The 72,089-nt window shown below is 34.3% G+C and overlaps 1 protein-coding gene and 1 long non-coding RNA gene across 7 annotated transcripts; one reads left to right on the top strand and one right to left on the bottom strand.

The window, feature by feature from the left end:
- Positions 1 to 12,255: 12,255 nt before the first annotated feature.
- nord (neuron derived neurotrophic factor nord) lies at positions 12,256 to 71,754 on the bottom strand. Of its 6 annotated transcripts, XM_076462130.1 has the most exons (6): positions 71,463 to 71,754; positions 51,172 to 51,262; positions 32,732 to 32,918; positions 27,480 to 27,671; positions 24,594 to 24,718; positions 12,256 to 14,217 (listed from the first exon to the last, which is right to left on the bottom strand). In XM_076462130.1, exons 3-6 carry the CDS (start codon positions 32,737 to 32,739, stop codon positions 12,851 to 12,853), a joined length of 1,692 nt encoding a protein of 563 aa, XP_076318245.1. In that variant the 5' UTR covers positions 32,740 to 32,918; positions 51,172 to 51,262; positions 71,463 to 71,754; the 3' UTR covers positions 12,256 to 12,850. The 6 variants fall into 6 exon arrangements, with proteins under 6 accessions (XP_076318245.1, XP_076318241.1, XP_076318243.1 ...); XM_076462126.1 differs by lacking the exon at positions 32,732 to 32,918; XM_076462128.1 differs by lacking the exon at positions 51,172 to 51,262.
- On the top strand, positions 21,807 to 28,264 carry LOC143229579 (uncharacterized). Its single transcript, XR_013015946.1, has 2 exons — positions 21,807 to 22,232; positions 26,056 to 28,264. It is a non-coding gene; the product is annotated as an uncharacterized LOC143229579 (long non-coding RNA).
- Positions 71,755 to 72,089: the final 335 nt, after the last annotated feature.

Here is a 72,089-nt window from a genome sequence, read left to right as displayed (position 1 = left end):
ACATCACAATTTTAACATGAAGTGAGGGTAAATGCTCAACACATTCATTTATTTGTGGAGACATAAAAAAAGAAGAAGGAAAGGAATATCACGCCATTTCCATGTGCAAGAAAAGTATACATGAAGTGTAGTTTCACTAAGCATAAATACATTGTTTGCTGTTTTAATTTCTTTTTATTTATATTGATTGGTTTGTTTAGAATTTTATGCAGAGCTAAACGTTAGCTTCCTGCATCAGCTGTTTCCATTTTAGTAGTGATAGGCTAGAGAGAAAGCAAATAGTCAAAACTACCAATCGCCAGTTCTTGGTCTACTCTTTTATCATCAAATAGTGGGATTTACTGTAACATTAAAACGCTTCCATGCCTGAAAGAGCGAATGTGTTCGGTGACGGCGATTCAAACCTACAATCTGGAAATTGCGAATCGAGCGCCTTAACCGTCAGACAATCTTAGGTTCATGTTGCAAGTTAAGATGTTGTACATTGCATATGTCAGTTGAAAGTAACTCCGGAAACAATTACAAGATGTATACTATAAAAAGATAAAAAACAAATCAATTCACATAAATTATTTTGTACCACACTGAGTTTAAATTCGTATAATTAAAATGTGTCAAGAGAACAAAAATAGGTATTATAAAGGATACAAAGATTAGTGAAGACAGTAATGTGAAATGTATGGGTCGTGGCCTGTAATGTTAGGCAATTTAAACAGAGTATGATTTTTTTTCAATGAAGTATTTTCTTTGGAAAAAATTCATGAAACTTTCTCCTTTTCACATAGACGTCACAGTATATGATTGTGCTTGAGGCGCTTGAATCCACGTCCCACCAAACATTCTCACCCTTTCAGCCGTGGGAACATTATAATGTGTCAGTCAATCCCATTGCTCGTTAGTAAAAGAGCAGCTCAATAATTGGCAACGGGTGGTGTTGACTAGCTGCCTTCCCTCTAGACTTACAGTGCCATATTAGGAAGGGCTAGCGTAGATAGCCCTCATGTAGCTTTGACCGAAGATTCAACCATGTCAAGTAAAAGTTTTCGTAACTACAATCGCAACAAGGAAAAGTGAGTAGTAATTTACAACCGTTGTCGCACAATAATTAAAAAAAATATTTTATCTCTTTAAAACGTTCCTAAAATGTTAAACTTACACAAGATGTTAGTTATCACCCTAGTGTGTGTGTGTTTTTCTGTATCCTGTAACTGTAAAAGTTGGTTTATTCGATATTATTCACTGCTGAAAAGAAATGACAGCTATTTTAATCTGACAAAGCTTTGACACTTGATAAATCTTTAACTACTTGGATAGTCTTTTTCTTATGATTAATTCTCTCAGACATAAATTCCATTGATACTTTTGTGTGTTTTACTAATGTGATTATATAAATGTTTACAATATGAGAGTATTCACATGTGTTCATGCTTACCACATACATATCCGGGTTTTGTTAATAGAAGCTTTAATCACAGTGGGAAGATAGCAGTGGTCGATTGTATTTTGATCACTTGAATCAAATTTCATATAACTGCTTACAAAATCTCACTACCATCTATGGGAATGCACATCCAAGGTTGTTATATAACATTAAGTAAATACACTAGAAATTCTCGAGAGAATAAAAACTGTGACGAAATACTCTGTATTTTATTGTTTCAGAAATAACAATGCAATCGTGGAAGACGTAAATTTGGCAATGTTCTCTTTCTGTCTTCTTCACTATGTATGTATGACCAGATTCTGCTATTCAGGTTTATTCTTTATCAGTTCAACCCTCACTGCATATCCACTCCATATTCTTTTTTTTTATTACGCTGTCTGCTCCTTTAATGGCAAACGGTACGTGCTTCTTGTGCAAAATCAGAGCTAAAGGTTCTGCAAGGTATAAACCTACATACACGTTTGGGTTCAGTGGATGTTATAAATACAATATCTCCAACAGTTCCAGAGGTGTTCTAGGTATTCTAACTATAGCAAACAACTTGCCAGCTGCTAACATTCTATCACTATTTCTATAAATATCATTAAGTGGATAACATGACATAGCTGAAAGATTGTTTTACTAAGAGACTTCACCCAATACTCAGAAAATAACAGCCCCAGCCGCATTTTAGATATGTAATCACCCTTATTATAGAGATGTATCCCAAACTTCAGTCCAAAGCAAATTGTGGATTTGTGATTCTGTTACTGTGGTAAAGCATTAATCTCTCAGTTGGTGGTTCTTACACCTTATACACACTTCAGGGAAAGTTCAACATCACCTTCCACTTCTTCCTTCTCTACTTCAACAGTGCCATCTACAACTTTGGATTATTAATGTCTTGTTTCCTGATGTTGAAGAAACGTGTCAGTGACAGATATTTTTAGATTAATCACGTATTCTAAATAATTTTGTTGAATTTCCTAGTTTCATGAACTGAGTCATTGTAACTCATGGTAAGGCTCAGCACATTGGATCTAAGTGGTTTATGTGCTAATGAAGTTTACTAGAGACGCATGCAGTATCCTTATTTGAAGAGTTCTTTCACCATCCCTCTTCTGTCCCTTGACCTCTGTTTTGTGCGATCTCGTGCTTATTAACTACTGTGTATTGTGGCAACTACGTATTCTTAAGGTTATTCGGATAACCATTGCAGATGAGGCTGTACATAAAATATACTGGTTGAAAGGCTGATTAAATGCTGCTCTTTTCCATTATACGAAGGGTGATCATTCTAGAGATTTGATATAAACTCCTAAAAGTAGAAAACATATTTTTCACAGTTGGTTTCAGGAAAATAATTAAACTAAGGCTGATAAGATGCCTCATTGGCTTCACTACACCTAGTAACTTACGGAGATTGAACTAATTTATCAACTACTGTAAATGCTTCAGCCCATTTGGTGAAGTAATTTATTATCGCCAGGATATAATGATTACCACGGTTGGTTTGGTGAAACACTGGAACCCACAACTAATTAGTAAACGTTTCCTTATAAGGACGATTCCTTTCTCTGCAGGGTAACATTTACTCCATAGCTCCACACTTCTATGCAAATGAAACCCGTAAAACCATCTCTGGAGGTTAACTGTGATGTAAGAGTCTCCCTGATGTCATCAATATGATATATGTTACATTTTGGACAATCTTGGATCTCAGAGATTGCAGAACCACTCATTGCATCATAGATCAGTTATTATACTTGCATCGAATGACGAAAAAACATATCACTCTCTCCAATTGTGCAATAGACGATGCACTCATACAACATTCAGTAATCTATGATGGTCACGCTTCAACCTACTGCAGTAAACAGCATTGAAGTTATATCTGGATATTTTAAATACTACTGTTATTATTTCATTAAACAATATTGAAGCTATATCTGTTTAATGCAGTAAACAACATTGAAGCTGTATCTGGATATTTTACTTGCTACTGTTATTACTTCATTAAAGAACATTAAAGCTATATCTGGATATTTTAAATACTACTGTTATTACTTCATTAAACAACATTGAAGCTATATCTGGATATTTTAAATACTACTGTTATTACTTCATTAAACAACAATGAAGCTATATCTGGATATTTTAATTGCTACTGTTATTACTTCATTAAACAACAATAAAGCTATATCTGGATATTTTAATTACTACTGTTATTACTTCATTAAACAACATTGAAGCTATATCTGGATATTTTAATTGCTACTGTTATTACTTCATTAAACAACATTGAAGCTATATCTGGATATTTTAAATACTACTGTTATTACTTCATTATACAACATTGAAGCTATATCTGTTTATTTTAAATAATACTGTTATTACTTCATTCTCTTGTTATATTCAGCATCAGTTCAGCAACGGAATTGTTTTTATTTACATTTATTGTTATAAAGGCTGAAACTTTAGGTTTTACAGTAGTATTATATATATAAAGCTCACATATAGAGTGTAAATATACGAATACAGAAGGGTAGTTTGAACGGGGTTTATGAAAAAAGAAATTACAAATGTTGTTCTGGAGGGGTTGGAGAAGCGCCTGAATTCTTAGAGCAACACCAGGATGGAATCATTGTATTAATAATAATATACTTCCATGTGACACTTAAACTGAATGTAGTTTTGTTATTAATTATGTCTGGTTGTAGTAAGCTATGAGAGTTAAAAAAAAAACATTAATTAATTCTGACTTAGCTCCAATTATGGCTTAGTGTTTCTGCAAAAGGAAACACTAAATACATTCAAACAAACAATACAGATCATGATGGAATGACTGTAGAGAATTCGAAGTTTTTACGTATTGTTTTTATTATCTCTAAAATTTCTATCAAATGAAATGATTTCCTTTGTCTAGTATTACCAATGTTGGCAACTTGTGAAATTTATGACAGGTGAGGCAACATTATAAGTGATATTGTATTCCATATAAAGATAATATCAGAGATTCTATACTGTAATAATTTAATCATCAGGTTTTGATTACAGGTTACAGTTACTTTTTGAATTTCGCACAAAGCTACACGAGAGCTATCTGCGCTAGTCTTCCATAATTTAGCAGTGTAAGACTAGAGGGAAGACAGCTAGTCATCACCACCCACCGCTAACTCTTGGGCTACTCTTTTACCGATGAATAGTGGGATTGACCTAACATTATAACGCCCCCACGGCTGAAAGGGCCAGCATGTTTGGTTCGACAGGGATTCGAACCCGCGACCCTCAGATTACGAGTCGAACGCTTTAACCCACCTGGCCATGCCGGGTCGTTCGTGATATCTAAGAACCATATGTGAACAGTAGTTAACTAATGTAAGTTGGTAAAAATGTAAGTCATATAGAGTTTCAGTTGTACAGGGTACAGAAATCCACTGAAATCCGCAATTGAATACTTTTTCATTTGTTGTTGTATGTGTGAAACTTTTATATTACACTACACATTAACAAGAAAAACAACAGCATCGTGTTGCTGGATTGTGGATTTCACAAATTAGTGACTCTGTGCTGAATTCTTGACGTCATATAGGATAAGTAGACTAATACTGACCTCATTGCTCTTGTCTTTTCAAAATATAACCAAAAAATGGTGAAAATTGACATTTTACACCTGACTAAGAACCTGTGCAGCCATTTGACCCTGTCTTAAACTGATAGGAGACAGTTTCAGCTTGCATGTTAACCTAACTTTGGAACTGGAGGACTCAGTATAACTCTATTAACAATTAGGTTTGTAGATGCAGATACAATTACAATTTACACACTAATAAATGTGCACCACCTCTGTCTGGTACGCATTTTTTTATATCATAAATAATTTTTTTCTTCAGAAGGCGAGAGGAAAATGAAATGGTGAAGGGGATGAGTGGTTGTAGTAGCTCATTTCCTTCATCCAGGCTGTTCAAAGGTTTACCAAGACATACTACGCCTATTGTCCTTTTGCACTGTGGCTGATGGAATGGCTCTGAGTTGTTGTTGTTTTCAAGTAGAAACTTTTAGTTCATAGCTCCATCTCTTGGCTAACTTGAGCTCTAATTAAAGCCGCGGCTACTGAAGTTTCCTTTTGTTAATTTAGATACGATTTGAGCCTGTGGTAGTTATAAAGATGTTGAAAGTCCTTTTCATGTTCTTCAAATCATTTATGAAGAATATCAGCATGGTAGATTGTGCATCGTTTTCTTGAAAACATCCGTCACTTTGAAGACGAAAATGGAGCATAGGAGTGGACACTTGGACAAAGATGCTCAGAGCTTTATAGTATGTAATGTAGTAACATGAGGAAACCGAAAACTCCAATCAATGTTTCGAGAATGTATACCACACTATCATTTTACCTTAAATAGCTTGCACAGTGGAAACAATATATAAAGGTTGTAAAATGTTTTGGAATATCACTAGATTTTGACTTTCCAATTTGTAAAAAAGAAGCAGTATCAGGAACTGGTTGATCACATAAAACACGTGCATTGATCAACAGTCCAATCCTGATTGCCTTTGCATCACTATAAGTGTCCATCTTTATTAGTAGCTGAGACTAGTGGCTAAAAACAGGACAATAGTGACCAAACTTAATCTTTGACAACTTCTTGCACATTGTTTTCGTTGCAACAGATGACTTTAGCCCATGGTTTTTATCCGACTGAATGTTATCGATTTTCAAGACTCGTGAAGGGCCGTCCATTCTTGACTTGAAAATGTTTGTTTTCTGTCCACAATTTTCCATGCTTGTAGATTTTTGTACTTATTTCTGTCATACCATTTATATTTATAAGGTGATCGACTTTGATTTCCTAGTCACTTTTATAGTTTTTTGCTGTTGAGGCTTTACTTAACTTGGGCCGAAGATAATTCCTCTACCAAAAGCATACACGTCATTAACATTTCATATCTTAATAAAGAGTGAGACTCGTGAAAATATGCTTGTAATATTTATACTCGACTAATGGTCAAATGTGGCACATTTCATTCCCTATTAAGTCCACAAATAGTGGGAAGGTCTAAATAAATAATGAGGGTTCTGATTTTTTTGTTAACCAGATGGTGTATACAGATATCATGCAATCTACAGTGGATTAAGCAGAGTCCTTCCGCAAGCTTGCTTATAAAAGATTACTTTAAAGTTAAAAACCATCAGAATTAATATTTTGTTTACCTGAATCTAATAACATTTTCTTGAAGCATACACTTCAAGTATTGGTACTTTGTTGGACACAGATAAACCAATCCAAAAGTATGCGTATAAGTTGTAATTCTTTTTTCTTCTCTCCTTTGTGTATCACGAAGTTTGTCTTTAGCCTAGTTTTATGAAAGTCTACAGGGTTGTATATTACTGCTTAAAACCACATTTTACTTCTTTTACACTGAAATTCATTACGCTAGCTTTATTTGTCTGTCCCTCATATACGGTGTTCTGGTTCTTAATTGCCCGAAAAACGCTTTTAATATATTAAATATTATTATGATATAATATTAATATATTTCGTTTATATATTATTAAAGAGAGCAATGGATGACGAAAATGCTATGTCAGCTTTTTCTTGTTGAAGTTTGTATAAAACACAGAAAAGTTGTACAATCTGATAAGAGCTGTAAGAACTTTTGTTTTGCTTATCTGCAACTGGTGATATGTACTCTACACGAGTGAACCCATCCCCAGCGAATACAAATATACCATCTCCATGACGTCATATACAAATAAAACTGATGTATAAGTTAGCGTATCGCTCGGCAAAGACCACAAAGTACAAAACCCATTCAAATGCAAATATAAACCGGATTTATTAATAATATTTTCACAACGTTCGATAGTTCGACGACTAGGGGACGATCAAAGTCAGCGACAAATAATGAAGTCACTTGCAATCATCACCGTCTTCAGTAAATATGGTCACAGGGCAGTTCCAGTCCCATTAAGAAAACAATAGCTTCTGCACGTTCATGATGTTCAATACCAACAGATGGACTCTTCCTGCTGTGAATAGATGTGTAGAGAACGACCCAAGTCGACGGCTACTGTTTCATATGTGCTTTAATACTAGCAGAAATAATCTTCATAGAATGTGCTAAGCGAGAGAGTAATTGTTCGGACAATATCGTACGTTGATCATACACTCCTATCTTTTGGGACAACCAATTTCTCGAATATTTCAGATTTGCAAAATGATTGTGCCGTGGACGCATCTGGGTTTGGTGACTACCAAACAAAAATTTTCGATGGGCTATCTGCGAGCCACAACAAAAGTATAACGTCATTTCTGGTATGATGCGTTGTTTGGGCAGCTGTTAGTATGTGATGGACGGCCACTGTTTCTTTGATACATCACAATTATCGAGAAAGACCTATCTGTCTAAACCAATGACTAGCGTACCAGACAAGACAATGCTTTCATGTAAGATGAGAGCTCTCTTCAATCAGCCCGAGTTGTAAAATGTTTACAGTGGCCGTAAAAAAACAACAAAAAACACAAGCTGAAACAAACACACACACATCACTGGCTTTTCTTCCTTCGTTACTTATGTTTTGTTAGCTATGATATTCGTAGAGGATCAAATTTCACGTGATCATAATTAGATGTGATGGCTTGCTTGAACGACCCTCCCGTGGCCAAGTGAAAAGCGAATATGAACTTTATCGAGCACGTTTTACATTCTTGATCTTTCTCCCTGAAAGCGTCTGAAACAACCAACATCTAAGGGTCACATTCATCAGACCCTCATAGCCCCAAATTGTACGTTTGAGCAGGAAAATCTGAGGGATTATTTTACGCTAAATATTAGGCAGCTACACAATGGACACAGCACAGGTAATCCATTGCGTAGCTTTGTGCTTAACTAAGAAAACGATCTTTTACATAAAGTTTGTAAACATGTTTCTGCCTTAAATACTGTAAAGGTTAGACCCACTAAAAATCAATTATAGCATTGGACCTTTTGTGTAGTATTTGTTTAACTAATAAATGGAGTTATTTCTAGTGTGTATGCTTATTTACTTATTGGTTGGCTATGTGTACCTACGCGTACATATGTATGAATACCTATTTTAAAAATTAGTGCTTCAGTAATAACTCGCTAATAATGTTTGTTTTTTTTTAATTTCGCGCAAAGCTACTCGAGGGCTATCTGCGCTAGCATTTCCTAATTTAGCAGTGTAAGACTAGAGGGAAGGCAGCTAGACATCGCCACCCACCGCCAACTCTTGGGCTACTCTTTTACCAACGAATAGTGGGATTGACCGTCACATTATAACGTCCCTTCACGGCTGAAAGGGCGAGCATGTCTGGTGCGAACGGGATTCGAACCCGCAACCCTTGGATTACGAGTCTAACGCCTTAACACACTTGACCTCACTAATAATGCTGAGCAAAAAGAAAACAAAAACTTTACACTTAAAATTATAAGTAAAATAACCTTATAAACTCTAAAATCAGAAGGACTGAAAAACTTTTACAGGTAATTTTATGGTTTATTCAAAACGTTCCAAGGTTCAAACAACCACTAAAAACTACAAACCTTATCTTTCTATATATGAGTATAAAATTCAACTTTATAATATCGATAAAAACGAAACATATTTAGAAAATCACAAATAAGTGCCTCTCATTATTAATCAAACACGATACATTTTCTTTATTACGGTCTAGAATGTATTCAAACTAAAAACAGAATAGAGTTACGATATGTATTTCAGAACAGCTGGTATGGGTATTAACACTTTTATTCATAGGTAGAGAACAACGTTTTGACCTTCCTTGGTTATCTTCAGGTTAAGAAAGAATTACGATATATTAATTAATGTTTTGTTATTTTATACCAAAAACCTAGGCTTAGTTAGGTGGTGAAAGCAACTTGCAGTTTAATAAAACTTACATAAATTTGTTTTAATGAAATAATGGTAAATTAGAAATTAGAAAAAATACTTTTTTCATTGGATGAAAAAATTTTTTATCTGAATAGTTTAAGTAATTAATATTTTGTTTGAAAGATATAAATACCTGTTAAAAACTTAAATATTTTTTCTCTGTTGCACATTTATAAAAATTATCAAAACACTACAGTTATAAATAAACCGAAACTACAACGATAAACAAACCACTGTTTGTTGAACCTTCTCCACTACTGGCCTTTCTTCCTTCGTTACTTACGTTTTGTCAGGAATGACATACGTATAGACTCGAATTTTATGTGGTTATGCTTAGTGGCAAGTATGATAATGGTAAAAAAAAAGTGACCTAATACAAAGTTTTAATCCTCTAGATTAACAACGTGGACACTGTTTATCCAGTAATACGAATGTAGGACACACCCAGAATCAACTGTTACTCAGTGTTTGCATGTTTATATCTACAAACGTTAGCAACATGATAACTAGAAATTGACAATAAAGTGTTTACAGATTTTGAAATTGTAAGCTGCTTTGAACTTACACCATTTATATTGATTTTAAGGAAACGTATTTCTCATAGTAGTCCGTCAGTAAGAAAATTAGATAACCCATTTCTGGTTCACAAAATTTTCAGAATTCAAAATTATTTAGTACATAAAATAATAGAAGAAAAAATTATACTAAAACTAATACGTGAAATCGCTTTTTCTTGTACACACTTAAGCAACATAAACTATGTAAACTATTACAACGATTAAAACAATAACTAGAATTATATATTTTTTACTTTGACTACCAGAAAGTAGAGGTAGCTACGTATATAAAAAACAAAATAAATCAATCAAGACTGTACAATAAATAGGTCAAACGCACCATTGCTTCATAAAGAGGATTGAGTAATTTGTATTAAAAATTTGAATGTGTAGATTACGTCGCAATTCACGCGACAAACGCAGTTGATGTAAATTGATTGTGGAACGGCATTTACGAGATCCACATTTTGATGTTATTTCGTTGTAGTGTGATGCCACCAAAAAATGATCGCTTTTGGGAAGGGTAATGTGATACACATTTTAGACGCAAAATATTCATTAATTCAGGTCATAAAAATGTGTTCGAATTGGAGATTTAGAATTTCTAAGAGGAAGAGACGCTGTTTCACTTAATTACATTAAAATTTAAGCACATGGATCAACCTAGGGTCCTAAGACCACCTAGAAAGAAGTCTGCAACAAGTCGTACTATAACCATGCTAAGTAAAGTGCCGCGTCTTTTAACAAATCAGAATTCACGATCACAAAGATTTAAAATCGTCCGTGTGCCTCAGGCAACAGTATTCGATATAATTAAGAAAGATTTCCTTCCGGAATGCGACTCAAATCAGTTGCACACAAGTTACTTAAACAACATATCCATTCGTCCGCCTCATTCTTCGAGTAGCTGTATAATTAAATGTGTATTCAGGCTTGTCTACAATAAAGCACACAGAGTATTTCTGTGCGATTGGAGCCCCTCAGTAGTACTTCTGTGGACCAGGTTTCGATATCCGTGGTGAGCAGAGCAAAATTAACCCATTGTGTAGCTTTGTGCATAACTTTAAACAAACAAACTGTTCGATCGGACTATTTAATTCGACGTTGAGAAAACGTTGCCTTCGTACACTACATAGATTATGGAAGCTTACAGGGAATGATGGCATGTTTTCTACATATTATCCTTAAGACGGAGCGTTTGAAACAAAAACGACGCTGCAGAGTTATTGTCAAGATACATGATTCTCGGATTGAGTGTTATTATACGTGGCGACATAATGTGTAATGACCTGGTTAGGTTACTAGATCGTTTTAATATAGCTTAATATGCCTTTGTGTTTTCAGAATGGAACTACAGTTAGCAAAATTGTACTTAACAGCAACTACAAAAAAGAAATGTATAAGTGAGTTCATGTATTAACTAGGAAAATCAATGTATTTCGCATTCAATTCACAAAGATCTAGCTTTCTTGAAATATTTTGAACTAATTAAAATTGCGTAAAACACTTGTTGAGATATCTAAGCTTAGTTATCTAAAATAATTGTTAGATTAATAAACAGAAAGTAGCAACACAACATACATCTGTGTAAACCATGCAGTTGAGATCTAAATGTGATATTTTTTTCCATTGTTAAAGAAATTAGAGTTTGTAAGTAGCTAGATGTTTTGAAATACTGACAGTTTTGTTTGTAGAAATGCTATAACTGAAACTCACATTACATATAGATTCACTTTAAATCCTAATGTTACTATTACTCCAAACGTATATTCGTTTGGCCTGGTTCAAATCTCCGTCACCGAACTTACTTGCACTTTAACACTGCTTTCAAGATCAGCCAACTGAATGTAAAAAGTTCTTGCTCAATACGATATACTCGAGCGGCTGATCCAAAACTAGATGGATTTAAAGCTCAGTGAAGAAAATATTAAAGTAATACAACTGTGAGTCCGAGGAGAACTAACTTATGTCGTTTTTTATTGGTGGTAACAAAGGAATAAGAGCTCACTAGTGGTTTACTTTAACTGGTCAGTGTTCATTATCTTGTTCGTCTCCAAGGGCAGAGAACTTTCATCAACCGTATAATAGTAATTCAGCAACAGTGAAAATGTTAGCCTATCAGAGTGAACGTAAATTGCATTTATAGAAATTGGCCAATAAGAACTCGTCAAAGGACGTTTTCACTAGTCAGAATGAACATAGATTATGTTTATAGAAACTGGCCAGTATGACTACAGTAAATAATATTTTTAAAGGTCAGAGTTAATTACGATTATTTTTATATAAAATAAATTACATACTTATTTGCTTTTGATATTTTAGTCTATATATATATATATTTCTTGCAACTGTAGTTTGGGAAGAACAAAACACCTGTGGTTTATTTTAAGTATACAAAGGGAACAAATTAAGTAGGTTCAATGCCAAGCAAAAGTTGAGTTTTATCGTAATTAAACATTTTAACTGAGATCGAAAAGAACAGCAGTTCAAAGACAAAGGCTTAGTTTTACAATGATTCAGTTTGCTCTTCCTATTTTGTTACATTTGGCACTCTGTTTTCTTTGGTTTGAAATTCTTTCTAATAAATGACTCTGCTTGATCAGTTTCAGCTACGGCGCATGCCTTACCATTTTGTACGTTTAGTTTTCTTCTGTTTAAAGAAGAATCAACATGCTTATTGAAAGGTTGATTTTGGTTTATAAGCAAGTTCCGTTTTCAAAATGAGAAGAAAAATGCATTTCCCGATGAACACGAAAGTGTTTAGTTTTACCCCTCACGCAGATAAGAGTCCTTCCATTTTTCTCCACGAAAACAAACTCACCAAACATTCAAGTGACCTAATAGAATGCATGCTTCACTGGTTTAGTGCAACACTACATGTTACCAGGTTACTGTGGAACCTAGCCGTAACAGAGTTTTTCAATAATCAGTTCTTTCCCTACATTCCTGTCACCGGTTTCGCCTGTAGGAAGTACAGTGCTTCCTTGTTGTGGCCAACACTTGTTCGTACGGTAAAGTGTTCCCTCTCGCCTTTGTTACGTGAACTTCAAAAACGTAACTGTTCCCGGGATTTAATCCTTTCACCTTTTGCATGATCAGGTCTTGGATCCTGTGTCTGCTGTACCGGTTGTATCTACGACACATGACTTCTTCGCGATTGTATCCATGTTCGTATTTTGGTTCGCAAGTGAAAAGAGGCATAAGGTTTCTTGTGTCGTTACTTTGGTAAATACAGTACCTCACCTTATCATCGGAAGAAGCTCGCCAAGCCAGCATCACGGAATCACACGTGGTGAGGGAATCGAACACTAAAATCCTTTTATCTTTAGGAAGGTCTGGAAATGGAAACTTCCAGTATCTTCGGCTTACAAAGAGCTGCACTTCTCGAGTTTGACGGACCAAGGAAGACACAGTAAAAGTATAAGTACCATTGAGTGCATCATTGATGGACAGAGTCTCTGTGCTCATGACACGGGTGTTCAGGAGGACATTCCTGTTCAAGGATACTTCAAAATCAACCGGTCCTGGTCCCGTGCAGGAACGAACAAAGAAGTATAATACAGGCGTCTTTTGTCTCAGCGTATAAGATGAGACGGAAGAGAAGTCGTCCGATTCTTCTAGTTTCAAAGTTGTCAATGAATGGTCTCTAATTCTTCCACTTTTCGAAACCTTTGTTGTCGTGCTGGCTCCCAAGTAGGCAATACTAGCATTAGTTACTGGATTGACAGAAAAAACGTCAAAGAAGTATGTGGTACCCTCTTGAAGATCTCTGAACATGTGCCAAGTTTTCCTACCAACACATTCATAAATTATGTCATCCAGAACTGTCACAGACTTTTTGATACCTCGGACTTTCATTAACAGTTTCTTTCGTGCAAGCTTTTCCCACCAAAAACCAAAGCCCGCCCATGGAGGTGGTGTTGGAGGTATGTCTCCATTGATGTCAGCATCTACCTCACACTGCGTCTTATAGCTCTTTCTAAGGTTCGCCGATACACAGTATTCCACCACCTGATTATGCTCAGATTCCGTAGGACTTATCATCCACGTGATTAAAACTCGGTTTCTTCGAACTTTAAGAATTCCAACGCGTGGATTGGAAGGAAGAAGTGGATGAGGGAAGTGAACCTCCGGTTTAGTCGAAACAAAGATCTTCACGCTGGTATCATTGCCATGCGAGTCCATTTCTAACATGTAGAGCCCAGCATAACTGTTAAGGTTTGTGTAGGTCCTCTGTTCTTGACCAAAGTAAGTTGCTTGAAGAACGGAATAGGAAGGAGCTACATCACCACTCGTTATCTCATTCTGCTGGATATCTGTGGAAAAGACGGAGATTACATTAAATACCTCAATATATGTAACACGTGAGTCTGAGTTCGTGTCTCGTTAAAGCTGAAATATTATCACAAATAGTTAACTCTTTCGTCGCCACGTTTGTAGATAAACAACTTTCCCAGTACCAGGTTCAGTGTTAGATACACAGTAAAGAAACAAAACAAATATAAAGACATGTTTTAATATATCGTTACTATCTGCAACTTAAAACTGGCCAACTCTAACAAGTTTGATTCTTTCTTCATGGTGGTACAAAATTTCAAACTCACATGGCCCTATCCTAAAGAGAGATGATATATGTGTACCCAAGGAAGTGAAAAAAGTTAAAACACCATCTAAGATGCAACCAGTGAAAGCATTAAGGTGAGAATTCTACGTACAAATCAATACAAAACTTAAAATTCGTATAATAAATACAGATTCTGTGCAACTGACAATACTTAGAGAAGTGGCGCACACTGTCCTTTTACATTATATAATTACATAATAATGAATTTGTATATACATCTATAACAAAAACATCAATAAGTTTCACTTGTGGATATGAATAAGAAAACATTGGAACGTCAGACTATTCTATTTCTCTATTTCGTTTATTAATTTCTTAGCTGGTTTTTGACTTCACAAGTCACTCTTCAGGGTATAAATTTACTAGAATCTATAACAAAAACATTGAAACACCGTTTCTCAACTAAACATAAATAATCAAAATTAAATACATATATATTCCAAATGTACAAACATATACTACATTGCATGTACAAACTAAACGCGTTTCAAATGCTTAAAAATAAATAAAATTAGTCAATATACTTTCCATTTTATATTTTGAACAAATTTAAAATTATAAAAGAACCATATTTTTGTTGTTTTTTTTTGCCCTTTTTTGGGCATGTAATGTAAGACATGAAAGATTATTTTTGTAAAAATATTTGATAATGTTTTGGCGCCACTTTAAATAGATTGTTCTAAGCGAGCAGAAATAACTGGTTGTGTAAAAGTCAGTAGGACTTAGGAAATGGTGAAAACAGTTAGTAGGACTTACAGAAAAGAAAAAGTAGGCAAGCGTATGAAAGCATAGAAGTTGTATTTTTATAATAATAAGGTAAAGTATAATTAGAATAATATTTTAATTTAAAAAGGAAAGTATATGGACTAATTTTATTCATTTTTGAGCATTTTTAATTTACTTAGTTTATACATAGAGTGTATTATATGCTTTTACATTTGGAAAATATATGTATTTAATTTTTATTATTTATGTATAGTTGACAAACAGTGTTTCAATGTTTGTGTTATAGATTCTCAGTAAAATTACATCCTGAAGAGTGACTTTTAAACTAACGAAACTGATAGAAGAAAAAAATAGATTAGTACGATATTCCAGAGATTTCTTATGTACATATATATTTGTGTGTGTGTGTAAAAAGATTCGGTGTTATACTGTCTCTTTGAATTACAGTATTTAAACAAGCATGATATATACAAAGAAATTATGTCTATTACTTCTTTACATTAAACATTACAGTCAAACAGTGTAACAAGAAAAGGTTTTCCACTATTATTTTACATAATAATATATATAGATATGAACATAATGAAATACATTTAAGGAACAGTTTCCACTCTCTAATTAGTTTTATAATACGTACGAATACGACGATTTGCACAAGATCGAAATGTTTAAGGGGCAAATATTTAAAAAAAAAGATTGAAGAACACTGAAACTTCAGAACTATTACTTTAAAACTTGTGGTGTCGAATGATGATGTCACATATTTAAAATTAAAACTTTATTAATGGGTAAATATTTACAATAGATTGATGTAATTCTATGATCAGATGTATTATTAATTATGCACACGTTTCATATGTACTGTTTGGAGAATAAAGAGCTCTTTGGGTGCATGTTGCTCTTATTTCCTGCTGTTGGAAAACACCATTTCTACTTAATTTTCAGATTTACTGTTTGGTTATCGTTTCCGATCGGTGAAGACATCGAAATGTTTTTTCTTGGAAGTGCAGACTAACATGTTGTTCCTATGTAAGAAACTCGACAAACATATGGCCAAGAAAGAAAACTCCATTTTGGTATATCCAAGCCTCTTGTGGTAACGTTGTGGATGCGGTATGAGGCTTTTGGTCTTTTCACACAATCTGAAACAACATCTTGACTAGGAAAGACCAGTCCTCTTCTCATAGACTTCTTATGACACCTTGATTAATTATGGATGGCCTCAGCTCAAGATGAAATCCGCCTCCTTCACTTGCACTGCACATTGTCATTTGTCAAGATCACTAGAATGAGAAGCAATATCATTGGACTCGTGTATTATTCACAAATGAATTATTAAGGCTCATATTTCTACCAGTGGTCAACGATTTTGAATCTTGAGAGACAGAGATGGTTCAGTTGTGGCTTAGTAAAACTTACGTATAGATCTTATTGGACAATCCAACCATTTTTTGTATGACTTATACTTGCTTGACCCTGTTTGTGTATTATGTCCTCCAGGAGTGAGGGAAGACTCATTTCGATGGCGGTTATGAAACTTGTAAAAGCTAGTATTAGTTGGGAGTTTATCTCCCTTGAATATTTTAACAGGAATGATCGTTGACATGATAGTTGAGGATTATGGGATGGAGCACTAAATCTCTTGTCTGAGTTGAAAAGGTTATCATAAGTGATTCCTGATTCTGCTTTATGCAAACGTTTCGTTTTTCTGCTACGACAGCCATGTAATTCTATATAAGAAACACTGGAGTAAAGAACCCAGCATTTTTTTTATATGTGTGTAATTCGTTTCTGTTACTTGGAGTAGAAGATTTAAGTACTGATGTATGAGTTATTTTTTTTTTGTGAAACACGAGAACAGCAGCCTAGTAATATGTGCTGTTATTGTTTGTTTACATTGAAAATGTTAGATGATATTAAATTACTGTATTATTCGAAAAGTTATGTCTCACGAGGGACCAATGATGTCGCGAAACCGGTAAAAGGAAATAAAGAGAATAAAAGACAGAAGAGGAAGGCGTAGTTGTGTTTACATATCTTAAACAATTATTTTAGAAAATTTCTCTGCTCGCTAATAATTAGCTAACAGCTAGTACGTAGCGTTAGAGAGTCGACGTTTAGATCTGGTCTCCTATGTCACCTTCTGTGGGCCTTATGCTTTCTCCATGCGATGAATAGGTACATAATGTATATGTGTATAAAAGAAGGTGCAGTATTGTCTCAAACATTATCATCTTTATACACACACACACACACATATACAGAATTCATAATATATCCCGATCTTGGTTCTTCAACTCAAGTGAAGCTTACGTGTAGCAGTCACACTTTTGTGACGTCATTAGTCCACTCCTCAACCAATTGAAATGATTAAAAACTAAATTGAACTTAGATTATTATAATCAAATAGATACAATAAACGCATCTGGTTAACTAACTGGCTTCTGTTTTTATTAGACGCTCTTTCTTATAGTACTTAGTGATTTGGTGTTGGTTATATTAAGTGTATTTTGAGATCTAAGTCATAACGGCTGAAAATATCGTTAAACAGCGACCTTGCTTACCTACTGAAACGATACTTTTTCCAAGGAGAAACGTAAGAAAAGTATACTTAGTTGTACTAATTGCAAGGCTAATTATTAGTTTCGCACTAAGCACATAGATTGCTATAGTCGGAAGTATTAATTTATATATGTTCTAATAAGTCACTGCGAGATAGAAAGTTTAAAATACTTCTCATTATAACAATTTTTAGAAGATGTTGTCTCCAGTAAGGTTTCTATAAACGTGTAAAAACTGAAAAGTTAATGTAACTTGAAATATTATATCAATTTATAGATTAACATAGTTAGATAAGAACATCTTCGAATGAAACATACGCTATTTTTCTATATTACAACATATTATTTTTATTAAATAACATTTTAAGGAAATGAGTTTGTGAGTTTTGACTTGTAAATATATTTTTTACGTTTTACTTAAAAAATAAACTTTATGAAGTTCTTCTTGTAGAATCATGTTTTTCCTCTCCATTTGGATAGATATTTTTTATGTTCTATCTGGAAAAGCATATTTATTAATTTCCCACTTGAAAAATTATCTTAGTTAAATTTTATTAGAAACTATGTGTCAAGCGGCATTAAAAAACCAAAGAAACTGATCTTGTGTCAGTTACCAATATCTTATGTATTTTAATGTCTACTAAAAAACAAAGAAACTGATCTTGTGTCAGTTACCAATATCTTATGTATTTTAATGTCTACTAAAAAACAAAGAAACTGATCTTGTGTCAGTTACCAATATCTTATGTATTTTAATGTCTACTAAAAAACAAAGAAACTGATCTTGTGTCAGTTACCAATATCTTATGTATTTTAATGTCTACTAAAAAACAAAGAAACTGATCTTGTGTCAGTTACCAATATCTTATGTATTTTAATGTCTACTAAAAACAAAGAAACTGATCTTGTGTCAGCTACCAATATCTTATGTATTTTAATGTCTACTAAAAAACAAAGAAACTGATCTTGTGTCAGTTACCAATATCTTATGTATTTTAATGTCTACTAAAAAACAAAGAAACTGATTTTGTGTCAGTTACCAATATCTTATGTTTTTGATGTCTACTAAAAACCAAAGTTGGTTTTCAGTGCCTTTATATTAATGTACTTGAAAACATCTCCAATAGTATTTTAATACCAAATTCATTCAATTTGTGGGAACACTCTTGCTACAAAGTTTAATTTAATATCACAACTTTTCGAAACTTACACGTATACAGTTAAAAACTGTTTAATATTTTAACCATCATAATGTATTGACGAAAACGAATTTTACTTTCCATTAGTTCAAGCCTTTAATGTATATATATTTACCGGCTGTACTTTCGCAGGGCTCCGAATGCGTTCTGTTTCGACGGTAAATAAAAAGAATATTAAGCATAACAAATATTTTCTTTTCTTGCTGTTGAAGTTCATAGGCCATGCTCTGTTGTAGCCTGCAGAGTGCGTAATCCTCCGCGTGATTTATGGCACGCGTACGCTTTACTCACGCCGTGAAAGTACAAATTGCAAAGTTAATCGTCCTTTATATGACGTCATTTTAGTGTCTGCTGACTAATCGATAAACAACACGCTACTGTATAGTGGTGAGAGTGGTTAAAAAAGGTAACCCTCACCAGGCGACCTTTGGCCTCCTTTCAGAAGAACAAACTATGTAACAGTTGCATATGTGCTATAGCATTACTATTTAACTGTAACTTCCTTTTATAAGTATCTTTATTATTATTATTTCTGAATTTTCTAAACTTTTGTTGTCCGTTGTAAGTTCACAGAGTTACAATGCTAAAATTCGGTGCTCGATTTACAGAGTAGAAGCATTCGATAACCCAGTGCTTCACAAACAAAATAAAATCCAGAATATTATGATGTTTACTTTTTTAAATGATATAACTTTATTTTCTCTTGCTCATCCCATGAGTTCTATAAAGTCCTAGGGTCTGTGTACTTCAAAGTACTTCAAAGGTGGAGTAGTTCTGTAGGAGAACCTCATAGTACGTTGTTCTATAAATTCCTAGGGGTTAATCAAAAGTGGAGTAGTTCTGTTAGAGAACCTCATAGTACATTGTTCTATAAATTCCTAGGGGTTAGTCAAAGGTGGAGTAGTTCTGTAGGAGAACCTCATAGTACGTTGTTCTATAAATTCCTAGGGGTTAGTCAAAAGTGGAGTAGTTCTGTTAGAGAACCTCATAGTACATTGTTCTATAAATTCCTAGGGGTTAGTCAAAGGTGGAGTAGTTCTGTAGGAGAACCTCATAGTACGTTGTTCTATAAGTTCCTAGGGGTTAGTCAAAGGTGGAGTAGTTCTGTTAGAGAACCTCATAGTACGTTGTTCTATAAATTCCTAGGGGTTAGTCAAAGGTGGAGTAGTTCTGTAGGAGAACCTCATAGTACGTTGTTCTATAAATTCCTAGGGGTTAGTCAAAAGTGGAGTAGTTCTGTTAGAGAACCTCATAGTACATTGTTCTATAAATTCCTAGGGGTTAGTCAAAGGTGGAGTAGTTCTGTTAGAGAACCTCATAGTACATTGTTCTATAAATTCCTAGGGGTTAGTCAAAGGTGGAGTAGTTCTGTAGGAGAACCTCATAGTACGTTGTTCTATAAGTTCCTAGGGGTTAGTCAAAGGTGGAGTAGTTCTGTTAGAGAACCTCATAGTACGTTGTTCTATAAATTCCTAGGGGTTAGTCAAAGGTGGAGTAGTTCTGTAGGAGAACCTCATAGTACGTTGTTCTATAAATTCCTAGGGGTTAGTCAAAGGTGGAGTAGTTCTGTTAGAAAACCTCATAGTACGTTCAACTTATTGTTTCCATAACACTTATCATGCTTATATTTTGATTAAAGCAGCAGTATTTCATTTCTTGTACGATTTGGGTATTCATTTAAGTTATCATCAGCTGAAACAGTAACATGGGTCATGCTAATTCATTCAAATGTACCCAACTGATGAGACAATGTATTATAATCTTTATTAGTTTTGGATGTGTTTTTTTAGAGCAAAGCAAAATTGGGCTATTTGCTGTGTCCGGCGCTAGAAATACAACCCCGGACTTTTGCAATGTAATCCTATAAAGTTACTGCTGTTCAACCGATGGACATTTATAAATTACATAGTAGGAAGCGTATATTTAATTAACGGTACTTACTATGGAATTAACTTGCATTTTTATTTTTGTACTTATCTTGTTCTAATTGAAAGTAGATATTAATTTATTTATTTCTTCTTAAAAACATCTTTACAAATTCTACTTCATAAACACCTTATTTGATTTCATTTTATAAAAAATATATTTGAAAAGTTTCGCTTAAAAATATCATTGATTTACAGCTTGAAAACAAAATTTGGTAATCTTCTCCACTTGAAAATAGCCAGGATTTAATGGAACAGTTCTGGTGTAATCTGATTGTTTGCATAAATTTACAGTCCAGTTTGCACATCAAAGAAAGAACTTACTAAAACATTTCGGGTGTGACTGAACTACACAAGTAGATTTTGAGTTTGTTTGCAAGTTAATGGGAAGATTTGCTAGAACACTTCTTGTGAAACGGATCTTTAATTTAAAGGCATGTTTTCCCTTAGCTGACAAAATATATCTGAAGTAGTGGTAATTTTGAAACGCGTGAAAGTTTCAGTGGATGACGATTTTATCCCAAACACGAAAAGTTAAAGCTTCTAGAACTCGTTACTTCTTACAAAGAACTAAAATATACGACAAACGGTTCTTGCATAGTATGTCGTCAAAGTAAAGACAGATGACGCAAAATTAAATTGGTTACATCTGGTTGTCTGATGCAACAATAAGTCATGATGTTTAGAGGCTGATTTTAGAGATACTATTCGTTTTTGTTGTTGTTGTTTTCTTTTCCTATGCGATACAGTGTCTGTTTCCAAATGTCACTGGCTCCTGTCTGTGTTTTCTATGACAACGATTAAGCGCCAAATATTTCTAACTTAAATGTTTGGAACGTACCACATATATTGTTCTTGGTTCTTCAAATCCGCCCCCCGCTAGAACAGCGGTAAGTCTACGGATTTACAACGCTAAAATCAGGGGGCTGATTCCTCTCGGTGGGCTTAGCAGATAGCCTGATGTGGCTTTGCTATAAGAAAACACACACACTCTTCAAATCCGTGCATTTTCGAAAAGTGTTCTTCCTAGTGGTACAATATAATCACAACTTGGCAGAGTGGAAGTAAATTAAGACGTTATTATCCAGCGTTTTTCTTAAAACAAGTTTCTGCTTGCTCGATATTGAAATAACCCTCTGTGCCAGTGAAGGTATGTGTTGTAATGTACACCCAAAACTTTCGTTAAAAATAGCTACTTCAAATGAGTAGAAAGCATTCTCAGCATGAGACTCAGAGTACTTCTACAAGCCAACGAACGCAAATCTTTGTACAGTTACCAAAGCAAAATGGTAGACGGTAAGTAGAAAAACATTCAAAGAGGAAGCGGCCAGTGTTAGTCTTCGGTTGATTCCGACACCGAAGATGGACACAGGTTACGTTTCCACCCCTGTGTGTGTGTGTTTGTCAGCAAGATTTCTCAAAAACGGTTGAATGTATTTGTACGAAAGGTGGTATATATTTGGGCTATGACCCAATTTAGAAGTGATTAGTGTTGGAGGACCAAGGCCAATGTCATAGCAAGGTCAAGAAAATAAAAATATCCCTATCCTTAATATGAGTACCGATTTTTCATACTATTTTTGCTTTATAACTCAGTCAGGAAGATCGGATTTTGAAGAAACTTGGTGGACATATATAGAATATCATTCTTCATTGTTCTATCAAAAATGGTTCGTGTTTGTTGATAATGACGGACATACGGACATATTTTGTATTCTTTCGACAGCCGAGAATGCTACGTGACAGAGGTATGCACCTTCTAGTTGATATATAAAATTGTTACATAACTTCAGCTTGTTGTACGACAGCCGAGTATGATGAATGCTACGTGACAGAGGTATGCACCTTCTAGTTGATATATAAAATTGTTACATAACTTCAGCTTGTTGTACGACAGCCGAGTATGATGAATGCTACGTGACAGAAGTATGCACCTTCTAGTTGATATATAAAATTGTTACATAACTTCAGCTTGTTGTACGACAGCCGAGTATGATGAATGCTACGTGACAGAGGTATGCACCTTCTAGTTGATATATAAAATTGTTACATAACTTCAGCTTGTTGTACGACAGCCGAGTATGATGAATGCTACGTGACAGAAGTATGCACCTTCTAGTTGATATATAAAATTGTTACATAACTTCAGCTTGTTGTACGACAGCCGAGTATGATGAATGCTACGTGACAGAGGTATGCACCTTCTAGTTGATATATAAAATTGTTACATAACTTCAGCTTGTTGTAACTTTCCATAAAAATAATACGAAATTTTGTAACACTTCTAAAAAAACACAACTTTTTGAACTATAAAAGTTGACATTACTAAACTGTTGGTTTTACAAAGTCAATGATATTTTAGAAAAGAAATTGATTACCCTCAGTTTTATTGTATTGGCATCATCAATTTTTAATATAACTATAAAAAATATCATTTCTTTTGCTATCTTTATTCTCCTAAAATGTAAGAAGTATCAGCTAATATAGCTAAGTGGGATTTGTTCACCGCGAGTATCGAAGCCCGATTTTTAGCATTCCAAGCCCATTGATTTACCGCTGAGCCACCGCGGGGTTGTGGTAATTTCAGCTGGAAGCTAATTTCCATCCTTAAGTTGAAACAAAGAGAGAAAAGCCTATAAACATCACAATCATGTCACTCAAACCAAGCTCATAACAAAGATTCATTCACACCACAGTTGTAGTTTGTCATACCAGCAAAACTATGTTGGTTATATTTCATTTTTACGACGCAAACACGTTGCTATTTAAAATCACCTAACGTCTAAATACAGAAATCAAAGTATAGAAACACGGAAATAATTAATTAGAATCAAGAAAAAACAAATTGGAACTAGTGTTTTAGGTCTACCAACACAAGTTAAAATTACTTGCTGATTTAGTATAGCTCCAAATATCACCAGCATGTTGAAACGTAGTTCAAGAAAACACAGGTATGTAAAAATTATACGTTGTCACATTAGTCAGCGTTATGAAAATACTTATCATAAATCCATAATTACAGACATTTTATTACACATAGCCTTATAAAGTGTTTGTCGTGAATTCACATGTGTGCAATTTTTATAAGAAATCTGGCTTTATAAAGTTTCTATTGTTATTTCAACCTTACGAAATCTTTCTCACAAATCCAGCCGTATGGAATATTTATAATAAATTTCTTGTCGTATACTTGCTATAAAAATACATATGTATAGTTCTCTTCAGAGTTCCTTCTTAATAATATTTTATTATACTTGTATCCTTAAAATATTGTTCTCAAACATTATTTATCCTTATAATAGCTTTCTCATACTTTATTTATCCCAACAATACTGTTTTTAAATAGTATTTATCTTTCCAATACCGGCCACGAGTGACGCAGCGCTAAGTCAGAAGACTTTTAACGCTAAAACTTGAGTTTCGATATCCGTGGTGGGCACAGCAGCGATTGCCTGTTGTATAGGTTTGTGTTTAACTATAAACAAGCTTACAGTACCATTCCCAATACTAATTATTCTTATAATACCATTCCAAAGCAGTATCTTTCATTACAATACTATTTGAAACAGTATTCATCTTTATAATACAGTTTTTGCCACTAAATATATACATATATATTATCACCTTTCTATAAATTAATAATGTAGTTGAACTTACCTTTTCCTTGCTGATTACCAGACACTGGGAAATGCCGCAGGGAAAGCTTCCACTGGATGGGAGCTGAACAAGGAGTGATGGTTAGTGATAAAGGACTATGTTCTCGTTCCACCAAGAAGAATACCCTACAAAGGAATCGGTCTTCGTTACAACCTTCTGACCCTGAATATTCTGAAAATTTTAATTTGTAGTATTTCCGTTGCTCGCACATGCTAGCACTAAGTTACTAGTTAGCTGACATAAAGTTAAAGTTAAACAAAAGTGATTCCATTATATCTCAAATCGGTCAAGAGATGGAACTATGAACTAATTTTTGTACTTGAAAAACCAACAACAACAATTCAGAACTATTCTATGTTGTTGCACTATGACACAGCTAAAAACATAAAACAAAGAAACTTCTAGTAACGTATCGCTGGTATTGTATGGTAACTGATGAAAATTACACGATGGCTAGTTAGCCGTCCCTAACTTGCAGTGGAAAACTAGAGAGAAGGCGGATAGTCATCACCACCCACCGCCAACTCTAGGATTACTCTTTTACCAATGAATAATGGGACTGACAGTAACATCTTAACACCACCACAGCAGGTTTAGTGTGGCGAGGATTCGAGCCCGCCGCCATGAGTAGAGCGCCTTAACCTTCTGGCCATGCCAGGCCGTATAATAATTCATCATAGTTTAATTTAAGGAATTTTAACATAGATTGCGCAGAATTCAAAAACAAACAAAGAGCACGGATAGCACCTTTTGTAGCTTTGTGCTTGGCTTCAAATAAGCACATTTTATTATTATTGTGACCTGACCCACAAAGTCTTTAAACAAACTATCTTGTGACTAAATGGTTTTAAAGATGCAATCTTGTGTTGGACTTCGGGGAAGAAGAGTATGTGTGATTTCCGATTATATCATGCGGTAATTGTTCAATGTTGAAAGTATGGACCTATAAGGTTTTTGTATTATACGATATAGCTTATAAAAAGTTAAAATTAGTAATTCTAAGTCAGCAACGTTGAGTGTGATTCTATAGCAAACCAAAATTATAGGAACGAACTCGAACATAAAAGCTTCTGTCACTTTTATTGGTGAACAAAATTGAAACTTTAAAATGTTACGTTGAAATTTCTAGTGTTGAATGATGACATAATATAATTAAAATTGAGACGTCAGAGTAGAACTAACTTTTTTGTTTTTATCTAGAGCTCATATTATATTGAGACAAAAATATGAAAAGATTTTTCTTTTCTAACTTTTCAAATTTTCCATTGTTTCACGTTACTATTTTGAGCTTGCTTTTTTGCAATTTTGCACCAAAGCTTTAAATTTTTATAATTAAATATTTCGGTTTGATTTTAAAAGTTTAAAATCTGATATATCGAAATATTCTTTAGGTAGAACAAGTGTGGATAAAGTAAATACACTTTCTTCCATTTATTCTTCTAGCATAGTTTGTTTTTTTTAGAGGGAAGGCAGCTAATCATCACCACCCACCACCAACTCTTGGGCTACTCTTGGCCACGGCTGAAAGGACGAGCATGTTTGTTGTGATGGGGATTCGAACCCGCGACCCTCAGATTACGAGTCGAGCGCCTTAACCACCTGGCCATGTCGGGCTCTTCTAGCATCGTATGACATAATCTAATTTCGGATGTTTAGGATGGTTTAGCTACACTAGATTTAAAATAATTAAAACATAAAGTAATTCAATACTGAAGAATCAGTGACAAAACTGCCTGTTTGTATATTAGTACTTACTTATAAGGGATGTAAGATGTGAATCAATACTTCTACTTGAAGGTGTAAGATGTAATTGAAAACTTTCACTTGAAGGTGAACGACGGTGTTTTAGGGTGACATGTTTTGTTTAGTACTCATGTTATGTGAAATAAAATATTGATAAAACAGCACTAAAAGTCGTTCTTTAAGAAACACCCGCAAGACAGTCGATACAGGAGTGCACCATCACTAACTATTGACGGAATCAGTATAAGACTGCATCGCTACTAACTCATACTGACGATATCAGTATAACAGTGTGTCAAAATTAATTCCTAGAGACGGTATCAGTATTTGAGTGAACCACTACCAACTCCTTTAGACGTTGTCAATACATAATGGAACAAACGTCAAGAACTAGAATCCTCGAACATCGAAGGAACCAATCTGATGATATTTTACACGGAGAAATGATACAGGTTTAATATTAAATGACTTTTTGTGGTATTTAAAGCAAGTGAAATAAAATATATTATTTGTTTTGTTTTTACCTTTTAATTTTAAGTTAACGTTTATTTTAAGACACAGTCCTACATCTTATCTATTCTTAGAAACGATGCCAACTGTATAATCTTTCATGCGAGCGCCCACGAAATAAGAAATTTAATTCGGTCACCGTGTCTCTGTTTTCCACCTAAAACAGAGCCCTGTAAATGCCACCCCAGTTTACCTGCCAGGGCTCGCTGCCAGCCAACTGAAGCTCGACTCAAATATGTAAGTATTGTGCCAGATGATAATGAAAAGCGCAAAAGGGTGAAAACGTAGAAAGCCCTCGTGTTTCTTAGGTTCGCTTTGGAATCCGTTTCAGGCCCAATTAACATCTATTCAGCAAGATTACTTGATAGTACAAGTTCTATAGGTAAGCGAAGAGAGGACTAAAGAAAGGAGGAAAAGCTAGAATTGTATACCAAGAAAGAGTAATTGTTACGTCGTATTTGTTAATTAATATCACTCAAACAATCCACTCAGATAATTATTATACGTGTTTTAATAGATACACTACTACGTTTACTTATGGACCAAATATCTTTTGATTTTTTTATTACTGCAGTACAAATCATCCAAATGTTCTGAAGTCAATCAGTATTTTACATATGATGAAAAACTCACTTTTTAACTTCATCTCTGAAGACAAATACTCTGACTTCTGCATCCTCTGGTAAAACCTTGTTGTCATAGAAAACTTCTGGGCGAAACTTCTTAAAAAAAAAGTTAGCGTTGTCTTCTCTAGAAACTTCAATCATGAAGCAGAGAATGAAGACAAATACGATACAGTTGACTAACGAAGACATGTTGGACTTCCTGTTGAAAAGTTGAAAACGTTTTAAATACAGAGGAATAGATTAAAGACAATACCAAACATCAAACATTTTGTCATTAACATAATATATTAGCTCAACCCAAAACTGGATATTCTGTGTAAAGAAATCAGTTATTTGTACTGGCCTGGCCTGAATCAACGGCCGCTTGATAATGGATTGGTTCAGTCCTAGCTGAGCTTGGAGTTTTATATTATTATATTGTTGTAGACTATATTTTTAATATAGACGATTGTATTGTTGTTGACGTTACGTGATGAAAATGTCTTCAAAGTTTCAGAATAGTTTGAGCAGTATAAAGTTTGTCTAGAACGCATAACTAATAATTATTGAGTCAATTAGTAAGTTTTACTGAGTTTGATAAAATGGTTTGTTAGGTCAATGAGTTGATAGTGTTATAAATACCGAATCTGACTGCTCAACACAGTAATAACACAAGTGTTGTAGAGCAGGAGATATTAACAAGTAAGAGCTTTGTGTTAAGTATCTACTGTGAACATGGCCTTTGATTGAGTATTAACTTAACTAAATTAAATAAGTTGGAGTGGAAAAATAAAACGTTTTCTTTGACATTAAGCGGATTGGACTTTGTATTATTTCTTTACCGAATAATCCAGATCCCATCCAACAATAAAAACCGTGAAAATAATTTGAAGCTTTCTCGTAAAGAAAGAAAAAATCTAAGAAATCTTATGAAAGCTTGAAATAACACCTTATGAACTAATTATAAATAAAACATAGATGTGAGAAAAAACACGTATAAAGTAAAAATAAACTTAGGCTTAATACATTACTTTCTGTTTGTTTTTAAATTTCGCGCAAAGCTACACGAGGGCTATCTGCGCTAGCCGTCCCTAATTTAGCAGTATAAGACTAGAGGGAAGGCAGCTAGTCATCACCATCCACCACCAACTCTTGGCCTACTCTTTTACCAACGAATAGTTGAATTTACCGTCACTTTATAACGCCCTCACGGCTGAAAGAGTGAATATGTTTGGTTTACGGGGATTCGAACCTGCGACCCTCGGATGCGAGTCGAACGCATTAACCCACCTGGCCCTGCCGGGCCATATTACTTTCTCAATCCAACATATCTCGTATAATTTTGACTTCTGGATAGGAATTATGGCGGAATATTTTACGAAGGGTTTAAAGCAATAAGATATTAAATCTAAGAAACTGTGCACATGCTTTTGAGATAGCATTTTTTATAATCACATTGATTTTTCATGAAATATTTTCCCTCTTTTGTCTTGCAGAGAATGTGTTGGGATGTGTTGTTCAAAGATATCCTATTATGTTAAAATATATATTATAAGTTATAAAAACTATAAAATAAAACTCTTTATGTGTATATATATATATATAAAACTTACGGAACTAAGAATACGTTTTGTTCAAAAATTTTCTATTAGCTGTGAAGCAGTAAGCAAAATGTTCAGAAACACACGATTAAGTTTAAAAATACAAGTAATTAACGAAGCATTTCCCATTATACATGAAACAGTAATTAAAAGGTCAGGTAAAAATTATTAAATTTAAACCCAAAGCACGAAGTCGTTAAAGATATTTTAATAAATTTGAAAAGTTTGAAGTGTACATTATGAATCCATAAAAGAACATAATGTTATTCTGTACATTCACATTTTATATAGCAAATCGATAAACCTGAAAAACGGAAATAAATGTTTTACAAATATACGTTTTGCAAACATGTCACAAACATTTTAAAATCTAGCTCATGTTTGCTTTAAACCTTACACAAATATACAGTTTAAACAGATCCATAAATCATGTCCCGATGTATTACAGGGGCTGTTTTCGAACTGATATCATGATAATCATTGTTGGATGACACTTCCTGCTAGATAAGTAGATTCATCAAAGCTATCGTTTAAATATGCTATAAAAAACCAACTTAAACTACATATAATCTTAATAATTAATCATAAATATATTTCACTATGGTATGGTGTAGTTTATAGGGGTGTTAGACTCGCACTCTGTGGGTCATGGATTCAAATCCTCATCATTGAATATGTTTACCTTTTCAGTCGTGTGGATGTTACAAAGAAATTATTAATTCCCGTGTTCGTTGGTAAATGAGTATTCCAGGCGTTGGTGGTAGGTGTTGTTGACTAATTCCCTCTAATCTATCACTATTAAATAAGGGACAGCTATCACAGATAGCCCTTGAGTAGCTTTACAAGAAAAATCAAAGAATTCTAATACCTCTCAGCAGTAAAATAATGAAAGTAAAAACTTATTTATATAAGGTATAATAGACCTGCAAAATGTAAACGCGGAAGAAGATTACCACAATATAATTCCAGTCCTTCAAATAACTGACGAATTGCAGATAAAAATATATTTATGCAAGCAACCACAAACGGAGGTTATTTATTTATATTATTTTTGTGGCAGGAAGCGCTACATTTTACACCATTATGGTAGCCACGAATTAACAGGTAACCAAAGATAGGTTGATATCCAAAAGAAAATATATAAAAGTTTTGATGTGGTTTGAATTTCGCGCAAAGCTACATGGGGGTTATCTGCGCTAGTCGTTCCTAATTTACCAGTAAAAGATAAGAGGAAAGGTAGCTAGTTATCACCAATCTCCGTCAACTCTTAGTCTACTTTTTCATAAATGAATATTGGGATTGATAGACATTTATAATGTGCGAGCATGTTTGGACATGTAAGAGATTGTGAGACAAGGGCGAAACATTCTAAAATCAAAGATCAGAGGAGAAACAAACATAGAAACTCTGATGCCTACAATCTATCTTACTTATCGAAAAGTTGTAACGTACTTTAGAGGTAGAAACTTTGTAATACATACTCTTTACCTTACTTATCAAACAATTGTAATGTACTTTAGAAATAGAAATTGTGCACTCTACCTAAGAAACATGGAGACAATGTGATAGATGCAATCTGCCTTATAAACACAAATAATATAATTGCTACACTCTACGTTACAAACATGGACCATCGAAAAGTTGTACTGTACTTTAAACACAGAAACAATGCGATAGCTGCATTCTGATTTATAATAAGACATTTATATTCAACGTACAAAGCTACGTCCAAAGAACTAACTTGTTCAGTAAATAAAAATGAATCTGTTGTGCTATCAGTAACACTTTACAAAACATTTAACAAGCATAGCAAATAAAAACAAATTTGTAGTATTATCAGTAACACTTTACAAAACATTTAACAAGCTTAGCAAATAAAAATAAATCTATAGTATTATCACTAACACTTTACAAAACATTTAACAAGCTTAGCAAATAAAAACAAATCTGTAGTATTATCAGTAACACTTTACAAACGATTTAACGAGTTTAGCAAATGAAAACGAATCTGTGCTATTGTCTGTAACGTTTTATAAAATATATATCGGTTTAGCAAACAAAATGAATTTTTTAGAAAAGAGCTTGTATGTTTAACAAATAAGAACTAACTTATGTTACAGGTAATATTTTTTTTATAAAACAGTTAACGCGCTGAACTAATAAACACGAAGCTATACTTTTTATAAAAGTCAACGTATTGAGCGAATGGAAACGAAACCATTGTACTAAGACTAAGACTTTGATTATACATATATATATACATACATATATATAAAGAGTTAGCGTAAATAGTAAACTATTGTTTGTAGAATTTCGAGCACAGCTACTTGACAGCAGTATGCGCTACCTAACTCTAACCTAGAAGTGATACACTGGAAGGAAGGCAGCTAACTGGAGCACACCGTCAACTCTTAGGCTACTCAAATCGAATAGTAGGATTTAACATTACTTTATAATATTTGAATATTTTTTAAATAAAACGCTGCTTGTTTGTTTGTTTCAAATTATGTATAAAGCTACACAATGGGTTATCTGTGCTCTGCCCACTACGAGTATCGAAACCCGTTTTTTTGCTCTATAAGTCCGCAGACATATCGATGTGCCACTGGCTGAGTATAAAACACAAAAAAAGTTTGCACCTATACGTTATAATGCCCATCAGATGACTCGTTCACCATAATGTGTTTATTGTTTTTTTTCTCTGTGTTCCAGATCTCACCCCATCTTTCATTTACTGACTGAGATATTTTGTCAGTTTCTTCGCAGTGTGACAGTCACCTCAAAGAACGTAAAACAGAGTAACTTCAGTATACTCTTTTCTAAAACGAAAACAGTAGATGCGATTACTTTTCTACCTTATAGTATAAGTTGCAAGTCTTGGCTAATATACAAACAATGTAACATAATTGTCGTGCCTTTGCTAAGAAGACGGGACGTGAAGAACAATGTCGTGATGACGATAAACCCACTTGAAGTAAAAATGTATCTCAGGACGGCTGATATGGGTATTAACACATTTACTAATAAAGCAGAGAACAACGTTTCGACTTTCTTAGGTCATCTTTAGGTTAACCAAATAACCTAAGAAGGTCAAAACGTTGTTCTCTGCTTTATTAGTAAACTTGTTAATAACCCTATCAGCCGTCCTGAGATATAATATGAAAGACTATCGTTGCCAGCTTAAATCATTTTATTTATATTTTGGCGTATTTTAGCTTTTTCTAAATACGCTACCTTTTGAGGATTTCTATCGGTGAGTTATGTTGCGCGAAGTTATTTAACTTATATTACAATGGTAAACTTACCAGTAGCTACAACGTAAATGAAAAGTAAGACAAGGAAAATCGCTACACAAAATATATCAGTTTACGTCTCTCTACAGCAACAGACACGGATGGTAGCAACAATTGAAAAAGCAGTGGATTAGGTTTCGTTTTCATTTGTTAATAATCTATTGGGATAATAGCAGCAACTTTACTAGCACAGGAATAACTTTAGTTTCGATTTCTTAATAATCGCTTCGAATAATAGAAGCAACTTTACTGTCAAAGGATTAACTAGTATTTCTATTCGTTTATAATAATTTCAGATAAAACCAACAGTTTCAATCTCATCTGGTTTTCTATAGTTATCCAGTTTAGTTAATGCTAGTTTATACTCAAACAATTTCATCACTTACAAAAACATAGGCTGGAAAAACCTTGGTTGTAGTTTACTTCCAAAGTTCTTTTCTTTAAATTACCTCTATTTAAATACCTGGATTCCAAGTTCCAGACTGGCGAGGAAGAGTATCTGGCGCTAGGCAGTCTAGAGATGGTTCTCAGAGATGCTGTAAGGGCGGGCTGTTTTCAAGCCAGGATTCTTGTCTGCCAAGAAGGAGTTGGATGTGAAAGATAAAAGTGTCACAAACCCTCCTGTTTTTATTACTTTAATTTTTTACGCGCAATCACTTCCGTGAGTTGGGCACGTAAGCTTTCCACACTGTAGAACGAGCGACCTTTTAAGTGCTGATACAACTTGAATTTAGAGCTTCTACGTCACGACGTTACTCTTCTGTTTGTATAAATGTCAAGTGTTCAACCATTCAGTTCATCTATTTTAATATTACTGATGTACAAAGCCATCTGCGTGTTTACCAATGTTGATTGTTTCTTATTTCATCTAGAATTTTTACCTTAAGGTGTTTTAGATAAGTAAGTGAAAAAAAGGCTCAGATATTTAATTTCTGTTTTTTTTAAATTTGATATCCAAACACTGAACCTTAATATTTTACATGACTTTAGAGCTTAGTGTTTCTTGATCTAGATATATTGTGCCATGATTTTACTTTATTTCATTTTTCTGAGTAATAAAATTAATTGACAAAGCATGATCTTCCAATTTCAAATTGTGTAGAAAAAAATTAACTGTTAAAATAAATAATTGTTTAAATTCAAAAGTGAGAACCACACAGTTACTTGAGAGTACAATCTTCAATCTTCAGGCTGGCAAACCAAGACTGTGAAATAGCCTGGCATGGCCAAGTGGATTAAGGCGTTCGACTCGTAATTTGAGGGTCGCGAGTTCGAATCCCTGTCGCACCAAACATGCTCGCCCTTTCAACCGTGGGGGCGTTATAATGTGACGGTCAATTCCACTATTCGTTGGTAAAAGAGTAGCCCAAGAGTTGGCGGTGGGTGGTGATGACTAGCTGCCTTCCATTTAGTCTTAGAATGCTAAATTAGGGACGGCTAGCGCAGATAGCCCTCGAGTAGCTTTGTGCGAAATTCACAAACAAACAAACAGGATTGTGAATTCGAGGATTCATGGTTTGCGGCTCGTTGCCATAAAAAGAATTGTTCATTCCCACGAATTGATGAAACAAGATTAGACAAGAGGTAGCTAGTTAATGAACACAACTTAGTGCCAACTATTTACAATTGTTTTCGTAAATTTACAACAAAGAAACAAATTTGTCTTCTAAGGGTTGTATTCTCTACTACCACTCAACTTTCAGAAAACCCCACTCACATTAACAATCTGACGAGTAGTTCGCCTGAATTTCTTGCACGAAATAAATAAAAAAGGTAAAAACATACTTTGTAAACACTTAAATTTAGTTCGTGAAAAAAAAAAGAGTTAACTGAAAGTGTCCAAAAAACAATTCCAAAATTATCTCCTTGTTTGGCATATTTTAGCTTTTTCTGAATAAGCTACCTTTTGAGGATTTATGTCGGTGAGTTATGTTGCACGAAGTTATTTAACTTATATTACAATAGTAAAATTACCAGTTGCTACAACTTAAATGAAAAATAAGACAAGGAAAATCGCTATATAAAATATATCAGTTTACTTCTCTCTGTAACAAACATTCTACAACAATTCCAAAACTATCTCCTTTTCTTATAATCCTAGGGAAAATTAATGAAATTAATTTATTAACATATACCAATATTGGGGAAATGTACGCTTCAGGATAGATATACAAAATATAAAGGATGTTTCTTTAACAGCAATAAAAAAATAGTTTCTAAATATAATAATTATTTTTGTATATTCATTACGTTTCACACTGAATTTTTCGCGCTAGTAAATAATTTTAGGCGTTTGAATAGCTGTATTTTTTCGCAATGGTATTCCAACAGTGTGAACGATTTAATACTAAATATTTCTGGTACTTCGACGGCCCGACATGGACAGGTGGGTTAAGGCGTTCGACTCGTAATTTGAGGGTCGCGGGCCCGAATCTCCGTAACACCAAACATGCTCGTCGCCGTGGGGGCGTTATAATGTGACTGCCAATCCCATTATTAGTTGGTAAAATAGTGGCCCAATAAAATCTATCATTATGAAACGTAAATAGAAATATTTTATTAATTTTCATTAATTGGTTTGATTTGTTTTGAATTTCAAGCAAAGCTACACAAGGGCTATCTGTGCTAGCCGTCCCTAATTTAGCAGTGTAAGACTAGAGGGAAGGCAGCTAGTCATCACCACCAACCGCCAACTCTTGGGCTACTCTTTTACCAACGAATAGTGGGATTGACCGTCACATTATACGCCCCCACGGTTGGGAGGGCGAGCAAATTTAGCGCGACGCGGGCGCGAACCCGCGAATTACGAGTCGCACGCCTTATGCGCTTGGCCATGCCAGGCCTAACAATTCATGTACTTTTTTAGAAGCGGATTTTTTAATATTGCTTGTACGATTTCACACATAACATTGCTCTGGCTGATATCAGACTTTTAAATAAATTTTGTAATTTTTAGATGAGTTAGTTGGTTGTTTAGAATTAAGCACAAAGTTACACAATGGGCTTTGTGCTCTGCCCACCAAGGGTATCGAAACGCAGTTTATAGTAGTGTGAGTCCGCAGACATATCGCTGTGCCACTGGGGAGCTTTTAGATAAATTAGCATCATTCTTCGCAAATATTCTTTTGATTAACGCAGCCCAGTTTATGACTTACGAGTTAAGGGAGTCGGATTTTATAAATATGTTTGGACGTTTGAGTTTACTACTGTATAGCAAGGAAGCTTAAAATAAGTAAAAGGCAGTCTAATATTAACCTATAGAATGGGCCGCTGGGTGGCGCTAAACAGTTTATTTGTAATTTGAGAAACAAAAACTCGCCGGATTCGTTTTCTGGGACTGTCTTATCTTTGTCTCAGTAGTACTTTTGTCAGAGATGACTGTCAACGAACATAAAACCACTTGTTAATGAGTATCTAGTGACAGTATATGACATATGCATTTTCTTTGGAAATTTAAAATCTCTAAATAAACAGTTTGTTGCGTGTTTTTTATCCCAAATCCAGTGAGAACTATCGGTTCCCCCTTTACCTGCAGTATCTGTGCCATTGGTTTCTCTTTATCCTAGTTTGAACAAGACTATAATAATATGCTATGTATTTTACAAGCATCAAGTTGATTTAAATTGACATGTAGCTACTTCCAAATCGTTTAACAGCATATACGTCTTCTGTTCACTTAACGATAATTTAGTTTATTCTACTTTATACGGGAACAGAATCTACAAACATTTCTGAATATATTCTATAAATCATGGTTCTGTTCCGTTTCATTCCTTATTTCATAGCAGAAACTGAAACCAAAACAAAGAATACCAACTTCAAGATACATTGTATGAAATGTAGAATTCTGTCTTACATTTAAAAAAAAACAACAACATATATACAACAGCGTTTGTTTACGAAGTAGATGTAGACGGAAACCGGTAGAGGGCGTCAAAAGGACCGCCTACCGGATAAGGGGCAAACTATCAGGAATTCTTTCAAGTATTATTAAGATGATTAGTCTAATTTCTTCTTGTGAGTTTACGATTATATCAGTACGTGAATTCTATGTTATTGGGCTGAGATATTTTGCGCCGTGCTGAAAGTTTACGTATTATCTTTCTTCCTGTTTTCTTTTTTTCTCTCTTTTTAATTAATCAATAATTTCCACATAACTGTCTTCAAGATATGTTTTGTTAACACAATGACGTCATGACAACAAGCATCACAAAATTATTCGCTCCTCGTAGTAAAGCGATGATCACCCAGTTATGCAGCACCTTTTTTTCAGATTTGTAACACGTATAGCGACGCCTGTGTCTAACTAACTCTACAGTTAAATAAATAATAGTTGTGTTTTTGACAGACATAACGATGCGTAAAAAAGTCATTAATTTCCAGTGAATTCCTTTTTTTTTGACATTTCAAGACATTTTTCAAAGATGTTTTTTTCCATATGTTCGATCTCGTAATCCACAAAGGCCAAACATTTCTTCCCTCACATGAAGATCTGAAGTTACATATCGAACCCAAAATATCAACTGCAGTGTCACTAATATCTGTTGACTCATCTAGTGAGAAGGAAAAATACAAATAGTCTTTTAGTTGTTTAAGCAACTGATTTACTGTGTCTTTCGCTAACTCTAGCATTCTGCGAACAATTGTTCTTCGACTTAATTGCAAATTATTTACCTTGTGAAGAATATCATCTTTTATTTTTGAATCATAATTCTCCAACAGAGTTTCAATGCTCACAATCAATATTTCTTTTACTAGTTCAGCATCAGAAAATGAATTCTTTTTTGAGCTAGAATCCAAGGTACGTTATAACTAGCTAACGTAACTAGTTCTATCGATGATAAAAATATTTTTAGGTCTCCCTTTTGTTCATGAAGTTGTGCTTTCAGACGGCTAATTTCATTCATACGATTTTTGCTATCAACTGGAAATTTTACATCAAATTCGTTGTGAAAATTGTTAAAGTGTTGCTTAAGATTGTATACTTTATTAACACTAAAATCTTTGTTACACAAACGACACACTGGCTTGTTATTTACTTCAATCACTACAAATTTCAACTTCCAATTTTCATTAAATTCCTGTTTCACGTTTTTCCGGTCACGCGACATTCTCTTTTCGTCAGTAATGCCAGAATTAATTAAATTGTCTTTATTTTCTGAGTGTTCACCATCATCTGGATTGTTTCGTTTTCGAATTATCCACTTATCCATATTATGGGACTAAAAACAAAATATATTTAAACACTTGAAACATAAAAATATGTTTGCTTGTTTGTTTATTTGGAATTTCGCGCAAAGCTACAAGAGAGCTATCTACGCTAGTCGTCCCTAATTTAGCAGTGTAAGACTAGAGGAAAGGCAGCTAGTCATCCTCACCTACCGCCAACTCTTGGGCTACTCTTTTACTAACAAATAGTGGGAGTGACCGTCACATTATAACACCCACACGGCTGAAAGGGCGAGCATGTTTGGTGTGATGAGGATTCGAACCCCCGACCCTTAGATTACGAATCGAACGCCTGAACCCACCTGGCCGTGCTGGGCCAAATATGTGTGCAAGCGCATGCAAAACAATGCACACTTGATAACAAACATCTAAACCAGACTGACGTTACAAAATGGGCGGAGTCTGTGACAGTGATGAAGCGCGCAATATCAACGATGACGTGAGGCAGTGAAGTTGCTGATTCCCAAATTTGTGATAAAAAAATAAATTAATGAAAAAGTTGATTCCTAAACTCGAGCTGGCCACAGTTGTGCTATTCACTGGCCACATGTGGATAGTGGCCATGGTGTTACTCATCCCTGTACTAAAAGTTAGAAAATGTGGATCTTACACGTCTCACGTGAAACTGTTAAGTACAATAAAACGTACCTGGTCATTTATTATTGGTCGTTCGGATATGTGTTTTGAATGCTTATTAATAATTTGTCCCGAGCAAAGCTTATAAACTCTCATACTGTATTTTATGCAAATACTGCACACTCTATTCTCCTATAATGTATAATGTATACCTACAAAAGTTTTCAGATTTCCCAGTTTAGATCTGGAATAAGTTAAATTCCATTAAGGTCGTACATTACATTCAGTTGAGATGTTGAGGTACATATTTATGGGATAGTTATATTGTGTTATATCTAACCTTGTGTTGAAAATACCTTTTTAATGTTACATGAAACAGTAGTAGATAATAACCTTTTTTCCGATTGCCCAACTGTAAAATGGAAGTAAATTGTGAACTCAAATTCAGTACTTTAAGAAGAAATTTGTTTGGGCATTTAAGACTTGTTTCCTGTCTTTAAGGAGTTAAAGTTTGTGGAATAACTTCCATTTTTTTTCATGCTCTTCAACCTGATGATCTTGTCCATTTTGTTTCACTTTGTTTCCACCAGGTTTTACTTTAATTATTTATCTAAATACAATTTATTTTATTTTACCGCAGCTCGATAGCAACCACAAAGTGTAATAGTTCCACCACTAGTAGATCAACACCGATAACATATTTTGTCTCTTTGGTTTAACCATCAACAAATCTCTAAAAATTTATGTATCTTTTGTTTTTGTGAGGATCGAGAGACTTTGAGCAGGTTTTCCTTGAATTACTACATATAATCTTGATTAAGCATATTTTGGTACTCGTGACTAGGATCTAATTACACTATGTAACAAAATTTTTACTCTTTCTTGTTCCTGGGCAGAAAGTGTTATTTCCCAATCGCTTATGCTAAAATAAATGGAAAAGACATATTTTGGTCTTCAAACTTTTCTTTTGTGACCTGGGTAATGAAAGGTTCAAATTTACCCATTTTCCAGAACATTCCAAGTAGATTCAGTGCTGAGGAGCTGATAGAGAATTTTTTTGAACTTTCAAGAATTTTTCAAGAACTTTGTAGAATGTTGTAGAACTTACAAGAATTTTCTAGAATAAGTATCCGTCTCTTCCCCTGGCTCATTCGGTGTACCTTAAAGAGGAATACAACAGTGTCAAGACCTTGCTAGAAGCCTTGAAGTATGATGAGTATGGCTGGGAGGTTATCGGAGACTTCAAAATGGTGTCATTCCTGATGGGTCTCCAAGGAGGCTTTACCAAGTTTCCCTTTTATCTTTGCCTTTGGAACAGCAGGGACACTGCAGCGCACTACAACAGGAAGCACTGGTCACAACGGACCCAGTTTTCTGTGAGAAGACACAATGTCAAGTATGAGCCACTGGTGGACCTCCAGAAGGTGTTTTTCCCACCATTGCACATAAAATTGGGTCTTACGAAACAATTTGTCACAGCTCTTAGTAAGGAGTCTGCAGCCTTCAAGTACCTTCGAGACTTCTTCCCTAAGCTTTTTGAGGCAAAGGTCAAAGCTGGTGTTTTCGTTGGACTACAAATAAAGATCCCGAAGTGCACAGAATTCCCCAAGAAGCTTAGTAGGAAGGGAAGAAAGCTTGGGACAGCTTTGTCGCAGTGGTTGGGGAATTCTTGGGCAGTTACAAGGCCGAAAATTATGTTGAGCTGGTGAAGAACTACGGCAAAATGGGCTGTAGGATGTCCCTGAAAGTCCATATTCTTGACGCTCATCTTGATAAATTCAAAGAGAACATGGGAGCATACTCAGAGGAGCAAGACGAGCGCTTCCACCAAGATATACTGAACTTTGAACGCCGCTAATAAGGAGCGTATAACGAAAACATGACGGTAGACTATATTTGGGACTGATACGTGAAAGTAATTTACATTACAGTTGCAGGTCTCGATAAACTACTCACTTCTAAACATTTTTGTATAACTTTAGTATAAATACATGTAAATCTTGATTCACGTGTTATTTTATTCAGACCTTATGTAAATGAAAATGTGCAAATTTGCCCGTTTTTACATAGAAAATAGGTTAATTTCTAAATTTCATTATCAAGGTCACAAGAGTAAAGTTTGAAGGGAATAATGGCCATTTTCTATATTTTTACAACATAAGCAATTAAGAAATAACACATACTATCCAGGAACAAAATTTTTGTTACGTAGTGTTATTTAAGAAGTTGTAGTTGGCATATATCTTCAATTTATTTTCTTTTTTACATTTTTTGTGAGATAATATCCAAGATGTGTATTTGCATTTTGGTAAGAAAGTTAGCAGAGAAGAGGAGAAATGAGAGGAGAGAACCTAAAATTAAGGCAGATGAGCTGTCTGTTAAGTGCTGAGGATTTTTCTTCTCTCTAATGTATTGAGGATCAGAAGTATCACAAATCTGCTGTTCTGATTATATGATCTGATAGGCTCCTTGGTCCGTGGAATGACACGAAAGATGTCTGTTCTAGCTGTGAACAGTTCCATAACTTCTTGCATGAGTGTCCTTTATCTGCACCTGCACAAAAGATTCATGATCAAACTACTTATCGAGATGATTGGACTGTGAAATGGTCCATCAACCACCACTGTTAATGCCAGACAGTTGGAAGCTAGTGGAAAGCCATTATGAAGGTGAAGGCAACCATGCGTCCGCTGAAGCCAGTTGGAGTTGTTTTTACAGTGAACTGCCGAGTATTATATAATACCTTTGGAAGCCACAAAAGATGAGCTATGGTGAGAAGATAGGATTAATTAATTTACACCTATCCATCTTCACAAGATATTGCAATAACCATAGCATGTATGTAGTCCACTGTCACACTCCACGCATGATGTGCCCTAAATAAGTCAAGAGTCCTCTAGTTATGAGAGGAGAAGCGCGGATATTTTGTGCCAATTTGAAGCTTTTGTTCGATTACTTTTTGGGTGGAGATATCGTTGCTATGACAATGTATCGCTCGATGAACAAAAGAAATAATTTAATGTTAGGCAGACCTTGTAAGAGAGGAGTTGATGAGGAGAGAGTAGTTACACAGAATCATGTATATCATGGTAGATTGCTCTTGGCAGGAAATTGTAAGGTGAAATTTATGATGCCACTCATCAGGCATAATTCAATATTTGTAAACATTTTGTCTTATCACGGTGAGAGCAGATCAAAAGAACAAGTTTGTGAACTGACGCTTAGCAATTGTTTTCAATACTACTTGGTTACTAGGGGTATTAAATTTATAATAAAAACTGTTTATCTAGCAAAAGGTATGGAGTTTAACTGTCAGTCATTAAGGCTGGTCCAAGCGACTCTATCGTATCTCTGCGTGGCGAATTTATTGCAAATTTGTATAAATCTTGGTGGGCACCAGAGGTACCACGAATCTCCTTTGTCAGTTTTTAATGACTTCAATAGAGGAGCATCTAGCTCCATGTAACGACAGAATAAATGCCTGTTATAACTGTGAAAAATTCCGTAATTTCTGGTGTAAGTATCATTCATTGTGCGAGAAAAGAGCCGAAATGCCCTCAGAATAGACCAAATAACAAACTTAAGTTCAAGCAAGAGGACAGGCAGTAAACACTGTCATCTCTGCTAATTTAAATAAGTGAACTCGGGATCAGATCTGGTTACTTATCTGAGGAAAGCATTCATCTGTTGCTTCATGGTTGATGGCTAGTGCGATGGCTACAGGACCGAGTATAGTTTGGTATGTACTTCTAATTTACACAGATGTGAGGTACAGTTCTTGGTTTATACGGACCGATGTATAGCTTGGTATGTACTTCTAATTTACACAGATGTGAGGTACAGTTCTTGGTTTATACGGACCGAGTATAGCTTGGTATGCACCTCTAATTTACACGAATGTGAGGTACAGTTCTTGGTTGTTACGGACAGAGTATAGCTGGGTATGTACCTCTAATTTACGCAGATGTAAGGTACAGTTCTTGGTTGATACGGACCGAGTATAGCTTGGTATGTACCTCTAATTTACGCAAATGTGAGGTACAGTTCTTGGTTGTTACGGACAGAGTATAGCTGGGTATGTACCTCTAATTTACGCAGATGTGAGGTACAGTTCTTGGTTGATACGGATTGTGCTAAAATTCTATTTTATATTATAATGTATCAAGTACTATCTCGTAAATCACCACAGCTGACAATAATTACAGAGTTTTCCTGCAGGCGAAAATTAGGTAAATAACACAGTATATGGTTTCTTTCTTTTTCAGTTTTAATTCATTATTACCATATTATGTGTTACAGTGCTATGGTGTTTAACATAAAACATTACCTTTCATTGTAATGGATGACTGCAAATTGTTATTAACAGTACGATTTAGGGCGCTTCAAAATTCTAATACTTATTGTGTTACATTATTTTATATACCTAAACAATGGGCAATTATTATCTTAAACACCACATATTCAAGTGTACCTTAATTTTTTGGCGTTATTACATGGCATTACTCTTTGTTTCACAGCAGTTTTATAAAACAATACTCATAGAATGTATGAACGACTGAAATAATTATCAACAGTGTTATTTGAGAGCCATGTGGTCAGAGTACAGTAGTAGGTAGATCTTTACCTGCAGTATATGTTTAAAAAATATAAATAATAACGACGGAAAGTGATATACCTCCAGAGATCTATAAGCATGCTCAAAGGATTGTTTTTCAACTTCGTGCAAAGCTATTCGAGGGCTATCTGTGCTAGCCGTCCCTAATTTAGCAGTGTAAGACTAGAGGGAAGGCAGCTAGTCATCATCACCCACCGCCAACTCTTGAGATACTCTTTTACCAATGGATAGTGGGGTTGACCGTAACGTTATAACGCCCCCACGGCTGACAGGTGCGACAGGGATTCAAATCCGCGCCCCTCAGAGTACTAGTCAAGCACTTTAACTATCTGGCCATGTCGGGCTTAATATAAAAATGAACAAGAACTATCCTTATTTAAAATAATGATAAATGAAATGAAATGATTAAAAATGAAGATCACATGAGAAATGCTAAAGGAATATAAAGTTTTAAGAAGCATGACATATGTGTATATTTAAAGTATTGAATACACTTATGAGGAAAACAAAACCATGGAAACACAAAACATTTTAAGCTTAAGATATATAGATATATGTATACATATAAAATATTAAACTCTGGGATGTACATATAGAAAACATATCAACGTATGTTAAACAAAAATAATTCATCCTGCTTACAAGATCACTGGTAATTATCAGTATTCAAATAAGTTACTTTTTTAAATGACTTTCATTAACGACATCATACATGTTTATTTAAGGGAATCATTGTATCGAAACAATTAGATTGGAATGTGTTCAGAACAACTTGTTTTAATGACACTGTATACTGACAAACAAGAATTGGTAGTGAGAAAACAACGATATGAACTTTTCCGTTCTGCTTATTCACAAATAGATTTACGAGTTGTTTGTAAACCTGAATGTGGATTCCAAAAATTTTCCGGGTTTAAAGATAGAATATCGCCGCTGATGATAACATCTACTGTTTTCATGTACTTAAAAGTCTTAGATGCAATTCTAGGTTTATTAGATCTACCGACAAACGGCTTAAAACACGTGTAGGGAAGAAAATGCAAGTATTCTAACCGGGGTAAATCGTGCATGAGAGATATTACTATTTGTGAAAGTGATGTGGTGATACCTTATACGACGTTTAAGAAAATTTCAAAGAGAAATGAAGAGAAAAGTCTGTGTATGAAAGAAACTTGGACCGACGGATTAAAATGATTGAAACTAGATCTGTGATCAATCCTTTACTGGAGTTATTATCACTGGTCGTTTGATTGCATGCTGTTATGTTCTTCAGTTTTACCACTGTGCATAAAAAGCGTTGTACGTTTCACCATTGTAGGAAGCTATACTATACAGTTTTTACAGTTAATAACTCGAAACCTTAGAGTCTTCTGCAGTAGCAAGTTGGCATAACGGCTGGTTTGGACGCTCTCTGACCTTCCCCGAAAATGACATCCTAAGCCGAACATTATCGCCCTTTAAGTCCTGGGAAGTTATAATGTAGCGGTCAATTCCACTATTCGTTGGTAAGTAGTAAACTGATAGTTTTCGGTGAGTGATCATGATTAGTAGCCTTCCTCCTAGTATATCACTTGAAAATTAAGGTTTCGTTTGAATTTCGTGCAAAGCTACACGAGGGATATCTGTGCCAGCTGTTCCTAATTTAGCAGTGTAAGACTAGAGGGAAGGCAGCTAGTCATCACCACTCATCGCCAATTCTTGGGCTACTCTTTTAGCAATGAATAGCGGGATTGACCGTAACATTATAACGCCCCCATGGTTGTTAAGGTGAGCATGTTTATTGCCACTGGGATTCGAATCTGCAATCCTCAGATTACGAATTGAGCGCCCTAACCATCTGCCCATGCCTGGCCAAGATCAAAGCTACACAATGGGCTATCTCTTCTCTGCCCACCACGGGTTTCATAACCCCATTTTTATCGGTGTGAGTCCGCAGACATGCTGCTGTGCTACTGGGGGGAAAAGTAAGAAGGGCTATCGCAGATACCCCTTAAGTATCTTTGTGCGAAATGCTACATATAAACTTTCACTGTATGAAATGACGTCACACTTTTAAGCTGCACATAAGTAAATATTATATAGTTTCCATTCCATGAAAAAATTTCGTACCATCTTTCACCCCACGACACAATATTATAACAGTCTTTCACTGTAAGAAACAGCTTAATTTTACTTTTCCATTGTATTATATGAATTCCTACAGTTTCCATTCTAAAACATGACTATTTTCAGTTTTCCACTGTAAAGAAAAAAAGACTTCGTTCATTTTTCCATCATATGACATAGTACCATACAGACTTACACTGTAAAACATGACTTTGTTCAGTCTTTCTCAGGTTCAAAATAAAAGTTAAACATGGCATTTTAACCTTAAAAGATGTCATCTCATTCTATGATTTGGTGTTTCATAGTTTAAAGTGCGAATTTTGATTAACTTTTTTGGACAACAATCAAAACACATAATTTTGATCTCTTTACTTGGGAATGTATTAGCACCAATCATTTATTTTATTAGAAATGTAACGGAGTGGAAACTTTTGTTTGTTGTTTTCGCGCAAAGCTACTAAAGGGTTATGTGCATTAGCCGAGTTTAGAAATGATAGACTAAAAAGAAGGCAGCTGGTCATCGCCATTCACCGCCTACTCTTGAGGCACTCTTTTACCAAAAATAGTGAAGTTGGCCGTCACAATATAACGCTCCCAAGGCTGAAAGCGCAAGAATATTCGGTGACAGTATGCGAATCCACGATCCATGGATTGAGAATCGAAAGCTCTAATCACTGGACCATGCCAGGACCTGAACCAATTGTTTATTTGATTGAGTATATTGAAAGAGATTGTATTAAATTAATTATTTGTTTGATGATAAATTTAAAAGGCTTCTAATCGATCATCTACTTGAGTAAATTTTACAGTGAGTAGAACTGGTTGTTTGATTAAAAATGCAGAGAGTAAAATCAGCCATTTACTTGATCAGAAATATAGAGTGTGGAATGAATCAATTTCTTGGTTTCAAAGTTGAGGAAGTAAACCCATTTTTTGTTAGAAAGTGCCAGGAGTGAGATAGGTTATTTATTTGATTAGCGACTAGAAGAAAATGTAGATTTGAACCAGACTGGCATTTTATGCACACATGGGCTAAACGGCCAGGGTGGATACCCCAAAAGTTCAAGTATAGCCATATCTAATTTTGAACCACTGAGCAGAAACAGAACAGTTAGCAATTGCCGCCGCAAGAACTTTCCAGTTCTTCCAACTGAATAATACGATGGACCGTCGAAAACGGAAATTGCAGTATTTGTCTGGCTGCGTCAAATCTTGAATTGCAAGTTTTTTAATTCGCGTTTACGCCCCTTGCAGAACGTAGACAGAATTGAACCATTTATTTTCTTAAGTAGATTGTTTGTTTTGGAATTTCGCACAAAGCTACTCAAGGGCTATCTGTGCTAGCCGTCCCTAATTTAGCAGTGTAAGACCAGAGGGAAGGCAGCTAGTTCATCACCACCCACCGCCAACTCTTGGGCTACTCTTTTACCAACGAATAGTGGGATTGACTGTCACATTACAACGCCCCACGGCTGGGAGGGCGAGCATGTTTGACGCGACCCGGATTATACGAGTCGCACGCCTTACGCGCTAGGCCATTCTTAAGTAGAAACGTAGAATGAAATAAATAAACTATTTATTTGTGTAGAAATTTCGAGAATTGTAATTTGTTATTTTTAATTGTATGTGTGTTTCTTAAACCAAAGCCACATCGGCTATCTGCTGAGTCTACCAATGGAAATCGAACCTCTGATTTTAGCGTTGCATATTCGTAGACTTATATTTTTTAATTGAAAGTAAATGTTATGTATAAATCAGTTATTCATTTTATTAGAAACTAAAAGTAAAATGAATTATTTGTTGGATTAGAAACGAAGAAGAGTGGAACTCCTAATTCACTGTATCATAAAGTTGAAGTAAAATTAGTTTTTATGGTTTGATTAAAAATGTAAAAAGCTGGATCACTTATGTGATTGATTATAAGGTACAGTGAGAATATTGGATGCTTGATTTGATTAGATAAACATATATATAACTAAATCAGTATGGATAGTATGTGTTAATTCTTAACTGCTTATGTTGTAAAAGTACAGAAAATGGTCATTATTCCATTCAAACTTTGCTTTTGTGATCTGGATAATGAAATTTAGAAATTAACCTCTTTTCTATGTAAAAACGGGCAAATTTGCACATTTTCATTTACATAAAGTCTGAATAAAACAACATATGAATCAAGATTTACATGTATTTATACTAAAGTTATACAAATATGAACAAAATGTTTAGAAGTGAATTGTTTTTCAAGATTTGCGACTGTAATGTAAGTCACTTTCACGTATCAGCCCCCAAATATAGTCTCCCATCATGTTTTCGTTATACGTTTCCAAGTCACAAAAGCAAAGTTTGAAGAGAAAAATAGGTCTTTTCCATTTATTTTAGGCATAAGCAATTGGGAAATAACACTTTCTGCCCAGGAACAAGTAAAAGTAAAAATTTTGTTACATAGTGTTATTTGTTTGATTTGAAACTCGTGGATGTAACTTCAGTTTTTTGGTTCATTATAAATATATAAGAAATGGGATTTATTTATTTGTTTAAGAAGTAGAGGAAAAGGATTCAGTTATTTATTTCATTATAACATACAAGAAATACAATTGTCATTTGTTTGATTAGAAAGCAGAAAAAAGAAATCAACTGTTTATGTCATTAGATATTTTTTATTGATAAATACAGTTAAAATCGATTATTTGTTTGTTGCTAAAACTAATGGGAGTGGAATTAATTATGTGCTTGATTAGGAAAGCACGTGCATTTATCGTTTTGCTTATAAAGTAAAGGGTATGAAATCGTTACATGTTTAGATATATGAAGGGAATGGAACTGATACCTGATTACGAGTGAAGCTGGAGATTTTAAACTCTAATGAATAAAATTGGCTTTTTTAATAGAAAGTATATTCAATAAATGTAATCATTCTTTTGATTGGACAGTAGGTTAAGCAAAATTAATAACTTATTTGAATAACTAGTGAAAGGTTTGGAATCTGCCATTTGTTTTAGTAGCTACTAGAAGGAGTGGAACCAGATGTTTTATTAAAATGTAAAATAAATAGAATAATTTTAATTTTGAAATTGAATTTGTTAGTTCAACCTTGAGCCTTCGAATATCTGTTAACGTCTCTTATTGAAACAACACAACTGGACAAGACAGAATATATAAACAAGCGGGGTTTAAGTGACACGTTGTGACTTCCCGTTACTGTTTACCGTTGTTGTTAATCTTTTCATCGTCTGTGGTATCCGCAGGCTTGAAGGGTTTTCAGTTTACAGACATACACAACTTTACTTGTGGACCTATAAGCTCCAGTTGTCTAAACCTAACTCAGAACTTGAGAAAGGAGTTTCTATGTGACAGCGTGAAGGGAGATTATATCAAACACTGAAGTTTACTTCTTAGCTCGCTCTTTTTTCGTCGACTTTTAACTGAAACAAAGCAGTTTCTGTTGTACGCATGTCGCTGGAAGGCCAAGTAAAATACTTGTTCATGTAACATTTACTCGACGTCTGTCACATTGACGAAAATATCCTAATGTTTACCACAGTCATGAAGCAGAACTAAGATATTTTTAGTTTTTCTTATAAATTCCTTTGACTTTTATAACGTGTTATGTAAGTGAAGGTTAACACTACACTTGCCACGCTAAGTCCATATCCACGTTATAAGTAGTTTTTTGTGCGTTTCTAAATAGTAAACTTCAATTTATATCCTGTATTGCAGAGTAAGGCAGGGTTGCTGAACAGTTACTCATTGTTAAATATTTCAAGTTCAGTAAGATTTTGTAAAATATAATAGGATTTGTTTGTTTTCTTACAGCAAAGCCACATCGGGCTATCTGCTGAGCTCACCGAGGGGAATCGAGCCCCTGATTTTAGCGTTGTAAATCCGTAGACTTACTGCTGTACCAGCAGGGGGCGTAGAACAGGAAAACTGAATCTTGGTGTATCGATTCAGAACAAATAACTTTTCATCACCTTCCATGTTCATGAGATTCATAGAACAGTATATGCGAAAAGATTACCACTGTAATAGGCAAAATGAGATAGGAATCAAATTTTAAAAAATCAAAATCTCACGTACAGTGTTTATTCAAGATCAAATATATTTCTCATACTTCGTGTGGTTTCATTTTACTTGTTCGTATCCAGAAAATCAAATATGACTGAGCTTCACGCAGTTATAACTTTTATTTCCATGAATAATAAACCTTACGTAAAAGAACATGATATTAACGATAGTGTTTGTTTTTTAAACATTTCATAGAAGTTTTACCTAACACTGAGTGACTTCCGGATCCATATATCACAGAAATTGTACATTCCTAACTAAGTAGTGTTTAAAAACTTGAAATGACTGAAGAATACAAGGAAAGCCAGCATATTCCTGTTTATACGAATTCAGCACGTGACTTACACCTTGTTACCAGTTTTTTTTTTGTATGTGTCTGTCTGTATGTTTTTGTGAGTAAATTTTATGACTGTTTAAAGTTAGGTCAAAGCCATTATCATCAATTTTTCTAAGTTACGCTTAAAGACACTTAACTGTATACTAGGCGCTTCTGAATTTATTTCTGTTCCAATTATACCGTATTGTGTGCTAAAATGATGGAAATACAAACAGCTCAAGTCTTAAGTCGCTAGATCGCCCCTTCAGTCTTGGGGGCATTATAATGTGACGGTTAATCCAACTACTAGTTGGTAAAAGAGTAGTCCAAGGGTTGGTGGTGGGTGGTGTTGACTAGCTGTCTTTTCTCTAGTCTTACACTGTAAAATTAGGCGGCTAGCGCAGATAGCCCTCGTGTAGCTTTGCGTGAAATTCAAAACAAACCAAACCAAACCTTAAATCTCTAGAATATTTAATAACCATCAACAGAAATTCAATTCTCTTGGCAAGAGAACTGAATTATAATTTTATATAACTATAGAATACTTGTAGATGGACTTTGTATTTAGAAGTAACAAAACTTTGCTTTAATTAATTAACAATTAATAACCTTCAATATTCTTCAAAATACACACTAAAATGGATTGAAGAAGAAATGTAAACGTACATAATGCCCCAAATTTATACAATAAAGATAAGAATGGCTTCATCTGAAATTTTTTTATCTCAACGCTATATAAGAACGAAGAAAATAATCCTTTAACCTGATAAAAACAAATGATATCCCAACTTTATACAAGAACAAAGAAAATAATGCCTTCACCTGAAAATACAATGGTATCCCATATTTATAGAATAACAAAGACAACAATGCCTTTACATGAAAAAATAAGGTCCAAAATTTATACAAGAACAAAGAAAATAGTGTCTTCATCTTACAAAAAAAAAACACCAAACAGAATAGAAATAACATGTAATAACAAACAGAAGTATACCTTTATATAAAGAAAACAGAGTATTCCAGTTTTATCTGAGAACAAAGATGGGCATGCTTTCAGCTGAAAAACATATTATGAGAAAAAAATCATCTTTACTGAACCACACTTTCGTACTTGTGTGCTACAACAAACTACAGCTGTTTGCAACAGCTAAGCCTACTTTTCAGCATCTCCTGATTTAAAAGATATTCGATATCTGGCGGGCACGCGCCACCGGGCCGCTTGGTACCAAAAACTCACCAAAGATTGTAGAAACGGAACTGGGTCAGGAAGCTTATCCTTAACCAGGAGGAAATTCAAGAAGGCAACTGGGGTAATGAACTTTGGCCTGGCTCACCGCAGCTAGACATGTAAATATTTTTCCTATCCTCGTAATGAAACAAGTTTGCTTCATTGCAGAGTATATAAACTGTGATATTCACGTAAAAACTTTAACTTTATTAACCTTCGTGAATACTTTTGTTCTGTTCATAAAGAGCTAGCAGTTGTAGAAATTTCACTTTCTGATAATATTTGTTCTTTCAGCTGTCCCTGAGCTAGATATACAATGGTAACTAACATACTTTCATGTTACACATCTTTCATTGATGTTTCAAAATGTGCTGATTTATATCTCACAAATCTAAACACTAAACACATTCATCAACTAAGCAAACTTGTATTAAAATGTCACCAGTCAAGGGCTTTAAATTCTTTCTGGGAAGCCAGGTTTCTGGTGCCAAATCGAATGGTGAGGATTACGCTCAGGAACTGACACACACATAAAAATAATAATAATAATACAGCAATATCGTTGTTCTATTCTTGAAGCTAATTAATACACATGAAGATTTAGTAGTCTAAGAGAGATTGTATACGTTCGTTTTACATACCAAATCGTGACAGAATAATTTAAGGGTGATACGTTGATATATATACTTACATATTCATTTGCATATTTGTAACCAACCAAAAGTATATGATGGATATCTTCACTTAGGCTTAACGTCTTGATTCCAATTGATCAAACGTATCTGGAAGCGAGAGTTGTGGACGGGATGACGTGAGTAAACAGACAGAAACATACAACTAAACGTATTCAAATGTAATTAACCAAATAGAAATCACACCTGCTGTATGTTATATTTCAAATAGACATCTCTTAATAAAATGCGTGTAAGATAATAATGGATTACAATCACTAAAAAAGAAAATTTATGAGGACGGAAGAAGAACCATTAAAACATTTCCGGTCCACACCGGATGTTATAGAGAGATTAACAATAGTTATTTATGCTTTGAATTCATTCTAAATGTCAGCACACGATGAAGTAGATAATCCAGAGTACGGAAAGGCTCAATGAGATACTGAAAAAACAAGATTATTTAAAAAGGAATGTCTCTATCTTCCTGATCGAGCTGGTTCTTTTAATAAGGGTCTTATACCACGGTAGAAGTTAGTTTTTTCCTTATCTTGCTACATAAAACGTTCCGACCGATCTCTAATGTAAATAACTATATATTTTAACACTTTAGTTTGTTGTTTTTTCTCACTGAAGTTTATGTTTGAAATCGAATGTTTAATATCATAAATTTACTATACGCAACAACTAAAGAAGACCTCTGGCGGTATTTTAGTGTACCAAAGCTTGCGGTCATAAACATTTACAAACTTTAGAGTTTATTTAGAAGATAAACCTATAAAACTTATACAATAAAGATGCTCATATCTAGAAATGCAAATTCGCAGTGACACACATGACGTTCTTGATTTAATGTTTTCTACAACTAACTATTAGTTTTAGTGAATATTATTTACATGCGCTCCAACCTATTTTGCCGAGCTATTTTTTTTATTTAAGTTTCTACAGTATAGTTTCTAGTAGCGAATTTAAGCACTATTCATACAAGCTTAAAGTGAGCATTGAAAGCTCTTTACTATTGCGCCTGAATTAGAGTGCAATATATGACGAACATTATTTAACTGAATTAGTAATCTATTAGAAACAATATTACACTCCAGTTATTAATTAATGTTGTTAGAGTGTTTATTTGTTTTAATACAAAGGTACAGAATAGGTTATTTGCGTTCTGTCCGCCACGTGGAATCAAATCTTGAATTTTTAGTTCGTGAATATCTGAAATTTACACTCACACCCTGATAATTTTTTTTTAAATTTCGCGCAAAGCTACACGAGGGCTATCCGCCTTAGCCGTTCCTAATTTAACAGTGAGAGGCATCTAGTCATCACCACCCACCGCCAACTCTTGGGCTACTCTTTTACCAACGAATGGTGGGATTGACCGTCACATTATAACGCCCCCACGGCTGAAAGGGCGAGCATGTTTGGTGCGATGGGGATTCGAACCCGTGACCCTTGGATTACCCCATCTGGCCATGCCGGCTCCTCTTCCTCCCTGAGAACAATACTGTTAGAATTCTGTTTCTACTTTGAAACGTAGCAAACACACGTTTGTAAAACAGTAATTCGTAGTCATGGTTACTGGAAGCAAGTCACTTTCATCTTTAGCTGAGACTAGTAAAAAACAAGAGATTATTTCTGAAGTAAGCCACTTGTGCTGAACTACAGTTAGTAAAATAAGTCACGACAAAGTTGGGTTAGGATAATAAAACTAGACTTTGCAATAGACAACCAAACGTCTCTCTTACAAATTCTAATTATCAAATGTAAATGTAATATAGGAAAAGGAGATCAAGGAATAATATGTTCAAAAAGTATGAAACTTGAATACAGAATATTAAGGGTAATCGTTTTATCTCAAAGTAAGAACCATTTTTAAATTAGAATTCTAGTTTCTGTTCGGTTGTAATATAAGTAAAATATAATCGAAAACATTTTTAATTACATTGACTCCTAGACTGATCAGAAGGACGTTCGTTTGAAACTACAACTTATACTATTTAAAATAAAACATTCAGGTTCAGTACGTTTTCCAGCGAATTTCTTTGAGTCTCTGCGCATGCTCCAATTGTTGTCATTAGTTTATGATGTCTTTACGACTATGAGCTTCCAAGAAAAGAAGTCAAGACACCCATTTGCAGGGGTCGGTTACCGCCAGGGAGTCTAGGTTCAGTATAATTAATTTATATCATTCCTTGGTTAAATATTATATTAACATACGACTCGTGTTTTACAAGTGCAACTATGAAAAAAAACAAAACAAAAAAAAACGCGAATGTTATTTTTTGACGTGGAAATGAATGAAATGGGTTTTTAATTCTATTCTTTCGAGAGGTGTTCACATAAATACAATACGTTTTGCTAAATTGGTACACGTGTTTCTGACAATATTTTTTCACATAGGCAAAGCAGCGGGTCAAAAAATAACTAAAATCCAACATGACTTTTTAATTTATAAGTTACAAAGAATCTTATTGTATTTTCACGTGATTCAGTTTCTGAAGTAAACATTTTCCCTTTATCATTGTAACAAAAGTCTTGAATGACACTGTGGCATTTATTTTTATTCAAGCTAGATTTAAGGGGTCTTAGATAATAAATTTCACTGTACCATAAAAAAAACAAAAAACAAGTTATCGTGTGTAATTTAAGATAATTTTCTTACACGTTCATGACAGTCAGTATTTCATATTACATGAGAATATTAACAGTTGGGGAGATAGGGACTTCAAAAACATACATAAAGAGACAGCTTAGAGTGAAAATACCATAGCAAAAAATAAATAACCAAACAAATAAGCTTAAGGTTTGAGACATAGCGTTCACATTATTTCTTCGTGCTAGAAATCCCTATTTTGACTCTTTTAAATACTACAACATTAAGACTTGGAGGTCTACTGAACGATAATGAAATGGTACATGGACTTGATCTTATAACCGTACGAAGGTTATACATGCCTACACATGCAAATAAATATTTGCTAGCGTAAGTCTCTCCGGCCTGGCATGGCCAGGTGGTTAAGGCACTCGACTAGTAATCTGAGGTTCTCGGGTTCGAATCCCTGTCACACCAAACATGCTTGCCCTTTCAGCCGTGGGGGCGTTATAATGTGCGGCCAATCCCACTATTCGTTGGTAAGAGAGTATTCCAAGAGTTGGCGGTGGATGGTGATGACTAGCTGCCTTCCATCTAGTCTTACACTGATAAATTAGGGACGGCTAGCGTAGATAGCCCTCGTGTAGCTTTGCGCGAAATTCCAAACACATACGCACCCATGCAGATTTCATAGACTTTTTTGTTGTTGTAAAGCCGTATATGTTGGCAGTCACACAAACTATTGAAGTTGTATGGATGAATACAAATACAAGACAATACGTTATAATATGATTGCACATGTATACAAACATACATTTTAAGTATTTCTTGTGAATGTTATATTGCCACCTTCCTCTTCTCTCCTGGCCACAGTGTGGTCAGTCATGGTTTTACTGCAGCTTACCAGACTTTATCTTAGAGAGACATTCCGCATACCCTACAAGGTCTAGAACGTGTTAATCAACAATTATGAATTCATTATATTCATATACCTTCCCCAATTTCACTATGACGACCTTAAACTCTGATGAGCTTTCGCTGCTTCATAATTTATCTGAAACTAAATAGTTTCTTAATAACATATGTAGCTACAAATGTTTTCCACTTTTGCCTACAATTTCCATCATATCTCCTACTTGCACGATCCTTACCATTCCTCATAGCCAGCTTCTGCAGTATCTACAAAATTTGCAATCACGCAGTGTTGGCTATAATTTGACACTCAACATTAGCTATCACTGTGATTGCCGTTCCGACGTTCGAAACTGAGCTTAGTTCTGTTTTGAATTTCGCGCAAAGCTACTCGAGGGCTATCTGCGCTAGCTGTCCCTAATTTAGCAGTGTAAGACTAGAGGGAAGGCAGCTAGTCATCACCACCCACCGCCAACTCTTGGGCTACTCTTTTACCAACGAAAAGTGGGATTGACGGTCACATTATAACGCCCCCACGGCTGGGAGGGCGTGCATGTTTGGCGCGACTCGGGCGCGAACCCGCGACCCTCAGATTACGAAGCGCACACCTTAACGCGATAGGCCATGCCAGGACCCGTTTGGTGAAGACTACAGTGGTTAGATTGGATTGTATTGAAATTGCAACGTCTCTTGTTCTGTGTTTCATTATTCTTATTGTGTTGAAGTGAAATATCCATAATTATGTTAGAGTGAGACGTAAGGTTCTCACGAAGATATACATCTCACAAAGTGAGAAACATAATGATTTTACTTCTTTTCTTACTGTTGGGGAAAAATGATTTGCGGTTTAAGGAAAACTGAAATATTCGTAGTTTAGTGAGTTTACTTTTGTGAGATGAAATCACAATTACATGTTAATTCAGAATGATATAAAACACAGATTTCTACTTTGGATTTAGTAATATTTCCGGTTCTTGTGCGGTTGACTTATTTCCATTCTTTGCGGACGTACTAAATTATTCGATATTTCTAAACGAAATTCTCTACACAAATTTTGCGTTTAACTACATTTCACAGTTTTATAACATAAGTTTTGTGTTAATTACATGAGTATAACTCTTGTGAGATACATTTATCTGCCGAGAACCTCGATGTTCCTCTGTCATCTATTCAGAGGAACAGTTTTGTAAATCTTTCAAGTACATTATGTGTAGGGTTAATTAAACTTTCATTTTCCTGGATAACTTTGTGTTCTTATCAGTTTTTGCTTACATCTGTTTAGAACTCTGTTTCAGTAACCTTCACGATCTTACTTTATAATTATTCTTTGTGAATTTCTCTTTGAACACTCCTTCTCCTTCAGTGGCTTACAATACGTCCATAGGCTTACAACGCAATAAAATGGGCTTCGATACTCGTGGTGACCAGAGCAAAGATAGCCCACCGTTTAGGTAGCTTTGCACTAAGAAATAATCAACCAATCATACTTGACTATACGTTGTTGTTTAATTTTCCGTACATTAATTTTCGTATTTTCTATTTTCGTTCAATCTTGTTACGTGTTTTGTGTGTTTTTTTTTGTTTTTTTTAACACAGCTAGTTATTTGCTTGAATATTTGTACCATAAGTATACTACTGGCTGGCATTTTATTTTGTAATGTCACTTAATTATGTTTCCAGTTATATTTATTTTGTGGTTTGATTTTGATGTTATATTCAGTTCTATGATAAATCAAATTATCTTTAGTACTATTTATTTCATGATTTTATTTCATTGTGTTCAGTTCAGTGTATTTTGTAACCATAATTAATCTTGCAAAATTTGTTCAATTTAATGACTATGATTTCTGTGTTTGTTTCGTATAGAAGTATTTCATAGCTCAGCTGTCAGAAGTTATGCATCAAATACTGAAATATACAAGCCAACATTCACGTGCGAGTGAAATTTGTCCTTCTCTGTTTGGTTTTCGTGTTCAATTTGTTCTTTACTTAATACTTCTTGTGTAGTGCAGATATTTGATATGTTTATGTTGAAAAATCAGTATATTTGAATACCACATTAACATCTGTGGGTAAAATCAGGTGCTCCTTTCTGGCAATAAGGTCATAGTCTGTTGTATGATAGGCTGTCATTGTATGTTGGTAATATTAGCTTACAGTGTTTACTGGTAAGGTTAGCTTTGTAAGGTTAACTATTTGTGTTTGCTTCCCAGTGGCACAACGGTATGTCTGCGGACTTACAACGCTATAAACCGGGTTTCGATACCTGTAGTGGGCATAACACTGTTAGCCCACTGTATAGCTTTGTACTTAATTACAAACAAACTATCTGTAGGTAAACTTAACTGCCAATCTCTGTAAATACGAATAACTATTAGTATATTCTAATAATTTTATCTGCCCGAGTCTGCTCGTTGTCTTAGCTATAAACGTTTGTCAATAAGGTTAACCGACGCTGTCTGTTGGTAAGGTTAACAGTATCTGTTTGGTTGAAGATGAACTGTTAATGCTTTTGGTTAGATTTGAAACAACATTTGTTGGTAACATTAGCTGCCATTGTCTGTTAGTTTCTAGTGTTTGTTGTTCAGATTTGTGCCCGTCATTAAAATAAGTATTGTTTCTTAATGGTTAGTAACTGTTCATAAGGTTACAAACTTCTATCTGTTATTAGGAGTCAACTAACATTGTTAACTGTTAGTATATGCTGGTAAGATTAGCTGTCAATATCTATTTGTACGGCTATACACCAGTGTAAGTTTTTAAGCTCAGCGCTAGTGTTTGCTGTTATAATTATCAGCAAATGTCTGTTTATAATATTAAATGGTAATGCCTATTTTCACGATTAGCAGACATTTTATGTTACTGATATTAACTGATGCTTTATGTTAATTGTTATTTCTATTCAGTAAGGTCCGCTGAATCTTGGAAAGATTTGTAAGATTAACTGCTGTCGTCTGTTGATAAGATCAGTTTACTCATTGTGAATGTAATATTAACTACTAATATATGGTAAGTTTATCTGTCTCCCTATGTTAATAAAACTAACAGGCTGTTTTCATGGTAAGGTTAACTACTAGTGCCTGTTTTTCAATGTAACTATTAATGTCAGATGATAACTTCTAGTTTCTATCGATAAGGTTAATTGCTGTTGTAGGTTAGTTAGGTTAATGCTAGTTGCTATTTTAGCATTAAATTATCTGCTACTGTATGTTTGTAAGCTTTGCCACTAGCGTGTTTTGGTAACGTTATCTACCATCGTCTATTATAAAGGATAATTTCCAGTATACAATGGAATCTTTACAACGAGTAGGGTTAAGTTTCTTTATAAAATAATTTAAAAAGACTGCTGAAGGTTTTATTCTTTTCATGTCCCAGAAGTTATTTCTTGTAATTTATGTTAAGAAAAAAGCAACACGATGGGATATTTCTGCTCTTCACAGCGCTAGTATCGAAACTCGATTTTTAACGTTAATAGCCCCCAGATTTACTACTGTAATTTTTTTAAAAACAATTTAGGTTTTTTTTACGCTCTTATAAATAAAATGTTTTGTGTCAATTTTACTTATTTTTTCTTTCATGGAGTCAACTATCTGGAGCTTGTGTTGCATAGTTTTCTGTGCCTGTCAGACCAAAAACCTAATAAGATAACCAGGTAAAACATAAAACAAGCTCAAAATAAACCTCAGAAAATAAATCATAAAGAATTACTTCACAGACGTGCAGCTGTAAGCGTTTCCCTTTGTGGACTCAACAGATAGCCCAGTGTGGCTTTGGTATAATAAAAATACACAAAACACACACACACAAGCTGTAAGTGATGGGGATTTGTTTGTTTGGAATTAAACACAAAGCTACACAATGGGCTATCTTCACTCTGCCCACCACGGGTATTATCAAAGCCCGGTTTATAGCGGCGTGAGTCCGCATACATGGTGCTGTGCCATTGGGGAGCAAATGACGAGAAAAATCAAATTCCTGTAAACCTGGAAAGTTCGAAAATGAACAGTTATGTTTCCTAAAGTGCAAACATTCTACAAATTGCTATATTTTGTTCATGTAATTATGTATATATACACACTTCTCCTAAAGAACTTGTAAGTAAAAGCAAAAGGTATATATAATACACTACACCTGCCACATGGTTTGTTAACAAAGCCTTTCGTACAATAAATACAAAAATTCATCAGGGCAAGTAAGATACGGCATACTAATAGCGGTTGAGCTGCTGTTTATGTCATTAGTTTCACGAATAAAAACTTTATGCCTTTTTAACTAACATTTCATGTTTCACAAGTGGTCTGGTTTGAGGGAAGAACGTAATGTGGTGATGAAGAATATGAACGATTAACCAAAATAACTAAAACCCTCGCAAAAATCCTCCGCTGTTTCTGTGATAAGTGTAAGGACTTATAACGCAAAAATCCAGGGTTGGTACAGAGAAAATAGTCCATTCTGTAGCTTTGCATTTACCAAGAAACTAACCATAGTATCGCATGTGGAAGATCTAAGTAGGCTGTAAAAACTGGCGATTGGTTGAAGCTTATGATTTCACATTCATTATTTTTTCACCACAACAAAAACCCGAGAGACACAAGATTATTATGAGAAGCTCACATTGTACATTCTGTCAAATGTATTTGCAAGAATTAAACGAACGTTATAATGAACGGAAAAGTTATAACAACAGAAAATATATACATAAAAACGTAGCACACAAAAAGTACTTTTTAGACGATCGTGTCACACCAATTTCAACATAGTGGACGAACGACATCACTCGTGCTAATAAGTGCTAAATACGTTACAATCTCCTTCGAAGCGCTGGCCCGTGTTTATTATGTCCATCGCTTTTCTTTAGTGTTTTTCGTATAAGAAACATCATCAATTACGAATATAATGGATAAACGTGCAATGCTTCCATGTGTGGCGCTTTTGATCCCTTGCAGAAATTATTGCGTGAAATAGGCTTAGTAAAATAGTATTTCTAGACCAAACAATGTCACATTTTGTGATGAATTGTCAACAGACGTTCCACAGAATAATTTATTTTTTCATATCTTACACAACAACTTCAGTGTTTAAAAATTTTGCTTTAAAGACTTAGAATCCTGAATAAAATAACTTGAGTAACTTTATAAAGTCCACCTTAAAAATATGGCGAGTGAGGAACGTTCAAAACTTTGCTTTAAAGACATGTAAGCTTAAATACATTTGGAAACTGTTATAAAGGCACAGCAAAGTGTGAACTTTCAATATTTGTTTTAAAAACATGAAAGTTTAACTAACGGTGGAAAATTTTTTAAAGGCTTATAGAGGTGAGTATTTTTAACACTTTGCTTCAGAATCATAGCACAGACTTAGCGATTTATGTATCTTAAAGACTTTGCCTTAGAAACAAAGCAAACTTAGTAACTTTTTTCAGGGTGGAGGGGTTAACAGCACCGCATAAGGATGATTAGCACATGCTAATGTATTGGCGTGTAGCCGCAAATGCCACCAGTGACGCCATGGGCGGCGTATTTAGCATCTATATAGTTGGTTCAAGCAAATTGCTCAACATCAGACGTACATTGCCCCTACCAATATAATTATAACCGAAGGACTATATCACAGCTCTGTAAGAGCAACCTTATTCACACAGCCAGATTGAAGATGGATGTCTTCAATGCTCTCATGCAGTAAAATGTACAGGACAGAAGTGGGTTTGAAAAATTTACTTTAACAAATGCTCCAAAACTCCCAGTTAGACTCTGAAACTAACAGCTGTTTGCATGAAAAAATAGACTAAGAAACCCATTCGATTGCATTACTGTCCACCAATAAAACTCCAGTGAATTTGTGCTGTTGGTCTGCCTAAACGTGATGTCTGAAATTGATGTTTACTTACGGTGAAAAGTCTGTATAAAAGTTGTCTAAAATTATAGTCTAGGATTAGTGTCTCTTTTTTGTTTTTTGCCAAAACTGTTATAATAAAAATTCCTGTGATAAATAATAACGTATAATCATGTTCATCAAATAGAGCAAGATTGACGTTTTAGGAAACAGTTGCATAAGTAGCACGTGACCTGGAACACCATCTTTATAAAGTGTGACTAATTCTCAACAAAACGTTGCTTTGAAGACACAACAAGTTGAATAGCTTTGGAAGCTTACACAACTTTGAAAGCTTTTCTTTAAAGACATAGTAATTTCAATAACTTTAAGTGAACTGAATAACTTTGGAAACCTGGATGTAACGATAGAGCAACATCAGAAACTTTGATTTAAAGACATATCAACTTGATTAATTTTCAAAGTGCTGTTGAAATAGAATGTCTTAAGTATCCATGCTTAGAGCATCATTCTTGAAATCATGTTTAAGTCCACTCTCGATGCCTTGGAATTTCTATCCATTGTTGGCTCAGAGAAACTCTTTAGGGCTCATAACGCTAGAATTCTGCATTGGATTTCCGCAGCGGATGCAAAAATAAATCTCAGAAAGTATATTAAAAATATAAATAAATCATGGTTACGGTAATGTTCAGTAACATATCTTATGTATATCTTACACGGTGATGGCAATACTTACATCAAAAAATAACGTTGATTTTAGCCTAGAAAAGTGCCCTCCTGTGTATGTAATATCTTATCTGACTATCAGAATATTGACTTCAGAACAAGAAAAGAAAACGTTTATTCTGGGCTAGTAAATGTTCTTTGTATATATTATATGCAAAATATTCGTTCCAAAGCGATAACATTGATTCTCCATTAATAAACGAATAAAAAATATTGCTTTCAGAGAGGTACATTTATTCTAACAAACGAACCTGAACATATTTCACACTGTTATGAGAATATTGGTTTCAAAACGATATTATTGATTACGCAGTAATAAACAAACCTATACATATTTTACATAGTTATGAAAATACTAGTTTCAGGGCCAATATTAAAAGGGAATTAATATAAACCATTTCTTCTTCTAATCCGTGGTCTGCGACTTTCTCTTGATCTTCATAAAATGTACAAACGTGAGGTTTTCACATTCAGTTATAATTATTTCAATCCATTTAATTAAATTAATATAATTGGACAGGACGTGAATTTTTGCTGGAAAACCAACGTTTCAGAAATATTGCCAAAAACGTCAGTATCACTTAGGTTCAGTACAAACACAGCTCCATAAACCACTAGTCAGAACCTCTTTCGTTTAATTACGTTTCTCATAATTTTTGGAAAGACTGCTAAGAACATCGTGTAGTGTTGACGGAAGATCTATACTTCCGTATAACATCAGTATAGTTGAAAACGAGGTCGCTCGTTTTCACTAATACACCTTAGGATGGTTATCATGTCTTGTAACTAGGGTTTGTAAAAATGTAGATGAGAGTCGGTTTAACGGGACGTTGACATGCATGCCACTTTTACTTGAGTAAAACATGGTCTATTTATACTTGCTTAAAAATAAATTAACAAAAATTATTCAAGTTTGGTTATACGTAACTATTTTTTTTTAAATATAGCTTTAGTTATTTAATTTTTTAGTGTTTTTTCCCACTTTAACAGCGACATTAATCAGGTACTCACCTCTTTTGTACATTCAACAAGTTGAAGACAATAAAATTCTTAACTTAAAAAATAAATACTCTATGTCGATGAAGCATCAGCCAGTGAAAAAGGATACCTTCCTTTCTGGTCGTTTCTATAGTTTAAAACGTGACTGAGAATAACTCTCTTAAAATCTAACAGTTACAGACTCCAATATTTTGTAAATAATAGGGCCATTTTAAACCTGTTAGAGTATAACGGGAATTATTTTCTTCACAATACCCGCTTTTAATCATTCAAAGATCGAGACGTGCCACAGAAAAATGGAAAATACGATATTTAATATTATTAAAGAAATAACACATGCTCAAACAATAAATAAGACAAAGATTTTAAATGTTTCTAACATCACATATATCTCATGTAAAGTATTTCACGAGGTACGAGCTATTTTTTTGCATGAAGATACTTTAAAATAGTTAACATATTCTAGGAGGTACAGATGCTGATATTACTGTGAATGCATGGGTTATCTTTTCCAGCTTTAACGTAGTCATCTGTTGCTGAGGCGTTAGATATATGGAGGTAGTTAATAAAAATGTTTTATGTGTGAATTGTTACTGACTCATGCGTGGTTTTGTTTGTGTGAAAGCAAATTCACATAAAGCTATCTGCTGTATCTACCACGGGAAATAAACTCTAGATTTTAGCGTTGTAAGCCCTCAAGCTTGCCGCTGGTCCACGTGGGACTCAGGTATGGTGTGATATTTCCTCGTTATACAGAAAAAAAATGTTTAGTGAAAGTAAAACGCTGCATATTATACCACAAAAACATGATAAACAGTTAAATCGGTGTATATTATACCACAAAAACATGATAAACAGTTAAATCGGTGTATATTATACCACAAAAACATGATAAACAGTTAAATCGGCGTATATTATACCACAAAAACATGATAAACAGTTAAATCGGTGTATATTATACCACAAAAACATGATAAACAGTTAAATCGGCGTATATTATACCACAAAAACATGATAAACAGTTAAATCGGCGTATATTTAAAAAGTTCCAAGATCGAAACAAAATGTTCGATATTTTGTGTAAAGAGGTGAATTTTATTGGATGTGAAAACTATTCTTCCCCTTTGTAACATTTTTATTTACTCTGAAAAATGATAATAAAATAACAGTGAAGTTAATTCTATGGAAAAAAAGTGGTTTGTTAGTACTTTCATATATTATTCAACAATAACATGTTAAATATGGAGTTTCGAGCCGCATCGTTTCATGTTAATTGGTAAATTAACAAAATAGATTTCGTGAACGTAGATAAATTAGAAATTGATGCTTCCACTTGGATAAAAAACAACAACTCCGTTGTTTATTTTTGCACGATAATTAGCAATTAAACAAAATAAATATCGACAGCAAATGCAGTTCGAGAAAAACCCATTTCACAACAGTAATGTCTTCTGTTAAAGTGACTTATAAACGTTGACAATGCCGAAATCACACCTGAAGAAAATACTATTTTCTATTACAATGAACGTTTGCGTCACTTGCATTTCTCAAAGTAATAGAGGGATATTAACAGAAATATGTATTTTTACAAGTTGATTTTAATTTTCCTTTCGTTTCCAGTAGCAAACATGTAAGTTGTTTTACTATTTTCAAAGAAAAATGATTTTTATATATTTTACATATTTCTGAATATTTTGTACTGTTATTCATGAGAGCTCGACATATCGTTTACAGTTTGTCAACATTTCCTTCTTCAAAAGGCCTGGCATGGTTAGGGCACTCGACTCGTAACCTGAGGGTCACGGGTTTGAATCCCCGTCACTTCAGACATTCTCGTCCTTTCAGCCATAGGAGCGTTGTAATGTGCGATTAAAATGTGTGTTGATAAAAGAGTAGCCCAAGAGTTGGCGGTGGAGGGTTATGACTAGCTTCCTTCCCTCTAGTCTTACACTGCTAAATTAGGGATGGCTAGCGTCCTCGTGTAGTTTTGCGCGAAATTCAAAACAAACAAAATCTTATTCAAAAACAACAATTTATCATAATTGTTTTAAAGAATTATCGATCTTCATATACTCATCTGGAAGTTTCACTATCAACAGTATCTTGTGCAATATGCGAGTCAGACAGTCATATCAAGTCTTAAATACAGACACCTAAATTTAGAAGTGTTAACTGAATAAATGGTAACAGTCTGCGTATTACAATTATTTTAGTTAAATGACGTGATTACCTTACATAGATAGAGCACTTTCGTTGGAAAAAGTGCAGCATATTGCGGCTCGAACCTTGGACCTTTTCATTTATAACCCGGTATTTTAACTACACAACTTACCAAAACAATGTCGTTTGAGTAGCAATGTGACTACTTTTATTTTGATTATCAAAAATAAGAACCAAAATAATTATACTTTTTTTAAAAATTTGATTGTATTTATACAGAGCCCGGCATGGCCAAGCGTGTTAAGGCGTGCGACTCGCAATCTGAGAGTCGCGGGTTCGCATCCCGGTCGCGCCAAACATGCTCGCCCTTTCAGCCGTGGGGGCGTTATAATGTGACGGTCAATCCCACTATTCGTTGGTAAAAGAGTAGTCCAAGAGTTGGCGGTGGATGATGATGACTAGCTGCCTTCCCTCTAGTCTTACACTGCTAAATTAGGGACGGCTAGCACAGATAGCCCTCGAGTAGCTTTGTGCGAAATTCCAAAACGTATTTATATAACTGTGATTATTTGATAAAAACAAATGATAAAAAAATTTCAGGTATTCTATAGTGTTAGTTATTACAGTTTACAGTACCATACCATAAAAAAGGATAAATGTAATAAAAATAATAGAGATCTTATAATTGAAGCTTAAAATCGAATTAGTAGTGTAAAATAAAAACGTTTTCTACACAGTTCGCAATTATTATTGATGCAAGCATTGAGAGGTTTTCATAACATCAGAATAACCCATTAAAGGGTATCATTACATTTTGCATCTGGAATTTATTTATATACAAAGGATAAAGATGACGAAGTTAAAATGAAAATAACATGTGTTAAGTCCTATTAAGAAAAGAAAAACAATTGGCGATCTTATAATTTTAGCGAAGAAGACAAATTCCATTAACTGAACTCGAGCTGTTAAGAATTTACATGGCACCCTTCTTTATATCTTAGTAACTTCTGTTCCTGTTTATTCTGCCACTTTCCTATCCACTCAGTAGTTCAGTGGTACGTTTAAAGAGTTAATGGCACCCTTCTTTATATCTTAATACCTTAGTCCTTTTTATCTGTTCCTGTTTAGTCTGCCACTTTCCTATCCACTCAGTAGTTCAGAGGTACATTTAAAGAGTTAATGGCACCCTTCTTTATATCTTAATACCTTAGTCCTTTTTATCTGTTCCTGTTTAGTCTGCCACTTTCCTATCCACTCAGTAGTTCAGAGGTACATTTAAAGAGTTAATGGCACCCTTCTTTATATCTTAATACCTTAGTCCTTTTTATCTGTTCCTGTTTAGTCTGCCACTTTCCTATCCACTCAGTAGTTCAGAGGTACATTTAAAGAGTTAATGGCACCCTTCTTTATATCTTAATACCTTAGTCCTTTTTATCTGTTCCTGTTTAGTCTGTCACTTTTCTATCCACTCAGTAGTTCAGAGGTACGTTTAAAGAGTTAATGGCACCCTTCTTTATATCTTAATACCTTAGTCCTTTTTATCTGTTCCTGTTTAGTCTGCCACTTCCTATCCACTCAGTAGTTCAGTGGTACGTTTAAAGAGTTAATGGCACCCTTCTTTATATCTTAATACCTTAGTCCTTTTTATCTGTTCCTGTTTAGTCTGTCACTTTTCTATCCACTCAGTAGTTCAGAGGTACGTTTAAAGAGTTAATGGCACCCTTCTTTATATCTTAATACCTTAGTCCTTTTTATCTGTTCCTGTTTAGTCTGTCACTTTTCTATCCACTCAGTAACTCAGTGGTAAGTTCAAAGGATTATAGTGTTACAATATGGGTTTTAATTGTCGTGTTAAGTACATGAAGACTGACAACTGTATAGATTTGCGCTTAGCAACCAACACTGTTTCTACAGTGCACAACATACACACAGTTTATTTCATCCACCTGACTTATCCATATCGGCCTCTTTATATTCTATAACACAGCATACACACAATTTACCTTATCAATCTGAATTTGTACTCCTATCCAAATTAATTTCTCTTTCTGTAATACAACATATGAACCATTTTCTTTTCCTAAATAACTTATTATATATCTTTATGAATGTCGTACATAACATAAAAACTGTTTTTTTCCAATTCGACTGTTTCTTTCCGTGAACTGCTTGTGAACTGTATTATTTTTTATACATCAACTTTCTACTGACTTTATATTTTTAAAAATTTCTTCTTTTTCGATGTACTGTATACAAAGCCTGTGTTTTCTTTTCTCTCTAATTCGACTGACTAATATTTCTCTAATTCAACTTTCAACTAAGTTTATATTTTTGGCGTCTCTTTCTTTCCATACAAAACAAACAAGACTTTCTCTGTTCTAGTTAAATTATATAAACATACGAGTAGCACAGATTCAAGTGAGCATTTGTTTTCTGATAAATTATAAATTATCATGGCAGTAAATTATATGATAGAAACCATGCATGAATCCACCAACTCAATGTCATTATGAGTCATTTCTTTCGATTCTGATTCTGTGTTCAAGGATCTGTTCTAAGTATCGTTCTTTATATATCATAAATCCGTGCATTTCTTACGCAAGTCTGCATTGCATAATATATTTCACAAAAGTCTGTAATCCACCAGATAACGAGACGATAGACATAATTCTTCTCAATATGATGCTATATTTGTATGGAAATATTTCGTAAGAAGCTGTAATCTGTCAAGTACCATTACACACCAGTAAAATCACTCTTTAAATAAGTCCTATATGTGAGGTATTCGCTAATCTTTTTTTAATAAGTCTGGAGTTCGATTCCCCGCAGTGAACACAACAGGTAGCTCAATATAGCTTTGTATTAAAACAAATTAATCACCCTAACCTGTACTGTTAACAAAAGTGGCATTAAAGAAATAATGGTATAGGACATAATACTTAATATAGCTAGTTTTATTTTATTTAAGTTGTTGTTATTATGGTGTATTATATAGCTTGTTCCACTTTGTTAACTTAATATATGAATTTATGACTAATCTAAATTTTCTATACTGACTGAACCTCATAAAGTGTTTTTAGCTTTGCGGTCTAAAATATCGTTAAAAGCGACGGTACCCAATGGATGAAACAATCCATTATAATTTTTATAAGTAGAAAAGTGTATTCAATTAGCTCTACCCATACTGTAGCTGTTTTTAATTTTTAACGAAGTATATAGCGTGGTACTACAACGAGAACTAACATCGTATCTTACTCGTCACGTAATTTCTTTAAATATGTCCACATCTTGTGAAGAGACAGTAGTGGTGAACCATATCGTTAACCGAACAGATCAGTCCAGAAAAAGTGTCAGTGGCGACAAACGACTTTGGAATTATTAAAAATCATCTTTACTGATAGATGTCACTATATCGGAAATATTGTATATTTGTATTCCTACAGAATTTAGTACACACACACACACTTGTACATTGATCAGAACGCAGAAAACATATATATGTATATGGTATTTTCAGATTGGTTGTAATACACCCAATAACGGAGTGATACATCAACATGTATAAACATAGTCGTTAGTGCTAGAATTCCTGACTGACTAAGATTGCCCAAAATTTGGACTTGAAGATTATTATCAAGTAAATTAGGAGCTGCATGGAAGAAAATAAGTCAAGATATTAAATAAGAACCTTTCGAACTGTGTGACATGTTCCAGGGTATTTATGGAACATTACTTGAAATTACATCAATAAATGTTGACCAAGTGTTCTGCTCTAAAGAGAACAAAGAGTTCACTCACCAAATACGATTGAATGATATCACTATGGTTCAGCATATTGTGCATCTAATTAATCTCTTTCATTGCTACAATACGTTTCACCAACGTTTTCATATTTATTTTCGTTGCTGAAGGACTTGTTAGAAATCAGTGTTTTTAGAATGATTTAAATGTATTTATAATAATAGATATACAGGGACGAGTACGCTCTTTTAAAATATTCTGAATATTCAAATCAGCAAGTCACGCAACATTTACATTCGATACAAAATTACTGTGGAAGAGCGTGAATCAGAATTACATGTTGACATTTTTTTGTGTTACATAGGAAGTGTGATACTGTCAAAAGTTACTCACTTTTGATAAAGGTTGTAACCATTTTTTCTGATGAAAAATATTCGTACTCTTAAATCATAAAGATTTATTCAGATCAGAAACTTGTAATTTCTAAGATGAAAATGTTGTTTGTACTTAAATGCATTGGAAAATGAAGGAGTATGAATTAACTTAGGACACCAAGACCGTCGAAAAAAACGATCTAAACAAGTCGTACACCAGTTGTGATAACATTTAAGAATTCACAAGGACAAATATTAGTGACAAGAACTATCCATATGTCTCAGGAAATGGTATTAAACACAACCAAAAAGGATTTATGTTTGGAAACAAGGACAACAAGCTATGAGTTCACAAAGATAAGAAACCTCCATTTAAACATAAAATACCTCAAAGAGTATTCATGTTATTCCATTCGAGAATATACTGCACAAGTCATAGGATGCAGCATTTATAGATTTCTATGGAATTAGGCTTTTAAGCAAGCGCTAAAAAAACAATTGTCTTTGTATAGTAAATTGATTAGAGAAAGCTTGCATGGAGGAGTGGTGTGCTTTGAAGATGACAACCTTACAGCGAAGCTTTCTGTAATGGAAACTATGATTTACAGCTTTTGTCAAGATGCACAGTTATCATGCAGAACATGACTGGACGTGTTGGCTTGGGTTGTAATGACAAGGTGAGGCTCCAAAAAGTTTCAATATAACGTATTGAACTTCTGTGTGTTTGTACGTAGGATTGTTTCTTAAACTTAAGCTAAAGGTGATCAATAACCATAGTAATTAACTGAACGTTAAACAAACAAACAAACTCTGAAACTAAAGTTGAATATTAATCTACTGGCAGGTTAACTCTCTTGAAAATATAAGTTATACTTGATAGAAATGTTTACGGTTACTATATAAAAACATGTAAAGTGTAAAACTGAGTTAAAATATTTACCACATTTCCTGAAATGTTACATTCTACTTTGCGACACTTTTAATTCGTATATGTTTATTCTTGGCCCGGCATGGCCAAGCGTGTTAAGGCGTGCGACTCGTAATTTGAGGGTCGCGGGTTCACATCCCCGTCGCGCCAAACATGCTCGCCCTCCCAGCCGTGGGGGCGTTATAATGTTACGGTCAATCCCATTATTCGTTGATAAAAGAGTAGCCCAAGAGTTGGCGGTGGGCGGTGATTACTAGCTGCCTTCCCTCTAGTCTTACACTGCTAAATTAGGGACGGCTAGCACAGATATCCCTCGAGTAGCTTTGTGCGAATTTCAAAAAACAAAAAAACAATATGTTTATTCTGCTGGTATAACGTCCTCCTAATGATGTGATTTTACATCAGACGTAGTGTGAAGATTGAGTTAGTTAATAAAGAAAGGATGAGACAAATATCTGATCTGATCGGATATTGCACTATCCGAAAAAACTTGATCCAATCATATATTAATTTGCGATGAATTGGCTAATCAGATAGCAGTATTTCCATCAACGGATCATCTCAAAATATTACAAACAGATGATACCATTTGCACGTGCGTCACACTTAATAGGTATTGCCTCATTTGGCACAATGGTGCTTTCCACTAACTTCTAAGCATAGTAACATTTTCCCGGTGTTCGAGAGTAAAAGTCTCTTCAGTTGTAATACACATAATCATTACGTAGTTCAAATAAACATCAAGCCCACCCTTTGAGTTTCCACTGTATGCCACAGGTGGGCAATGTAGAAGCTGTGACAGCAACAGTAACCACAATCCAAACAATAATCTCAGCGGGAACTCGAAGGTATAAAGCACTGTTTCTCTCAGCCACGTGCCGCATTCCTTTAATGGACCTACAATAGCCACTTAATCATGTGGGACTGTACTTTATTACATATTCAAAAGGCAACGAAAATGTAAATAGTTTAGTGCTGTACTATAATGAATTGGTAACTCACTACTGAATTCAATTTTCAGTATTACGGTAACATTTACTATCGGATCGGATATCCGATACCTATCTGAAATAACTGTTTGTCCCATTTACTAATTAATGTATTCGATTCCTTATCTATTCAGTTACAGATTACAAACAACCTGTTCATCAAGGATACCAGCCATAACTCTTGAAATAGAACATAGTTAATTTGTTAAAATAAAAAGCACTATTGGTAATCCGTATATGGTTAACAGACAAATTATAAAATAAATAACATTTCATATCACCATGGGATCGTGAGCACAAAATTCATGATTGTTGGTATTTCTGATGGAAAAATTTTCGTTTTGAAACTTTTTTTTTCTCTGGTTAATAGCAGTTGTTGATTTAAAAATAACAATTGGATTTCACTAATCTTACGATTATTAGGCATTCGTAGACGAATGAAGTTACTAAGTATTTAATACATCTAACTGTATACATGCCATTGCGTAATATAACGTTAGTAGGTTATTATTTTCCAATAATAAAATAATTAACCAATAATTACACATAAAACTAGCTTTATGAACATGAAATAGAAAAAATATAACTAATTTTTCATCTGAATTTAATCAAAAAATTAATCAACGGAAATGAAAAACCTGATTTATTTATTGATTGAATTCAAATACAAAATTAAAGAGTTTTTACACTTCTAATAGTTGTTCACATATTATATACAGAAACCAACTAATCAATAAACAACAATAATCAACCTCCCTTATCGACAGTTAAAAAGCAGTTGTAAACAATTTAACGTTTTAACGGCAGTTGCAACCCACTACGATCAAGTTGCCATTTAAAACATAGATCAAAACATGTTATTACAGAGCAGATTAAACAAATATATGATTTAAGATTGCTTTTATTGAGCGATATTTTTATTTTATGTTAATCTAAACGATCTTTAAATCAATGACAAGAAGTAAAAAAACAAAACAACATTAATAACTTAAAAATACATTTTTTAAACTTTTGTTTGTGAGGTAACTAAATATTTATAAAACGAAGTACTTACGAACCAGTAGTGTGTTCTTTAAAAGGGAAAGAAACGTTAGAAAAACGTTGCGCAGTGTTAAAACATCCTTTTCTGTGTTTAAAGTTCAAGATCCTCTTTCAATGAGTTAAGACCTAGAGGCAAATAAGTTACTTTAACTTCTTTCCGCATGCACAGCAAGAACACTGAAAGACACAGTCAGCCAAGTAGCAGAATCATGTACCCGTTTCAGCCCCGAGAGGTGGGGGGCTAGGGAGGAAATGAAACCCACGTGATCGTGTCTCTCTAATAAATAAGATAAATAATCCACTTCTTACTTACTCTGAGGCAGAATATCGTCTCTAAAATATTCACTTATGAAACAGAGTTTTTGACTAGAAGAGTAACAAAACGTACAATGTGTGATGAATATGGCACGTGAGAGTATTGAACAGTGTTCGCGGAGTACAACATAATTGTTTCGGAAAATCAAAAAACTTATAATGCTCTAGGGTTGAAAATAAAGACTATTTTTAACTAAGGATAATTATTCTATGGTTTGATATTATATCAGTAAAACAATCACCGTTTTAATAAATACAACGTTACTGAGGTACAATGTTCACGTGCACACCTCAGCCTTTCACGTATAAACGCAAAGGTTGTCAG

The sequence above is a fragment of the Tachypleus tridentatus genome, chromosome 10 (genome assembly GCF_004210375.1).
Source record: "Tachypleus tridentatus isolate NWPU-2018 chromosome 10, ASM421037v1, whole genome shotgun sequence".
NCBI classification, from domain to species: Eukaryota; Metazoa; Arthropoda; class Merostomata; order Xiphosura; family Limulidae; genus Tachypleus; species Tachypleus tridentatus.
This window is presented reverse-complemented; position numbering and strand designations above follow the sequence as displayed.

Coding starts and splice junctions, on each gene's coding strand:
- nord (XM_076462126.1), bottom strand. Junction 24,719..27,479: donor TTCAGAGATGAAGTTAAAAA/GTGAGTTTTTCA, acceptor ATTCCTTTGTAG/GGTATTCTTCTTGGTGGAAC. Junction 14,218..24,593: donor TGGTAATCAGCAAGGAAAAG/GTAAGTTCAACT, acceptor TCTTTTCCACAG/ATATCCAGCAGAATGAGATA.